General features: G+C 41.9%; 1 protein-coding gene across 1 annotated transcript; it reads left to right on the forward strand.

Annotated features, from left to right (window-relative positions):
- Positions 1-39,324: 39,324 nt before the first annotated feature.
- Positions 39,325-51,015, forward strand: LOC145414651 (roundabout homolog 1-like). Its single transcript, XM_080284173.1, has 5 exons — positions 39,325-39,376; positions 42,635-43,213; positions 46,994-48,210; positions 48,696-49,005; positions 50,003-51,015. The coding sequence occupies exons 1-5, from the start codon at positions 39,325-39,327 to the stop codon at positions 51,013-51,015; spliced, it is 3,171 nt and encodes a 1,056-aa protein (XP_080140299.1).
- Positions 51,016-72,089: the final 21,074 nt, after the last annotated feature.

Here is a 72,089-nt window from a genome sequence, read left to right on the forward strand (position 1 = left end):
TATCCATCCTCACTTTTTTCTTTTCCCCTTTTCTTTCCTTTTTATTATTGTTATTATTATTATTATTATTATTATTATTATTATTAATTTTTATTATTATTTTTATTATTATTATTATTATTATTTTATTATTATTTTTTTTTTTGTTGCTTAGGGGCTTTCTGTTCAATGACGGGCGGAATAATATTTGAGCTTCAACTCAGTGACTTGAATTTGTCTCAAATCATACTTCTCCGGATTAAAATCACATATCATCATCATCATCATCATCATCATAATCGTCAACATCATCATCACCTTCATTATTATTATTATTATTATTATTATTATTATTATTATTATTACTTAACTAATTAGTTAATTAATCTCTATCGATTTACATACCTATTGCACTCCGTCAAGTTCTTTACATCGGGCACATTACAAACTAACACCTAATGACTGCAATCCGACACCCAGCTTATGTTCAAACGATACATATTTTCACTCTACGAGTTTTTGATCCTCTCTTCTTTCTTCCACTTCATTTTCATCATCTTCATTACCACCACCATCATCATCGTCATCATCTTCATCATCATCATCATCATCATCATCGTCATCTTGGTCATCAATATGCTATGGTCCCTGGCTCATCTGAAGCGTTGGCTAGGTGGCTGATTTCCGTTCCGTGTTCCATTTTTGCAATTTTTCTCACCCAGGAAAGTCTACGTTAGGTTAGCTTTGTTTTCTTAGTATCAGGTTGGATTAGCCTGTTAGTTACCTTAATTTGTTAGGTTAGGACAGGTTAAGGTAGGTCATCGAAGGAAAATTAAACTAGGCGCGTAGTGGAATAATGGTATACAGAACTGAAATCTGTGACCCTCTGGAAGGCAGGCTTAAGTTGCCCTTCAGCAGTTCATCCTATTTTCTGAGGATAGGGATATATAACCAGGCAGTTGAGGCGCTCTGTTATGTCGGTCAAATCAGACGTCCCTGTCCAGCACACGTTATAAGGGAGTGGAGGAGCGATGAAAACGATACCAAAATTCACGTCATCAAACAGTTCTTTGCAACACCTGGGATCGAACCCACGACCACTCAGACCCCAGCCCAACGCTCTACCTACTTCATCACCACCTCCCACAGAAGGTTACTTAGACCCTTCAATCCAATTACTTTTTTTTTTTTTTCTTGGAATCACCAGATGATTTTATTCAGCTTAGGGCGGGCCTCTCCCAGTGAAGGAGCTGCTGAAAACCATGTCTGCCTCCTTGAGTTTTAGAAATCTCTCGTATCCTTGATAAAAAAATTCTGGAGATGGCAGGAAAAGTATTACAAGGAAAATACCAGTGGATTCAAGGGGTTAATTTGCGTGCACATCGTCTGGTCTTCAAGCCTGTTGGTGTAAAGGCAAGAACATGCCAGTCAGAGTGAAGGCCGTACGTGTGTGTAATGCCCATGAGGTGATGCAGGTTATTCAGTCAGGTAACGTCATCAAGGGAAACACATTGGTCATCTAACTTCAAACGTATTACACTTTGATAGCCTAGCCTTGCCACCCAACGCCTCGAAAGAGAGTAAATGGATTGGCCTTTTTTTTTTTTTTTATAACTGTTCAGTGTAATTCAAACCCCTCACTCTCTCAAAAAAAGCTTCTCTTCCCGTATTCTAAGTTGCGAGGCTCCATAGCACCTCTTAGCGACTTATATTGCTTAATACGCCATAACATTCCCTTACTAAATGGTTTTAAATACCGAGATAAATTTGCATTCAAAACATATTAGGTGATACTGATGTCTGATATGCAGAATAAATCGCTAAGGAAGTGGTGCCACGAAGTGTCCTATGCTACCTAGAATACTGGCCTCTTCATCACCACTCAACCGTCCCCATCCCCTCATTCTCCTCCGTCTACACATTTCCTCCGTCTACACATTTCCTTTCGTCCTTGGCTTCCTCTCCTCATTTTGTTATCATCATTATTTACCAGGGAATCTATTAGTCTTACCCCCGCTCTCTCTCTCTCTCTCTCTCTCTCTCTCTCTCTCTCCACACGACGGACGGGCAGTGTCAGGGTGGGAGTAATGAGGTGCAGGGTAACAGGGTGTGTCGTCTTATTCCACCACCTTATATTTATAAGAACATGCAATATATCTCATGGCTAGAGAGGTTTAGAGTTTACCCTGAAACACACACACACACACACACACACACACACACACACACACACACACACACACACACACGTACTTCTCTGTCTCCGTCTGTCTGTGGCTGAGTGGACGACAAAAGCGCCTATGCTGGTGGTAATGAGGTGCATGGGTGGAGAGGTTGGCTATCGCTGCCCAAACTTAACTGGATTTACGATGTTGACTCAGGACACATTAAAGACAATTTATCTGGAAAACCCTAAGAGCCCCATCTGCCCTCTTCCTCCCTCCCGTGCTTCGTTCGTACCTCCTCTAGTCTCCTTATCGTTTCTAGATCCCTTTAGTTGCATTTTCATCTCCATGTTTTTCTTTCTTGCTTATTTCTCCATTTCTCTCTTTCTTTCTTGTTATTTTTCCTTTTCTCCTTTTTTCCCCCTCCTTTACCCCTTTCCTCTTCATCTCCATTCCTCATTTCTACACTCATTTTTCAGTTTTATTCCCCTTTCACATCCTCCTCCTTTCCCCTTTCCTCTCTTCTTCATACGTCCTTCACTCTGTCATCTTTTATCTGGACTACTGTTGCATCTCTGTCTGTCTGTCTGTCTGTCTGTCTCTCTCTCTCTCTCTCTCTCTCTCTCTCTCTCTCTCTCTCTCTCTCTCAAACACACACACATACACACACAAACTCTTGTAGCACATCCCTGTCTTTATTTACCTACACTACACTACATGGATCGTATTCTAACAGGCTTTGTAAATTTCGTGACACATTTTCCATTTTGATTCATTAGATACAATAAACCTCAGTACCCTTTATGTGTCTAATGCAATATGTGTAGTTTAAACAATAAAAATAACATAGCAGAGAATGTTAAGGTGCAATAAGCAAAATAAGTGGCTTAGGAAGAAGTGTCACAAAGAGTTCCATGTCACCAATAGTAGAGTTGGTTCCGTTAGGGACGATCCACAGGCGATCTTCTCACCTACCCTTCAGACTCCTGGTCATCCTCCCTTCGGGACTTTGGCGAAAACTTTGCCATCGCACTTGACATCTCAAAGGCTTTCGATCGAGTCTGACATAAATCTTTAGTTTCCAAACATCCCCTCTTACGATTTCTATCCTTCTATCTGTACTTTCATCTATAGCTTCCTTTCTGGTCGTTCAACAGCCGCAGTCGTAGTCGGTCATTGTTCTTCTCCTAGATCTATCAACAGTGGTGTTCCTCAGGGCTCTGTCTTATCACCAACTCTCTTCCTTTTATTCATCAATGACCTTCTAAGCTGTACATCTAACACTATCCACTCGTACGCTGATGACTCCACCCTTCACCTTTCCATTCGGTTCCCGCAACGTCCATCTCAGCAGTTACTTCAACAAACAAGGGATGAGGCTATGGCAAACCTAATGTTTGACTTGGCTCGTATCTCTGACTGGGGTAAAAATAATCTTGTTTTTAATGCATCAAAAACTCAGTTTTTACACCTATCAACCCGACAGTCTTCCACAGAAGTACTGATGTTTAATAATATCCACCTCAATCCTGTATCATCCTTGAACATGCTTGGAGTTTCATTCACTCGGGACTTATCTTGGAAAGATTATATTGAATCTCTTGTAAAATCTACTTCCAAGAGATTAGGTGTGCTAAGCCGACTCCGTTCCTTCTTTACCCCTGCATAGTTGTTGACTTTATACACGGGATTTATTCGCCCATGTGTAGAGTACAACTCTCATGTGTGGGGAGGTTCCCCTTATACAGCTCTTCTCAATAGGGTGGAGTCAAAGGCTTTTCGCCTCATCAACTCTCCTTCTCTTACTGGCTCCCTTCAACCTCTGTCTCTTCGCCGCACTGTTGCATCTTTATCTCTTTTCTATCACTACTTCAATGTTCACTGCTTCTCTAAACTGTCTGCTTGCATCCCTCCACCACTACGACAGGCGCGCAGCACCCGTCTAGTAACAAACTCTCATCCCTTTTCTGTCCAACTCTCTGATGCAAGAGTTAACTCTTACTCCCAGTCCTTCATTTATGCAACAGGTCATCTCTGGAACTGACTCCCTCTGTTTGTATTTCCTACTTCCTATAATCTCCAGTCTTTCAAACACAGTGTGTCCAGGCATCTCAAAATGAACGGACCTTGAATTTGGCTGTCTTTTGTATTGTTTTTTTTTTTTTTCTTGGAAGGAGCGGTTTGCGGGCCCCTGGCCTTTGGTTCCTTTTTCTTGCATAAAAATGAAGAATACCGTCCTTTACGTCTCCAAGACTTCTGTCTCTCACCTTCCTTCCCTCTCATTTTCATCACTCTCACTTTCCCCAATCCTTTTCATTAGTTCTCTTCCATGCCCCATTATCTTTTTCCATCCCAGTCTCACCTTCTCTCCTCTTCTCTTCATTTTCCTCTCTCTTTTTTTCCTCCTGGTTCCTCATCCATTCTCTCTACCCCACTCCACTATCTGTTTATCATTTCTTCGTCTCTCTACCCCGTCCATTCTTTTCTATCCTACTTTCACATTCATTTCTCTGTTTCTGTATCCCATCACCTTCCCCCTCCTTTTCTCTCATCTTACATTTATAGTTTTATTAGTTTCCATTTTCACTCTCCTTCTCCTTTCTCTTCCCAGTCTCATTCAGTCCTTCTCTCCCGTCTTCCATCCCAGACCCTCTTTATTCTCCTTCTTTCCTTTTCCCTCATTTGCTTTCCACCCACTCTCCCCTCTCTTGTTCCCTATCTTCGCTCACTTCTTCTATCATTCTCTTGAATCTCTTCTCCAATTTCTCATCTTACACATCTTTTTCTACCCTCCCATGATCTCTCCTTCTCTCTCATCTTCCTCTCCTTCCCTCAACCACCCCTCCACTCGACCCCACTGGCCACCTCTGCACCTTCCCTCCCTACCCAGTGTTTACCTTGCTATCACCTCACCTTCTCCCATTACACCCATCCTTCCTTTGACTCTCACTCCCTCTGTCTGTCTGTCTCTGTCTCTGTCTCTGTCTGTCTGTCCGTCTGTCTTTCTCTCTCTCTCTCTCTCTCTCTCTCTCTCTCTCTCTGTTTCTCTCTCTCTCTCGTTCCGTTTCCCACTCCATTAAGGCGTTTCCGTTGATTAAAAAATACATATTGGTTACAATGGTACCTGCTTTATGACATCAATGCCACATATACAAAAACATTGAAGGAAAGACTGGCTTGGACCGTCTTTGACCCTAATTGTCGTTGGCAAAAGGGATTTGGAAGCCTCTCTATCTAAGCGATATATTCAGTATTTTCCAGCTTAATAATGATGTTGAGTGCATCAGTGATATCAGTCAGTCTGTCTGTCCACTTATCTATCTGTCTATCGACATCTCTCTATCTATTTATCTGACTATTTATCAGTCTGTTTGTCTATCTGTCCGTCTGTCTTTCTGCCTTTCTTTCTTCCTGTCAGTCTGCAGCCAGGACGCCATAATCTCAGAAAGGGTGGCCACAAAACATCGCCTCTATGTCAGCCTTTCCTCTTAAATAAAGCTACCCTACCCCCAACTCACACACCCTGCTATCATCATTATATCTCTACACCATCCCTGTATCTCATCCTGGGTAATATACACGTGGATATTAAAATGATATAAACAAAAAAATCACTTGGGAAGGTGTGCTTCGAAATCTCTCAACTGAACCAAGTCTCAGAGCTGGAAACACCGTAAGTTCAATAATATGTGGTTATAATTTGTACAGTTTGAACAACTCACGGTGCAGTAAAATACAGATATATGCCACACGCGTTTCTCAGTCTCATATCTACTACACATGTTATATCTCATAGTAAGTGTATTAAGATTTCGTAACACATATCTCCTCCTTAACAATTACTACTCATATCACACGTTAACGATCTCATACATGCCGTTTATGCAGCATTATAATCAATATGGTTTACATTAGTATCATACAAGAGGATACTGTTCAGAACTGGGCTCTGTGTCCTTCAGTTTTTCCTTGAAAGATTGCCTGTTTAGGAAGCCACCATTTTTTTTTCTTTCTTTTTTCTTTTCTACTTTTTTTTTTTGAATGAGGGATAAGTTGCAAAGCAGGAGGTGCTACAAAATCTCCAAAACTGTTTAGAACACGACTCACAGATGTACATCTCGCGCGTTTCTCAAGCTTCTATCTAGGCTAAACAAGGTAAAGGTCATAACTGCTAGCCGCACCCTTTCCAGAAGTATTCTAAAGAAGCATGAATTTTAATTTTATTAGTTAAGCAATTCAATGACATCCATTTGGCTCACATGTCATCCAAGTACAGCTAACGTCCAAGTGCTCCGCCGCCGGTCCTCTGTCATATTTATGGGTATTATGACACGGCACAGTGACGTGGTTGACTAGATGCACAAACCATCAAACCATGTAAATCAGACATCAGCCCAGATACTATCCAGGTACATACTAGACCATCAGTACCCCCCACCGCACCATATCTTCCATAAAGCCTAGACCCTCTGCTTCAAAAGAGTGCGAGTGAGTGAGAGAAACAGTTAGGGACACCCACTGCATATGGTTGCTCCTATATATGTGGCAGAAAATAAACGTTCTCAAGGCATAACTTCACTCCAAATTCCTTAGGTATTTCGCTGATCATACGCGTATAGGAAGCGCATGGTTCAGAAGGAAATAGCTCATGATGGGTTGAGTGGAGTGGCAGGGAGGGAGTGGCGATGCAGCTGAGGCCAGATACACAGGGACGTATTGTACTCTTACTCATTCTTGTCAGCTTTGCAGGCTTTATCCCACCTCATACTTAATCACTTATTTTGCATACTTCAGCTTATTACTTTATTGTATGCTATTTATGTGTTTGTAATGTCAAAGCAGAATGCAAAAATAATATAAAAGACAATATCAGCATGTCATATTAGTAAAATGGTAAGTAAGAGATGCTAGAGAGCGTCCTTAGCTCCGAGAATACAGGCACAGGTGCACGCATACCAGGCTTTGATACACCACTTCTTTAGCGATTTATTATGACTATTACACCTTAAAATCTCTTGTATGCTATTTACATTGCTTTACTATCGACACAGTTTGCGTCAGTACCGTACAGCAGGATTCCAAACTGCAAAGTGCAGAATTTATTTCCCTCCTCTTCCTTTCGTTCTCTCCTTCTCTCCCATGGCGTACCTTTCTCCCCTTCCCGTTTTCTCACTCCAGCTGCTATCCCTTTTACCATAATCTCCTTCCCTCCCTTTCTCTCCTGTCCTCACTCCCTACCCCTCTCCCTCTCCTCGAACTTACTTTCTGTCCAACTCATTCCCTCATACATCCTTTCTCTCATCCTGTCTCTACCTGCCTGCACATCCTCTCTGTTTAGAATCAGGTCTTACTTCTCCGTTCACTTTAACCTCCTTGTCCTCTTCCCGTCACTTGATATATTTTCTCTTTAATAAGTTCTTCTTCAATTTCTCTAGTTTCTCCACCCGCTTTTACTCTGTTTTCTTTCTTTCTTTCTTTTTTTTTTTTTTTACATATTCCTGACACCTTACAACAATGGGTTCTTGCTTATTTTGTCATTGTTATCGCCGGGCAATTTTGTTCTTCATAGAAGAAATTTCGTCTCTCTCTCTCTCTCTCTCTCTCTCTCTCTCTCTCTCTCTGTCTTGTACAATTAGAGACAAATAGAGGGAGGCCGCCCTTTCATGCCGGATCACCTAAGGGCCGTACTATAAAAAGTAAACGCCAGCACTGCCTAACGTGAGCGTCTGACGTTCCTGTTTTTCGTACCATAAATACATTTGCAGCTCCTGCCAGCCGTTCATCACCTGGGCACGGCGTAAAATCGTACAGTACTAGAATGTGACACGAAGATAAACGCCATCAGAGACCACTCTTTCGTGTAACAAACTTAAATATTAATAAAGATGTTAGCTATATTTTCCATTTATTAACACTGGATAGTTTAGGAAAAAAAATTCCTTGACAGGATAAAATATATGAGAAATACAGGGCAGTTCAGAAAATTTTACAAGACTAAACGTTTCTGTAACGAATATGAGTAAACAAAACCTCCGTGGTGGTTTGGTGGCAAAGTGGCGCAAAATAATTGGAGTTATGATAATAAATTGTGCTCCAGAGTTAATTTCAGACTACCTGTGCAGTTTCTCAGCAATGTTTGAAACGGAAACAATGTGAAAATTTCTTTCCACTTGGTGACTTTATACTCTATCTCTTCTGTCTTTCTTTCATTCTTTCCTCTTCCTTTTGCCTAAGGGTGACTACACTGAGTAACAAGCCAAATGGTTTCCTGTACACCAGGAAACCATTTAGTACTCTAGGTGGTAACCATATAACCAAATTATATCCACGTAACTCCACATGCTCCTCTCAGAAAACTCATTTCCACTGCTCTCACTCTTGACTTGTGTCCTTCCAACAAGGTCCAAGCTTCACTTCCATACGTTTGGGTGGGTATTACAATACTGTCATTCATCGACTTTTTTTTACTTCCATGCTCGCTTCCCTGTTCCTTATCACTGCTTTCAAAGAACCAGCAACTTGTCTTCCCTGTTGTACCGTTTCAAGCACATCACCCTATAAACTTCCATCCTTACTCATCACGTTACCTAAATACTTAAAAGCATTCACATTTTCCATTTCCTTCTCATCCAGCCTCACTGTACATTCAGTGGATTAATTTCTCTCAAAGACCACCCATATCATTCACCCACTTAGTGTAGCGGTACTCTATTTTAGAGTAGCTCTATACTGAGTGGCAAGCCAAATGATTTCCTGTAAACCAAGAAATCATCTTCAACACTGGGTGGTAACCTTATAACCAACCAACACGTGTTCCCTACGTGACAACAAGTGGGCTGGAGGAGGGTTAGTGCCCCTTCCTAGTATATATATATATATACAGTATATATATATATATATATATATATATATATATATATATATATATATATATATATATATACAGTATATATATATATATACCTGTATATCCATCATCATCAGGATTTCCTTTCCCACCCTAGGGCAGGGTGAGGAGTAGCAATGTCCAGACAGCCCAAATTTGCCCAGTCCAATGGGCCACACTTCCATTCACTCATCATTCAAGCCCCCGGAATCCTGGCTCTATCGGGTGCGGCAAAAACATTCACCATGTTCTGTAGCTTCACATAAACGTATCCGATAGAGTCAATCCGGTCTCTGCCACGTTAAAAAGGGGTGCCAAATCCCTGATCATGCACTTCTCACAACATTCATCCAACCAGCCCGATCTTTTGTCAGTTCCCTACCCTCACCGACTTCCAAACCTCTCTTCCCACACACTTATCCACCACATCTCTCCACCTTCTCTTTGGCCTACCTCGCTTCCTCCCTCCTTCAGATTCGCTCAGATATACCTTTTTCACCATTCTATTGTTATCCACTCTCTCCACATGACCATACCATCTCAGTACACTCTCTTCGATTCTGGTGTCCACCGACTTTCTCACTCCACATCTTTCACGAATCACATTATTTCGTATCCTATCCACCCTCTGTACTCCTCATACATTCCTCAGCAGTCCCATCTTCACCGCTCTTTCTCTTGACTTTTCAGTTTCATGCCACACCATAGTCTCACACCCATATGTTAAAGTTGGCACTAACACACCATGTAAGCCTCATGCAGCAGCATCACTCAAACCTTTGTTTCTTATCAAGGCCTTCATGGCACCAGCTACTTTTCTTCCTTATGTCACTCTACTTTCCACTTCTTTTGCACGTTTTCCTCTTTTGTATCACTGTACCCAGGTATTTGAACTCTCCCACCAGTTCCAGTCTCTCTCCATTCACTTTAACATCGCACAGGGAGTCATCTTCCCTCTCTGTAACGATCGTTTTACTCTTTTCTACATTTACTCTCAAGACACGACGCTCACAGACATCAGCAAAACTCTGCACTAGCCTACAAAGTTCTTGCCCGGTATTTGCAAGTAGTTCCGTATCATCAGCATACAATAAATTTGAGATATTCATTCCATCACCATTCATTACCAATGCCATCCCTGTCTCTGATTTATATATATATATATGTATATTGTATAAATATTATTTCATATTCATATACTGAATATGCTGAGAAGGTGAAAAGTATGCATGAAATTTTCTTACCTATTTCGTGAATTCATATAGGAGATGTGAAGAAATTGAAGTGCTTCGGAATCTCGTGTTCATATACACAGTTGTATGAATTTATACTTCTGTACATGGATAGGGCCAGAAAAAAGTTGTTTCCTACAGCTTATTTACTCCTGAGAAAACCAAGCAGGAAGCTGAGCAATTTACTTTCCGATTTACGAACGGTAAAATAACAATAAGTACACGAAAAGTGCAAATATATTTATCTTGTTCAGAATTTGCACGCTACAAGCAGAGATGGAGAGAGTGTCAATAGTGAAACCTTTAGATATTACATATCAATTACCGGTAACTTAGTTTAGGAGGCCAGTCTGGATTCTGGATGAAATTACCCTCCAGTGTGGCCTTCATTAACCTACATCGATCCAGACGTGACTATTAACTTCAGATTACCCGGCTGTGTTACTCGTGGGTGTAGGACAACATGGGGGAATAATGGAGACATGATTGAGGTGATGCTGAGAGAAGGGAGTAAAGAAAGGAGAGGAGAGGGGGTGAAGGTGAGTGCAATGGAGGGTGTGAGAGTGTGGTGTGAGGGAGATGAGCAAAGGGAGGAATTTGAGGAGGTGGATGTGAGGGAGGAAGGTGAGGAGGTAGGTGTGAGGAAGCTCGAAAGGTCATTATGAATGTGAATAAAATGATCTAGAGGTAGAGAGAATAATGTGAGAACAGGAAGAATATCATGGAAGTGAATGGATGCACAGCGATATACATGTCTATGTTTATGGTGAGATGTTGGCTTTAGCATGCATTAAGGTTGGTAAATACAGTGTTCATATATATACTATGCTAATGGGACTTAATGCAGATGCCGACCACGGGTGAGCCAGCGTGTTGGCATATATTATACCCAGATTATTTAGCATTTTGATACTATCTCTCATACCACCAAAGTTTTGCATGTTAACCAGGTGGACATAATCCCTTCCTAATCCCTCCTTCAGACTTGCAACAAACCTATGGGTCAATGACCAGAACTGAAGACATGGTCAGCTTGCAGACAAGGCCACATTTTCTAAAATGGTAGCAATACATAGCTAGGTGTGCTGTGACCAAATAGAAAATAACCTTGCATAAACGATGGTAAGATGTGTAAAACTTTACCGCTCTCAAAAGGGAGTTGTGAACAATATGACGTAGTACTTTGATAGTATATTAATGATAATAATAATAATAATAATAGTGATGGTGATGATGATGATGATGATGATGATGAAGGCATGTTAGAATACAGCAGTGGTCCTACTCGTTAAAGAGAGAATAGGTCTCAGTACCACGTTCAGATTAACTAAGGATTTCCTCGGATCTAATGAAGATATCACGTAACGAAGAAAAAATTCTGCACGGTAAGCCATACGATGTGGATATATATATATATATATATATATACATATACATATATTTATATATGTATATATAGATAGATAGATAGATAGATAGATAGATAGATAGACATAGATACATGTATGCATATACATAGATAGACAGACAGACAGATAGATAGCTAGACTTACATTAAGTCTTATATATCGATACAAGCCCAGGAGAGATTAATGACTCTAGCAGAGTTCTTGAAAATATTTTAACTGACGATCTACATAACAGTATTTGTTCTAACCTGAGTCATAACCGCTTTTCAGCGCAGTTGATGTCCATGTGTAGTCAGAGTGTGTGGTTCATTTAATTAGTAACCAGAGAGATACATAGCCTCATAACCAAAGCTGACCTAATTTCATTCAGCTTCAACTTAATATTTAAGTTATGGGAGTGGTCCAGTTCCAGTAGATAAAACAGGCTGACTATAGTTATCAAGCATTGTATACTTCTGTAGCTCAAAGGGTTTGTAGTTTCCATTTGTTTTAATTGCCTAAAGCGTATTTGTAGACTCTTAATACCTAAATGACTTGCACATACAACGCACCAGGAAATATTTACCAACACAAGGCTCGTTTTCTAGTCTGTTCAGGAGGCTTCTTAGCACCTCTTCCTTAGTAGTTGGTTTTCTCTCTGGAATGTTAATGTTATCTTACATTTATGCAGTCTGTATGATATAAAAAGAAAACTAACGTGCAAGAAAATAATAAGGCGTAACTACAAAACATATGTCTCAGGAAAAGGTGCTAGAAAGGTTCCTAAGCTGACGAGAATACGGTGCAAGACGCATCAGGTTCCCTCCCTGAGTGCCTATACCAGCAAGAGTGGCTCACCAGGCGACACCGACACCGTGCCGGGGAGGGCCTGGGCAGAGAGGCATGAGGCTTATGACTGAATGATACTGAGAAAACAATGACGGTAAGTAGGGAAGATTTCGTGACAATGCTGCGCTCGTAACTAATATTTCCTGCTCATCCTCTGCCTCTTCTCATGGGTGTAGGGTAGTTATAACTTGAATTTCACAACGCATGAAGATCTGTTGTCCAGCATTAAGATGATAGCTCGAAGCTTCGCTGTACTACTTAAGGATGAGTTAGTGATGAAACTGTTACTTGTGCAGTCTAGAAAAAACTTTGAATACCAACCAAGAACATCTTGTTTGGTGAGTAAACCTTTTTCACCGTATCTCTCCCTCATGGCATCATTCCCTCCTTCAAATTATCCCTCCCTCCCTCACAGCATCCTTTCTTCCCTCATAGCATCCCTCCTTGACAGCATCCCTTCCTTCCTCACAGCATCCCTTCCTCCCTCACAACACTCCTCTCACACAGCATCCCTCTCACACAGCATCCCCCTCACACAGCATTCCCCCCCTCACAGCATCCCCTCCTCTCTCACAGCATCTATCCCTCACAGCCTCCACCCCTCACAGCGTCCATCCTTTACAGCATCCCTTCCTCACACCATCCCTCCCCCACAGCATCCCTTCCACCCCTTACACCATCCCTCCCGCACATCATTCCTCTCTCACAGCATCCCTTCCTTCCACACAATATCCGTCCTTCACAGCATCCCTCTTTCACTGCATTCCTTCCTCACAGCATCTCTCATTCTTACCATGCCTGCCTTATATCAGTCTTCCTTCTAGTACTTAGTTATCCCCAGCATAAGCACTAATATTATTAAAAACGATGTAACAGGTTTCTCTTTGTCCCTGTTGGCTTAACGTGTAGATATCTCTCATTTGGATCACCTGGGTGTGATTAGATTGCATGAACTTTATTAAAACCGTCTCATACTTACGGACCAGAAGTTGTGAGATGCCGTTTGGGACTCTGTACATTTGCTCGCCATAGGTTCTGTTTGCCCTCTTCTCCTACACTCAGTTGTACTGAAGTAGTAGCCACGGTTTAACACCCAACAAAGGTCTGTTATTAAGTGTTGAGGGGGTAGTGTGAAGCTCTGGTAGAGTGCAGGGGAAATGGTTTGCGAGAATACTTTCAGTAATTCTGTGTAACACAGCTTCCAACTACCAACAACAAGTCTTCGTTCGCAGTCAGACCTGGCTACACTTCTCTCCAGCCAGGCATAGGGGTAGCGGGTGAGCAGAAACGATGGGTTATATACGTGCCTTCATAAGTTACCAGTTAGCCATGATTTATGGGCAATAGTCCAGGCTGTGGCGGGACAAATGAGGCATAAAATTTTTAAGTAAATCGACTGCAAATTTATCAAGAAGTTTAAGGAGAATTTCAACTAATATTTGGAACCTGATATAAACTATGCTTGCATACAAATAAAATTCCAAGCTAACGTGACTGATCTCGACCAATTATAATGTGTTCTATAAAGGTACCCAGAGGCAAACATCTTCTACATTCAGGTACGAAATCAATACCGAAAGAAAGACAATAAATATTTGCAGTAAAGGCCAGTCTAAGCAGAGGATGCTGATGATAAAACCCTATTATAATGCGTTCCAGTAAAACCACCAACAGGCAAAAACTTACAACATCCAGGTACTACATTCACACCACAAGAAAAACAGCAAAAAAGAAAAAAATGGCAGGAAACCTCTGCAATAAAGGTCATAATCTAAGTAAGGGACAACAGTTTTTCATTCCTTACGCATCGCTGGGGGTTACTTCTCTCAGACACTCGTTGTCCCTCCTTTTCGCCGCCACTCCACCAGGGAAGTAACTGTAGAAAAACACAAATAAGATGATAATGATGCCCCGACAATGGCCACCGAATAGGGCCTTTTCAGTGAGACAAGGGAGGAGGAGGAAGGAGTCTACTGAGTGTTTGTAGCTTTTTTCCAGTGTGTCTTTCACTCTCTTGACACCTTTATTGTTGTGTGTATTCATGATCATATCTCTTCTGCACAAGGAGGACATTCTTTTTCTATTATTACCGCTGTCAGACGATTATACTTACTTCAGGACGTTCTAAAGATTTAATCAGATATTTAATTTTCTTACCCACTCACTTCGCAAAATCTGTCCTAAGCTGAGAAAAATCGTCTGGCAGCAGCAAGGATGAACTACAACAAAAGTCCTTCAAGTGTAGAAATAAAAACTAGTTCATATCGTCATTTACTCCGGGATACAGTGCTGGAGAGGAACGTCTTCATGCCCTAGCACCGATATCACTGGCCGGTCCGCTGCCCTGCTATGTAAAATGTCCCTATGCTCCTTCCCTTCCCCAGAAAGGAGATTGATGGACTGCAAAAAAACGACATATTTGGATTACAGTTCATGATATTTACGTTCAGTTGAGTTTCGGGCCGCAACAACAATGAGATAAGAACCCCTATACCACAAGTAATTAATACAGACCTTTTTATAGTAATTAAGATTCAAGATTGTATCTTTTCATTTCCGTACAAATAACCTATCATTTTTAGCACAGAGAAGAGAGACAAAGGTGAATTATAGACCCAGCCAATATTATATACCTCATAAAAGTGCAGACACAAATGCGTGGAAAATACAACAGGCATAATGCCTCCGTTAAAGCATCATGCAAAACTACTCTCTCTCTCTCTCTCTCACGTTCATGTTGCTGGTGGTGAAAATACAATTGCCAGAAATTTCGGTGCCTAGATCCAGGGTCGTATTCTTTTGGCGTTGCAGGATGTGTAGTATATATATATATTTTTTCTTAACGTGTTAATATGTGTAATGCAACTTGATATTTTCGTTTGTTTATATTTTCTTAGTATCGACATCGTTGGTGCTGGAAGGGACTGTCTTCGCGCAGTGTTAATGATATACCCAGGCTCTTCCGCTGACACATTATGCAAACGATCCTTATGTCATTCCTTGTTCTCTGAGAGGGGGAGGATGAACTGTAGGAAGCGGGCTTCGTCAGTTTGTAGTCCAAGGGTTCACGTTCATATGAATCTGGGACAACAACAATAACTCCTACTACAACAACTACTACTACTACTATCGATTCTGCTTGTTTCAGTAAAGTAGGCCTGTTAGATGACAGACGCATAAACACAAAAGCTATAGTCGATGAGGTGCTACGGAGTCCCATATACAGTACAACTTAGAATCCTGCCCCTAATGCCACAGACGCAAAACAATGTCTTAGACCCTGGTTGCAAGGTAAAGTACTAGTAACTTCACGCCGCGATGAAGGCAGCGCCAGACCGGCAGGAACGTGGGGACGGGGTCACATCACGGCCTCCAGGTCATTTATGTACCCACCTCGCCTGCTGCCTTACACGCCCTATTTGACCTTTGACCTGGGAGAGTCAACGGGTAGTGGTGAGTGGGGCTGGGGAAGCGAAAAACAGAAGCACAGAGAAGTGACACAGAGCCACAGAGACGGATCGACACAGAAAGTCAAAGAAAGAGAGACAGAAAAACACAAAGAAGGATAGACAGAGAGATGCACAGATAATAAAAGTCATAAAGACACACAGAAGGGTAGGCGCAGAAACAGAAGAGGAGGTAGAAAAGCTCCAATGAGTACAGACATGGAGGACAAAGAAAAGACTCGACCCAAGCAAAGTGTAGAAGTTACATGATCTCTTCAGGCCTTTCATTTAAAAAAAAAAAAAAAAAAAAAAAAAAAAAAAAAGGTCTGACAAGGAACAGACTTCTTCAGTATCACTTTTCATCTGGTTATGCGACCTTTATAAACAATGTGTTCAGGCAGATAAAATAAAACTGCCCCTCCGCCTGACTCTTATGTACCTAGGCCCTTTCTCACTGACGGGCTTTTTTGTCTGCCGCTGTCCACTCTTTCGCTGAAAGGTGGACGAGTCTATACTAACCAACCAACCTGACTCTTATGTTTGATATTCTTTGCAAGGAAAACTTTTGTGGATGTTTAGCATATATTGTCAATTTCAGTTTGGAAAAATATATATATACTGTATATATATATATATATATATATATATATATATATATATATATATATATATATATATACCGAGACGACTTAACAACTTTGCTGTAGGATTCACAAGTGAAATATGTCGATTCAGTTATTGCAAGACACTACACCCTGTGAGAGATGGGCCTGCCAAAAGAATCTCCTGTGACTGCATTCCCTACGAGAGAGAGAGAGAGAGAGAGAGAGAGCCTAGCTGCCTCAGTGACAAGTAATAACTCATTTTCAAGCGATATCAGCGAGATGCCATTAATTTACATATTGAACCGGTTTAAATCTGGATAGGAACTAATTAGTCTGATGTCTTAAATTCCATTTCTCCCTCGCCTCTCGCTTGGCCCCATAAACTTGAATTTGTCTACTGATTACATCCAGATTTTTCCCGCCTTATGTGCATACTGTTTTTCTCTCGTCTGCTGTGTTTACTGGTCCTTCTGTCTACCATGTTTGTTTGCTTTTTGTTCTGTCTCATGGTATTCATTTTGTCCTCAGTGCCTGTTGACTTTTTTTCACCCTGCCCAGGATCCACAGTCATTAATATGCAGTGTGTCCAGGCACCTACAATTATATGGGTCTTGATTTTGGTTCTCTTTTGTTAAATTTTCTTAGGAGAGGATAACTTTTTGCAGACCCTCATAATTTTTTTTTTTTTTTTTTTTTTTTTAATACCAATCTTATGTTTTACTTTTTCAATGCGTTACTCTGTCCATGGCTGCTTATATCTTGTACATTTGGGGACTGTGTTGGAGAGGGACTAATTCTCGCCGTGGCACCGATATAACGGAACTGATGCACTGCCCAGATTTTCAAACGTACTTCAACCTTCTACCCGTCCCTTAGAATGAAGATGGTGCACTGCAGGAGGGGGACAACCAAGACCTGCAGTCCACTGGGTTCACATTCAGATGATTCAGTGGTACTACTACTACTACTGTTACTACTACTATTACTACTACTGCTACTATTACTGCTGCTGCTGCTACTATATTCGGAGACAAATGTTCATTAAATATTCTATGTCTTCTACCTCTCACTTTCCTCTGCTCATAAAAATTTGTAAGGTGACAGGGACTGTATATTCCTCTACCCATATATTATTCTATTATTATGATGGTCTAGGGAGGAGAATGACTGACATGCCTATGGGATGAAGTGGGTGTTGTGGAACTGCAGGCCAACTTTTTTCCTCGACTGTACCTTTTCTACTAATTGTTCTTGATTGTACCATAATTGTTACTGAAAATCCTGACGACAATGACTTACTTTGTATCCCCTCAGTCGTGTTTACTGCGGAATCTCATTTTGTGATGTTTATTCTTTTTTCAATATTTGGATAATTTCTCGTCCTTACTTCAATTTTTTATTAGGCTATTATTGGTGTCATCCCACTTAGACGATTCCCATCTGAACGATCGTGTTTTTCGGTGTTTTTGCCATCCCATTAAGGTGATTCGCAGACAGAAGATTGTAGTTAATAATTATATCAACGGATTACATACCATTCTTTGATGAAATGATGTCAGTATTTTTCTTTATGTACCTAAATAAAATATATGTGTATCTATCTGCCCATCTGTCTAATTATCAGTCACTCTATTTGGACTCATATATATATATATATATATATATATATATATATATATATATATATATATATATATATATATATATATATATATATAGTATATGTAAGTGTGTGTAATTTGGCTAATGCTGCGCGCCATTTCGACAACATGGCGTTTCGTCACCAGTACATTTCGTTAAAAGACAGTTCAGTTCAAAGTGTTACATCCTCAATTACAGGTATATCATAATCTTTGTGACTAACTCTTCGCTTTTTCATGCATATCCTTAACAAGCAAGGTTAGTGTCATGGCCTTGAGCAACAGTTTCTGCACCTGGTCTGGCGACTGTGTGTGTCTAGCTTTGGGGAGAGTGAAGGTAACTAACACGTCATTTCAGTCACCAAACAAAGTTACTTGCCTACTTTGTTTACACTATGATGACCAAACATCGAACTGCCTAGTTTATTGAGACTTCCAGTTTACATGGCAGAGACAGATCACTAATAAACTCATGGTTTTGCCACTAAAACAGTATGCAATGTTCATTCTTTGCTAGGAGGACATTCATCGGTTAAATTTCATGCATAAGAAAAACACTAGTAATTGCTAATGAAATATATTTTACTATTAATATCAGATAATGTTTATGAGATGGCAATAACGTTACAGCATGGAGACAAAGAATTTTCCAACTGGGAATCGTCTTTGTGGGATGCAATCGTTTATCTGGAAACCGTCTTGGTGGGACTAAACCATCTTATTTAAGCTGTTTGTTATTCTCTCTCTCCCTCTCTCTCTCTCTTTCTCTCTCTCTCTCTCTCTCTCTCTCCTAACATTCCTCAATCTCAAACAGTGACTCCTAATCCTAAATCTTTCGAACACGCCTCGGTCTCCTTCCTTAACCTCTTTCTCGCTCACCACACGTCATACTGTCTCTCGCCGTCGCACTCTCCCTCACATTCTTTCCCATTGAACAAATGTCATAGTAGCCTCAATTTTTACACATTTTAAAACACTTTGGGTATGTGAGTGCTTTATCATTAAACATTTCTAACGCCATAAAATTACATGCAGCTTAGCATGAACTTTTTCAAGCTGCTGAAGGTAAATATAGCCTTAATTCCCATGCTTTAATTAAATAAAATCAGTGAATAAAGTCGTCTGCCGGTGGCGTCATTAGTAAAGGGAGTTTATGAAGGTCATATTGAAGTTTCCAGTTAGAAACGTCTCTCCTAACCTCAATAAAATCGTCTCATGATAGCAAGAATACACAAAAATATGTCGCTGGTTTCAAAACGTTAAGAATACGGCATTTTTCTCACACACATCACACCTTCCACAGCCAGGATTAAAAGTTGGCCTATTATTTCACTGCATCTGCTTCACAATAATGTCATGTCCATCACTTTCTTCCCTGGCCTATCATATCAGAGAATCATCTGTGAGTAGAGAATCATAACAAGACTCATCCTTCCCGGGCTCACCACAACTCACATTATCCATCACACTCTCACACTATCCTTTACCCTAATCAAAGCTCACATATGCTTCACACTGTTTTTATACTTAGGACAATTTCTCTCTCTCTCTCTCTCTCTCTCTCTCTCTCTCTCTCTCTCTCTCTCTCTCTCACACACACACACACACACACACACACACACACACACACACACACACACACACACACACACACACACACACACACACACACACACACTCCCCCGTTCCCAGCCGTCGCCTAGTGTCCAGCGAGCATAAAACCAAGAAGATGGTGTTGAGACAGGGAGACAAGGGGGCGCAGGAGGGATGAGGTGAGTCATTGTGAGCGTCTTGCCGTGTTATGTGGCACAGGTGAAAATAGTACGAGGGGTGGGAGGGGGAGCTGGGAAAGAGGGTGAGGGAGGGTGTTGGAAGGAGAGGGGTTGAAATAGGAAGGCGAAGTTGGAGGGAAAGGAGAGGAGGAGGCGAGAACCTTCAGTAGAGAAGGTATGACACTCCTATTTCGCATTTTGCTTGTCTACGTCATCCGTAAGTGGTACAAGGCCTGTTTTTAACACACTAAAGAAGTACGGCTTCACTTGAGGTAAAGTGTATTTCTGCATTTTGACATAAAATAATTATAAATCTGAACAAAGATAATACGTATCTATCTATCTATCCATCTATCTATCTTTATATATATATATATATATATATATATATATATATATATATATATATATATATATATATATATATATATATATATATGGATACACACACATACGGAAACTAAGAGTAACCTTAACAGCGAATGATAGTGAGTATATGTATTCGTTAAGTGATCTCCGCAGGTAAAAATAAGTAATGTTTTCCCTCTTCACTACAACTGCCCTCTCCTCCCAGTAAATGTGTCGTTAAGGCGGTCTTCCCACCACCACTCATCCAGGTGGGATGTTGAGTGTATCCCTCACCCGCTTCCCTCCCCCCCAACCATACACACACACACATATGACGACAGAGATGAATAAATGCATCATTCCGTGTTGCAATCTGGTATGACAAGCACACACGAGCAATACCTTTACCAGTCGTACCTCATCTCGTAAACTCATATATTCTTCAGGGAAATCTCCTGTATCGCTTAGTTACTGATACTGATCAAAGGTCTTAGCGTAGAAACTATAAGAGGACTGCATGGAGGAAGGTTGGTGACCATATAAACGTACTCTGATATGAATGCAAGATTGGCGTTGCATGAGTGACAGCTACGGAACAGAATATTTGAGGAATGTGTGTGGTGTGCAGAGACTGGATGAGACAATAAATTATGTGAATCGCTAAGGCCCCAGTCACACTGCAGGTACGACTTATCGCAAACCACCTGCGACCTGCAAGTCGTGGGTGGTTTTGGTGAGGTTTACGACCGGGTCCTCATATGTCTCAGTCTAGCCGCAGGCCATCATGGCGACCAAAAAATCGTCGCGAGGTTTTACATCCTGCACGAAAAACCTCCCCACGACCACCGATGTCGTGGCGAGGTTTTACGTGCTGCACGAAAAATCTCCCCACGACCGCCGATGTCGTGGCACGGAAGCCGCCCAGTGGGCGACTGGACTGCGTCCGGCCGGCTTACGGACTGCAACTGGTTGGTGACACCTGATTTTTAAGCAGTGTTGCCATGCAGACGGAGGCAGGTCGTTGCCCACTCTGCGGTGGTTGTCCGCACTCTGTCAAGGCGACGACTGGACTGCAGTGGCCGCCGTCCACAAGCCTTCTTTCCAGGGTGGTGGTTGAAGTCCGGCCGCTGTCCAGCCGGCGATTGGTCGAGCGACAGGTGGTGGGCTGGGCCGAGGCCAGCCGCCGGCCAATCCGCAACTGGTGTCAGTCTAGTGGTCGCGGTCTAAACTGCAACAGGACATGGACCGACCGCCGTTTGTTAGCGGCCTGCCGACGACTGGCCGGCCACCCGTCGGTGTCTTGACTTGTGTGTACCTGGCCATGGTTGCCGTTCGGCCGCCCACTGGACGGACGCTGGATGGACACTGGATGACCATCGGTAGCCAATCGGTGGCACAACTGCTCGGAGACCTTCGTGGTCGGGGACTGGTTTCACGATTTTCAGGTTTGCAACAAGTCGTACCTGCAGCGTGACTGGGACTTAAGAGTGTAACACGGAGTGCGTTTAGATGGCACGGTCATATCAACAAACTGGATATACTGTAGATAAGGTGATGAAATGCATATACAGGTATGAGTAAAAACACTGGAGGAGGCACAGTAGCCTATAACAAACATGGACGGATAAAGTAAATGAGTGTGAAAAAATAGGTTTGGACATTGATTAGCCCATTTGCGCTCAGGGTTCCTGTATGAGGGATTTTGCTGGAAGGGTACAATGCATACCACCCTCCGCCTATCGGTTCATAGTCGCGAAACTCATTGGTCCGTACCCCAGGGTTCTCTTCTTTATTCAGTTTAGGAAATGCCTAATTCTGACCTCAATTTAGGATGCTAGGTGCAAATCGGTTAGGTTACAGAACTGAAAGGGGATCGAGTCGTTTGAATTAATTGTATGAATAGATGCCTCTAGGTATAGCTCCCTCCCCTCCGTGCTTATCTTAGCGTATATGTGACAAAGTCGTAGTCCTAGAGTTAGGATATGAACGAATATACACCTCCTCTGCATGGTTCACACAGTGGATCAGAGATTCAAAGCCCAGTGTGTGAACCGTATGCTAGAAATGTCAACACCAAATTACATGCACATTACACACTCCACGTCCTATTAAAAATTTGACAAAAATGGAATCCCATCACCAAATCTCGGATTCCCTGGGGGGGGGGGGCAACAAAGCCTCCACCATCTGACCCTCTCCCATTGAAGAATTAAGCGAGAAGCCTGGAGCCACTGTCTGACTCTACTTCATCATTTCTGCAACATTTGGGGCTTTTCCTCTAACTTTCTCTCTGTTGAACACCACCTCTCCTCCTCTAAACCTCAACTTCTCTTCCTTATTGACATTCAGTTGTCTGAAGTGACAGATAGCAAACCCTTCTTGGTATCCTCCTACTTTCTCGACACTCACTTCAAAGCCAAAGGTGGCTGTTGTGTATATGAATGAAACAACATATCTTGCTCTCATGTTCCTGATCTTGAACCTTCTGAATTCTCTACTTTCTGGTTTCGGCTATCTTGTCATTCTCTGACTAAATATATCTGTGTTTTTTACTTATCCCAAATTCTACTGACTATGAAAAATTCTTCGATTATCTTACTGCTAAGATGGAACACATCCTTTCAATTTCTCCTTTCTGTGAAATCCCTATTTAAAGTGATTTCAGTGTTCAGCACCATCTTTGGCTCTCCTCGCATTTCGCTGATCCACCTGGTGAACAAGCCTACATCTTTCTATCCTCAATGATCTGGAGCAGCTTGTACAGCACCCTAATCGTATCTCTGACCGCCTTGGAGAGAGTTTCCAACATGCTTGATCTCTTCCTTACAACTAATCCTTATTCTTTTGCTGTTAATCTTTTCTCTTTATTGGGCTCCTCTGATCACAACTTTATCACTATAACCTGTCCTATTGCTTCTGTAGGGCTTGTGGACCCTCCTAAGAAGTGGCAGCTGTGGCACTTTGAAGTTGGTGATTGGGAGGCTTTCAGGCAGTACTTCTTTGATTTTCCATGGAATACTTATTGCTTCCATGATCGAAAGCCATCTGAAGGTGCCTTGTGCATTTTGGAGGTTATTCTCTCGGGCATGGAAGCATACCTTACTATCTCATATCCTGTGACTAATGAAAAAAAAAAAAAAACTTGGTTTAATTACGCATGCTCTAATGCTATCCACAACAAGGAGAAGGTCTACAAAAGGTACCAGAGCCAACCGAAACCTGAATCTTACATCTTTTATAGTTCTGCTTGGAATCGTGCTAGGTCTGTTCGTCGTTCTGCTAAAAATAATTTCATTCATACTAAATCCTCTGAGCTCTCCAACTTAAAATTCTTCCTGCTCCTTGTAGCACATTACTCAAAACCTTTCTTGTAACTTTACCTCATTCTTCCCTCCTCTTTTCCACTCTGATGGCTCTGTTGCTATTTCTTCACCTGATAAAGCAGAACTCTTCGCTCAGACTTCCTCCGCCAATTCCACCTTAGACGATTCCAGAGCATTTCCTTCATCACTTCCCCCCTCTGACTTCCTCATGGTTGACATTAAAATTTTTTCAATTAATGTATTTTCTGCCATCATTGACCTCAGTAATAACAAGGCATATGAGCCTGTTAGGGTTGCTCCTGTTGTCCTCAGTAATTGTGCTTCTATGTTTACACCTTGCCTAGGTAAACTCGTTTGCCTTTGTCCCTCAACATGTACCTTTCATTTTTGCTGGAAGTTTGCTTTCACTCAGCCTGACCCAAAAATGGGTAACCATTCCTAGGTGTCTAATATTGCCCAATTGCTTAAAACAGCCTGTTTCTCAAAAAATTTTGAGTTTAATCTTAACAACAAAAAATAAAAACACCTTTCATTTCACAACTTTCTTTCCGATAGTCAGTATGGGTTCTGCTAGGGACGCTCCACTGACGATCTTCTCACATACCTTTCAGACTCCTGGTCATCATCCTTTCAGGACTTTGGCGAAAGCTTTGCCACTGCATCTGACATCTCAAAGGTTTTCAATCGAGTCTGGCATAAATATTTAATTTCCAAACTGCCCTTTTATGGCTTCTATTTTCTATCTGTGCCTTCATCTCTAGCTTCCTTTCTGGTCGTTCTGTAGTTGCTGTTGCAGACGGCCACCTTTTTTCTCCTAGAGCTATCAATAGTGGTATTCTTCAGGGCTCTGTCCTATCACCAATTCTTTTCCCGCTATTCACCAGTGACCTTCTGAGTTGTGCATCTGACCCTGTCAACTCATACGCTGATGACTTCACACTTCACCTTTCCATTCGCTTCCCGCAACATCCATCTCAGCAGTTACTTCAACAAACAAGGGATGAGGCTACGGCACACCTAATATTTGACTTGGCTCATATCTCTTATTGGGGTAAAAGTAATCTTGTTGTTTTTAGTGCATCAAAAACTCAGTTCTTCTATCTATCTATCTATTGCCAGACGCCTCAATCCCGTTTGGGGTGGCCACAAACAAATCACCTCCAAGTCGCCCTGTTCCCCGCCATTTCACTGCCCTGCTCCCAACTCACACACCCCTCTCTCATATACCTCTCCACCCCATCCCTCCATCTCATCCTCGGCCTCCCCCTCCCTCTTCTCCCCTCCACCTCACTCACTTACACTCTCTTCGTCAGTCTTTCACCCTCCATCCTCTCCACATGGCCAAACCACCTTAGTGTGTTCCTCATAACGCTTCCTATCACATCCACATCCACACCACAACGCTCCTTTATATCCTCATTCGTCAGCCTGTCTCTCCACGTGACTCCACAGGCTCCTCTCAAATAACTCATTTCCACTGCTCTCACTCTTGACTTGTGTCCTTCCAACAATGTCCAAGCTTCACTTCCGTACGTTAGAGTTGGTATCACAATACTGTCATGTAGTAACTTTTTCACTTCCATGCTCACTTCCCTGTTTCTTATCACTGCTTTCAAAGAACCAGCAACCTTTCTTCCCTGCTGTACCCTTTCAAGCACTTCACCCTCCAAACCTCCATCCTTACTCATCACACTACCCAAATACTTAAACGTACTCACATTTTCCAATTCCTCACCATCCAACCTCGCTGTACATTCACTAACTTCACCTCTCTCAAAGACAATCACTTTACTCTTCCCTACATTCACCTTTAGGTTCCGTTTCTTACACACTCTCTCAAACTCATCCACCAAGCCTTGCAGCTCCCCTTCGTCTTCACTCAACAACACAGTATCATCTGCAAACAACAGTACAGGGAGTTTCCAAACACTATCCTCTCTCACCAGGGCCACTCCAACATCCACTACCCTACCTTGTACCTCTTTTATTACCCCATCCATGTACAGATTGAACAACCATGGAGACATGACACATCCCTGTTTCAAACCAACTTTCAAAGAGAAAAATTCACTTAGTTTACCATCCACACGCACTGCAGCCTTCGCACCATCGTACATACTCTTCACAGCATTCAACAACTTCCCATCTACTCCATATATTCTTAACACTTTCCACAATCCTTGTCTATCCACCCTGTCATATGCTTTCTTCAAATCCATGAAAGCCGCATACAACTTCTTTCCCTTCTCTAGAAACTTTTCCACTAAAGATCTAAGAATGAATATCTGATCTACACAACCTCTTCCCTTAATAAAGCCTCCCTGTTCTTCTCCAACTAATTTCTCTGTTCTTTCTCTAACTCTGTCTATAAGTATCCTACCATACACTTTTCCTATTATACTAAGAAGACAAATGCCCCTATGATTACTACACACTTCTTTTTCCCCTTTTCCTTTGTACAGGGTAATAATTATACCTGACTTCCAATCCTCCGGGACTCTACCTTCCTCCCAGGCCAATCTGCACGTCTTCCACATCCATTCTACTACTATCTCTCCCCCATGCTTCAGCATTTCACCACACACTCCATCAATTCCTGGGGCTTTCCCCGATTTAACTTTCTTCATTGCTTCCACAACTTCTATCCTACTGATTTCTTCCTGTCTTCTCACCTCCCTCCTTCTCCCAACCATTCCCCAGCCACTTATACTCGCACTACTTCCATCCTCGACGTTCAACAATTCCTTAAAGTGTTCTCTCCATCTGCTCACTTTTTCTCCCTTCTCCACTAGTAATCTACCATTTTTATCTTTCACTCCCCTGCTAACTTCACTTCCACCCTGTCTAACTCTTTTCACCTCTTTCCAGAACATTTTCTTACAGTCCCTCCACTTTACACTCAAATTCCTTCCAAATTCCTCATCCACTCTCTTCTTACTCTTACTAATCTTTTCACCTCTCTCTTTCTTTCCACATATAACTCTCTCTTCCGCCTCTCAACTTCTTCCACGCCCCTATTTCTCATCCATTCATTGTATGCTTTCTTCTTTTGTGCTACAACCTGTTTCACCTCTTCAGTCCACCACGCTGTTCCTTGCACCCCCCTCCGTCTTCTCTTCCTTCCACACACCACATCACATGCTGCACATATTTCTTATGTAAATATCTTACACACACCTTCCACGTCTCCCATCTGTTCCAATTCATATTTGCCCAATCGTTCCTCCACTTCTCTCTTATACTCAGTTCTTACATCTATAAATCCGACAAAATCTTCCACATGAGTATCCTCTAATTTTTAGCAACATCCAGCTCAGTCTTGCATTATCTTTAAACGTACTTGGGGTTTCATTCTGTCGGGATTAATTTTGGAAAAATCACAGCATTTCTCTTGTAAAATTTGCTTTAAAGAGATTAGTTGCATTAAACCGACCCCATGCCTTCTCTAGCCCTGCACAGTTGCTGACTTTATACATGTATTTTATTCGCCCTTCTTTAGAGTACAACTCTTATGTGTGGGGAGGCTTCCCACATACAGCTCTTCTCAACAAGGTGGATTCAAAGGCTTTTCGTCTCATTAACTCTCCTCCTCCTACTGACTCCCCTCAACCTCTGTTTATTTGCCACACTGTTGCATCGTTATCTCTTTTCTATCGCTACTTCAGTGGTCACTGCTCCTCTGAACTGTCTGCTTGCATCCTTTCACCACTCTGGCGGGAACGTAGCACTCTTCTAGCTACAAGCTCTCATCCTTTTTCTGTCCAGCTCCCTAATGCAAGAGTTAACCCTTACTCCGAGTCTTTCATGTACGTAACAGGTCATCTCTGGAATTGTCTCACTCTGTGTGTATTTCATACTGCCTATAATCTCCATGCTTAAGATACACCCGTCTTTAATGTGCCATTTTGTGTCTACTTTTACCTTGTTACGTTGGAGCTGGAGAGGGTTGCTTTTACATGGTGCCGTCAATACAACCGAACGGCCACTCTGCCAAGTTAATGCAAACGTCCCTCAGATCCCTCCCTATCACCCGAAAGGAGGATGGGGGAATGCTGGATAAAGACAACTAAAGTCTGCGTTCCGTCGGGTTCAAATGCAAGAGAACCTGACGCAACAATAGCAACAACAGTAGTACGTCAAGTTTGTTAATGGCGCTGATATATTACTGTGTTAAAGTCTCTGAAATCCTTACGTCGTTATAATACATTTTCTCATCAACAAGACCAATCATTATATCGTATTTGGCAGCCAAGTAAGTATGTAAAACTTGCGTGGTGGCTTAGAGTTGTGTGATTAATTGTGCCAGCCCGTGAGCAAAAAGAGAGAGAGAGAGAGAGAGAGAGAGAGTTTAGAAAATGCTGGTGAATAATACAGGAGACTGAACAGAGGTGAGGTGAGGAAAAGGCTGGTGAATGATGAAGAACAGTGAAGAGAAACGAACGGATATGAGTTGCTGGACCACGACGATATGCTACCGAGAAAGGAGGTGGTAGGGCGACCTGATGCAGTTCATTGGGTGAAAAAATAAATAAATAAATAAATAAGAGGCGAATGTTTTCACGGCGAAAGGAGGTAGTATGGTGAATGATCAAGGTAATGAGTAGCGATGAAGCTGAAAGGTTTGAGTACAAGAGAATAAGGAGAGTGAAGATAACGTGGAAGATAGAACGCGAGGGGAAAAAAAGACAGAGGAAGACAGAAAAATACAGAAATAAGAGAAAGACAGAAAATTACAGAGAATAAAAGAAGATAAAACAGAATCAGAAGTAAGACTAACAGACGACAGAGCAGAGGAAACAAGGAAGAATGACAATCGAAGGCGAGATAAAGACATAATTAAGAATGAAAGCAACGATAAGACGGATGAAAGACCCAAGGCGGAAAAGGAAGAAAACTAACATAAAAGGTAAAAAAGTAAAAGAAATATAAGGTATGGGACAGGAGAAATGAGAGAGACTTCACACAAAAAAACAAAAGACAGAAGAAAGAAAAGATAGCAGACACAAGAAAGAAGAAAGACAGGTGAAGACAGCAAGTAAATAGAGCTCGTTGTGTGTGTTATTGATGAGCCTTCGCCAAGACTACATGTCATAGAGTGTCTGTCAGTGTGCATTTTTGCCAGCTAATTTATATACCTCATGCTGACATATTTATTCTCTCTCTCTCTCTCTCTCTCTCTCTCTCTCGTATCATAGAATTCGGGGACGATGTTTATAAACTTTCTTAAGCTTAAATTTGCATAGGATTGTTTATATATTCGTTTCTTTTCAATAAAACATCTACCAAAAAATTCACAAGCAAATTTCAGATGAATATTAAAGTGACAAATGAAACAAAATAAAAACTGATGTGTGATAATAGTTAACTGTTGACGACACATGTTTTGTAAATTGGTTAGGATTCTTTATAAACACGATCCCACACTGACTTAACACAGTAGTCTATAATCAGGGTAAATCAGCTGGTCCAATCCCAGAGTCGACCATTAGATTCCATTATTCTCGTATACTGTGAGACAAGCACCCTTACCCAACATCTACCAACACAAACTTCCATTCAAACCACCTGCCCCCCACAACTACCACCACTATCATAATCACCACCACTACCACCACATTGCTACCACAACTACTACACTATTCAATCACCAACACAATCACCACAATTACTTCCATACCTACCACCACTGCCATACTCACCACATTGCTACCACAATTGCCACTACATCTACCACCACAATTGCCACCACCACTACCATCACAACTACTACCACAGTTTTCACCACCACTACCGCCACAATTACCACAGCCACCGTCACAATTGTTCCCACAGCTACCACCACTATGACAATCAGCACCACTTCCACAACAATTACCACCACATCTACCACCATATGACAAGCACCACCACTACCATCACAATTGCCACCACAACTACCACCACTATCACAATCACCACCACTATCACCACAGTTGCCACCACAAATACTACCATTATCACAATCACCTCCACCTTCACCGCAATTGCCACCACAAATACTACCAATATCACAATCACCACCACTACCGCCATAATTGCCACCACAACTACCACGACTATCATCATCACCGCTACTACCACCACAATCGCCACCACAAATACCAATACTGATAACACCACAACAATAATAACACGCATTATTTAGTCATCAGATATATCTTAAATTTTATTCGTGCAATCCCCACACAAAAATTTTCACCAGAAGACATAAGGTACGAAATAGAGGGGTTGGACAGAGCCTTCATTAATCCGTCACTGCTACAGGTATCTCTCCAAAGCTAAATAAAATCGTCCAGCAACAACAAAAAGAAGATACAAAATTCGTCTTTGTATTGGTGAGGTTGACTCCCATAGCCGCGTGTTCTGGAGCAGTATCAATTTCAACTAATGACAGACAATTTAATAAGCTGAGCCCCTACTGAATCAGCTAATCATAGGAGCCTGAATCAGCTAATGACAGACAATTTAATAAGCTGAGTGAATCATAGGAGCCTGAATCAGCTAATGACAGACAATATAGATAAGTTGAGTGAATCATAGGAGCCTGAAAGTTAACTCCTTCAGCTCGTGGACACCAGCTTGTAATGTGCTTCTATCAGACGGCTATATTCATCTTAGGCAGGTCCTCTCGTAGTGTAGGAGTATATAAAACCTGTACCTACCACCCCAAATTAGAAAAGCCATCCCATCCTTGAATAAAATCATCATGAGGTAGTAAAAATGAAATAAAAAACTCATCATAGTGAAGTGGTTATGACTTGATGCTGTTGTAGTTGTGGCCCGAGGCTCATCTGAACGTGAACCAGTGGACTGCAGACTGACGCTTCTCTTTCCCTGCAGTCCATCCTCCTCCTCCACCCAAATTCCTCATCCACTCTCTTCTTACTCTCTCTTATTTATCATTTCACCTCTCTCTTTCTCTCTGCATATTACTCTCCTCCGTCTCTCAACTTCCTCCATACCTCTGCTTCCCATCCACTCACTATATCCATTCTTCTTTTCCGCCACAGCTTGCCTCACCTCTTCATTCCACCATGCTGTTCCTTGCACCACCTTTTGTCCTCTCTTCACCCCACACACTAATTCACATGCTGCACTGATTTCTTCTGTGAATATCTTGCACACACCTTCCACCTCCCCCATCTGCTTCAATTCATATTTACCCAGTCACTCCTCCACTACTCTCTTATGTTCTGCCTTTTTTCCATCCTCTTGCAACCTCTCACCTCTCCTTGTATGGACTGCTTTCTCCTCTCCTTCTCTCCTATTCATCCATTACATTTGTACATTGACTTCCACCACCACCAAGTGGTGGTCCGAAAGTCCACTCCCCCAACCTCTGTATGCATTTGTATCCATTACATACCTCCTCATTCTTTTATCTACACAAACACACACGCAATCATTGCCTTCCATTCATTCAGTTCACAACCCACCCTTCTCAGCACTCGCCACGAATACCTGTGGATCATTTTGTGCCTAAAGAAGGGATTGACTATCATCAAAAATTTTGTGTCTAAAGAAGGTATTAGATATCACCAACCCCCTCCGTGCACAAACGTCCACCAGAGCACTGCCATTCTCATCCACTTCTGCAGGCACACCCCACACACCAGCTACTCCATCCACCCTCACATTCCCCACTTTTCCATTCATATCTCCAATCAAAAACCCATTCTCATTCATCTCAAACTTTTCCATGCATGCTTCGACATTTGCCCAGAACTCTTCGTTCACTCTGCTCGCACTGTCTTCCGTTGGCGCATATGCACACACGATCGCCCACATTTGTAACCCTACTCTCAGTCTTATACACAATCCTTGATTCAACTGATCCATGCTCTCAGCAGTATATACACCCTTTTCTTGACCTCTCATTCATACCTACTCCCGTACATATACCCTACCCATACTCTCACTCTCTCACACTGTCACCCCTCCATTACCATATTAGCCGTGAATCATTAAATTGCATCATGAATGTATATGAATTTCTTTAACCCTCTGTATACAGTAATAGGTAATACCGACGCTATATTTATGTATTCTTCATATTATATACTTACATCAAAACCTTCCCTATCACATGTGACTGTGTGTGTGTGTGTGTGTGTGTGTGTGTGTGTGTGTGCGATTCCCACTGTCACCATCATACATGTGAAATAGCGATGATGAAGTAATTGTTACCTACAGATTAGCATAAAACATTACCATTATTTCCATACTCTAAAATATATTTGCCCACAACCTTCTCGATCATATCTGACTCTCCCTCATTGTCTGTGCAACCCTCACTGTCGCTGTCAAAGGCGCGATTTAGCGAGGACCAACGTGACATTACTTTCATGTTGGCAAACAAAGGAAGTACCCGATTCTTGTTTATGGCTATATGTTTCCTCCAAAAACTTCTATTTAACATGTAACCTATAATTTCCCTTTTGTTAAACCACCTTGTCAGCATCAAAGGCGTGATTAAGCAGGGACGAATGTACTATATTTTCAGATTTCTGTAAATGTTTGGCCGAAGTACTGGCTACAGAAGCAGCGAGAATGAAAGTAAAGAGGGATGTTACTCACTGTGAGGTCGGAATAATGGATTTAAAAGCACCTTTGAAGGTTACATGACTTTTGGCGAACAAAAGGTGTAGAGATGTTGACAGTTCCATTACAGAAAAATTACTGCAAGATATTCAAGAAGGCGCATGAGACATGTCGTTCTCTTTGCTGTGTGACACGATGATAATCATTATCAGCAGAGAATCTTGTCTGCACGTACAATTCATCCACTTTAACTTGGCGCAGACTTTCGTCCTGTGACAGCCTACTTCATGCAGCTCAGTGGCAGAACGGAACAATGTTAAAACGGCTCTACATCTTTTCCTTAATAAGTGTTCGTGACTAGGGCCATACTGTAATGTTTATCTCTTGTTACAGCTCGACATTCGAAATAGTGACACGGCCGTTTTACGCCTAATTAAAACAAACAGGCTATAGACTAACACAAGTGTACCAATAAAAGACACATTGCATGACTGTACTCGAAATCAAGCTTCCATATTATGTTCCAAGTGGCATAGGAGGCTTCATACCATATCGAACTTGGATTAATTTAAATATTACACCCTAACTTTCTCTAATGCCATTTATGTCATTTTACTTTCGGCATACTTTACATCAATAACATGCAAGAGGACATGCAGATATAAAGTGCAACATAAATCACCGATGGAGGTTTACGAAATCTCCAAATGCACTTAGAATGCCTTTCGTTATCTCTTGTTACAGGCAAGAGGTTCCTTCATTAATTTCACTTTAGGTCTTTTGTTGCAGTCGGTGTCTCTTTTATCATCTTCTGGCGGTAGTGAAATATGACACCTGAAGTAGCTGGTGATACTGTTGTTGTTATTGTTGTGACCCCAGGCTTCTCTGAAACACGAATCCGATTGCCTTCAGGCACAATTTGGCCTGTTTCTTCATAACACCATCCTCTTATGTGGGGGATAGGGATGTTGTTGAAGGATGTTTTTATACCCATGCATTTGAGCTGCTCGATTATATCAATGTCATCACATAAGGGCATCCCTCTCCAGCACCTCCACAGGTACTTGGTTTTGTTGAGTATCCCTGGTCTGTGTGGCCGAGTAGATCCTCAACTGCAAGCACACAACTGCCTCTTCAAGACCGTCTCGTGCAATGAACCGATGTTCCATTATGGTAGACAGCCGATCCTGGACAGTCCCTCGCCTTAGCGAAGTGCTTGGAGGAGTATGGAAGTTTGGTTCCCGGATGGACGACGCATTTGCGTCTCTCCACCCAGATAATAGAGACATCATGATATACTTAACATCATTCCATTATTTGGCTATATGATTACCACCCAGCTTTGTAGATGGATTCCTGAGCTACAGAAAACCAAAGGTTCATTAGAGATCCTATACCATAGCATATGTTACTCTGGCATTTATTCATAGGTATTAGGTAAACTAAGCGTAACGTATACGTTACTGAATGTGATGCCAAAGTGACTGAATGTGATTACATGTTTTCGTTTAGAGACGTCTTGCTGTGTCGGCATTTCTGCAGCTGGGAATGGGAAAGAGAAATAGGTAGCATAGCTACTTGAGAGGGCAAAGGCTTGCAGCTAGGAGTGGGAACGAGAAATAGGTAGCATAGCTATTTGAGAAGGAAAAGGCTTACAGCTGGGAGTGCGAAAGAGAAATAGGTTTCCTAGCTAGTTGAGGGGGGCGAAGGCTTGCAGCTGGGAGAGGAGGCGTGAAGTAGGCTGCATAGCTATTATAGTTGAGAGGGCGACGGCTCGGAGGTACCACGTATCATTTCGCTGTCTGAATTTCTCCCTAATAAACTTAAGTTAGTACAACGAAGTTTGTCTTCATCTTCAAGACTACCTAGATCAGGGGTCCCCACAAAGGTCAGTATCTACTCATATGGGTCGATGGGACTATCCAAGGGGTCAGTAATTGGCTGGGGGTCATTAGGGGGTCAGTGAATGATGGAAGGTCAAGTGGGGCTCAGTCAGTCTACTGGGGTCGAAAGCTGAAATGCGGGAAAGAAATTTGAATTAAGTTGCCACATGCAGTATCATGCAATAAATTACTAATTATTGCTACATAATTTTTGTATAATTATTTTTTGTCAGACATATTAGATTAGTTTTACTGAAACAAAATATCTTAAGTTATCTGTTATGCAGAACCACATGCCATGACCAACCCATTATAATGTCTCTTTTACATCGATGAATTACTTTGATTTTCTTTGGGTGTGTGCACTATTTTAATAATACCAGATAACCATATTGTGTCTTAACGCATGAGATCTTCATAACTCTTGTCCCGTACACTTCCTATATATCCGTACCCGCCCCCCGTACCTCCCACCCTCTCCCTTGTCTCTCTTATCTCCCCCGGCCCAGGAAGGATAAAGGAAGGATATGCACACGTTTAGTATTGCTGTTTACCTCGCTTACTGAGCGTACTTCCCCCACCACATGCAAACTCGAACTCCGTACCCTGGAGAGCCAGTACATTTTCAACACCCTTAGCAATAGGAGTGGTATCAGTGAAGTGAGTGCTGTACATCTACTGACGAACATAATGGCAACTGCTGATACCAAGAGGAAATGCCTACAATATTCATAAGAATGTTTGAAATTTGGATTCACCACTTCGTTTACCAACTAAACAACGCACATATACCTATTATGTGAAAAGACTTTCAGTAATGATGCCATGAAACCTTCTAAGATGAAAGATGAAAGATCCCCTTGAAAGAGTTCCCTCTGACAAGGAAAACAAAGATTTTCATTATTTTAAGGCACTGAAAAAGAACCATTTATAAAGACATTTTTTCTTGACAACACCTGCCAGTGTTGATAATGAAGGACTGAAGGCATCATACAGTATTTTCCTCACCATAGCAAAGAAAAGGAAAGTCGCAAGCAGTTGGTGAGATCATAATTCAAGCAATTAAAAAGGTGACTGAAATTGTTACGAAGAAAGAAGCTCAGTCTGTCTTAAAATGGCTGCTATTATGTGCCAGTGCAGTGCACCGACGAATTTAATGAAATGGCCAATGATATGGAAAAACTTTGACATCTGAGCTTCAACACTCCAAGTTTTCTCTCCACCTCGGTGAGTCAACTTTCAGCAGTTCAAAAATTCTTATGGCCTATGTGAGGCATTACAGTCCAACTCAATAGTGCAGTGTTTGACGAATTTTTGTTTGCCAAGAATCTTAAACCTGATGCAAAATTTGGGACAATGTTTCGGTGTTTGGAGGAACATTTGGAGAAGCACAGTATACCCATCAGCAATATTACTGCAGTGGTTACTAACGGTGCACCAGGAATGGTCGGCCGCTACAGATGATTTGCCACTTTGTTCAAGAAAAAGGTATCTGATGTACGTACTGTTCAATGTGTTTTACACAGACACTATCTTGTAGCCAAGAAACTCAGTGGTCTGCATGATGCCTTGAAAGTGCGTATAAGAACAGTTAATAAAATCAAAGCACATCTATTCAACTCGCGCTTGTTTACAGTGCTGTGTGAAAAGAATGATGAAACTCTGAACCGATTACTTTTGCACACTGAAGTAAAGTGGCTGTCTGGGTGTGATAGCTTGCAACGACTTGTAGACTTATATGCTCAACTGTGCAGTTTCTAACATGTAAACCCATCGCTATATGAAGAGATAAAAAAGTGTAGGTATTAACTGTTTTATTTGGCAAATCTATATTCAAAATTAAAGATGTCCAGAAGCGTCTGCAGGGTAAATGTGTTACAATTATTAAGGCCAGGACAGTTCTATTTGGTTTCCAAGCAAAAATTGGCCTAATCAAAGCTTCAGTGGCACCTAGAAATTTTCAGCATTTTTTGGAACTTACGGCAATTGGAAGAAAATGAAAACATTTCAGATGGTGACCTGGAGACATACACAATGCACCTTGAAAAATTAAGACAAGACATTAAAGTAATCTTTGAGGACCTAGAGAAAATGCACGTGCCTGACTGGATTCTTACACTTTTTGATTTGAAAATAGAAAATGCAGACACTGACTCTCATTTACAGAAAGAACTTACAGAAATTACCATGGACCTCGAAGCAAAATGGTTGCTTAGCTGTAAAAGCCTATGTGACTATTGCTTCATGGAGCAATGTAAATACTTTAGTTAAATACCCCTAGGTTTGTGGCTGAAGCTGGTTTTAGCCATGCAAATGAGCTTCTAACAAAGCAGAGGAGCAGGCTGCACCTGGAGGAGCATGGTGACTTATGACGAAAACTCACCAATCTTCAGCCAAATATCAGTGCCCTTGTTAACATTCACCAGACGCAGCCTTCCCATTGATATCAAGTATTTCAGTAAAAAAGGGTATGTAAAATCTTTTATTTATTATATTTTAAATATCACCTAATTTTATGAAGTCACATTATTATTGTTATTATTATTATTATTATTATTATTATTATTATTATTATTATAATTATTATTATTATTATTATTATTGTTGTTATTATTATTATTATTATTATTATTATTATTATTGTTGTTGTTGTTGTTGTTGTTGTTATCATTATTCGTAATACGATTAGGTAATTAAAGCAGAATTTATTACACTACTTTCATATAATAAATGCTTCGACGTTGATGAACAATCTTGAAACTGGAGGAGCAGATAGATGAGCTGAAGAGTTTGGGAACGCGTGGGCGAGAGTGAGGGGAAAGATGAGGATTTTCTTTCCCTTTTTTTTTCGAGAGCGACTTAACCGTTTATGCGGCACCGTCTTGTATTTGTCCTGGTTGTTGTTGTCAAGCAATTATATTCATAGTTTTCGTATTAGAGAGCTTAATGAAAATGGAGCATGTGTGGGTGTTCTTGCTTGTGGGATGAATCCGACAATGCCAATGATTTAACTAATGTGCGAATGGATGTAAGACCCATTTCTGCACAGGGCATTTAGTTGATAATGATAACATTTCTTACTGTTTAATTTTCCCCCTAAATCTGGCATATTTCCACCGCGTTTCAAATTTGTGAAGGTGACGATTTCAAAGTTTCATTGCATTGTTGTCCATGCTTAGCTTTGCCACACCTAGAGGGCGACAAGATTCAGTGCGAGTCCCTAACTGTGTCACTCACCGGATCGCTATACCTTTTATGAAGGGTGAAATGTGGCAAATTGCAACCGTAGATATTTTGGCTTCACCTTTTCACTCTCAGCTATTTTTGTGGCACCCACTGGGAAGTGCCTGGGATGTGCCTGAGGTGAGTGTGGTATGCATCTGGGGTGTGTCTGAGGTATGTTTGATGTGTGCCTAGTGATTGTGTCCAAAGACAAGGGACAGCTCTTGGAATGTGCTGGTGTGGTGGATGCGACTGGGGTGGGTGCGCCAAGAAGAGTGTCCCTTGTTTTGTTGAGAGAGAGAGAGAGAGAGAGAGAGAGAGAGAGAGAGAGTATGAATATAGTAACACAGTATGCCCACAGCAGCGAAAAAGTTTGCTGAAAATTGTTAGTTTATATCCTTTTAATTGAATACAAATCATGTGGCATTAGTGTGAATACAGCCCCTACGTACAGTGCAAATACAGCAGCGAAAAGGCTAAGGCAGGAATACATTACATAATCGTATACCACAGCCAAAGTGACTAAGACGTCCTAAAACACACACACACACACACACACACATCTGCTTCTTCACTCTGTCCACACGAGTCACGACTGTCACCCGCCTGCCACTCTGCCAGTCATCACAAGCCCCGCCTTGTGGAGTCCCCGCCCACCTCTTCCTCCCTCACTGTACCCCTTCCCTTTCTCCTCCTCCTTCCTTCCACTTCCTTTGTCCCCCTCCCTCCCAACCAGTCTTCTCTGTTTCTTTACCTCTCCTGATTCCATTCCCCTCTCCTCCTTCTTTTTCTGGCATGCCTACTTTGACTCTTTTATTTCCCTTCTACAATCCCCACTCACCTCCCCCTCTCACCTTCTGCCAATTCGTCGTATTTCCATCCCACTTCCCTTTCCCCCCCTCCCAGCGTCCCCCCTCCATTCTCGTCCTCCTTTACCTCTCTTCCATCACCGATTCTTTTATTCATTTGCACCACTATACTTTCCTGTCTCTCCTCGCTGCTGACACTCCCCATTCTCTAGTTCTCCTCTGTTCCCTCTCTCCATGTCCCTGCTTAGTACCTCCACTTCCCTAACCCCGTCCCCCTTGTTCCTTTCTCGTTCTCCTTACCTCTCCCCTATTCCCATTTACCCATCCTTCTATTAATTCATCCTCATTCCTAAGTCTCGTCTTATAATTCCTCAAATCTCCAGTTTTATACTGACTCTCTCCCTATTCCTTTCATCCTGATCATTTTTTTCCCCTCGAAAGTCATTCCGATTCCACTTTCTCCCTTTCTTGCTACTTCCCCCTTCTCGACCTCCCACTCTTCTCATCTCCCATTCCTATTCTCTCCCTCCTTCCCTTCTATCTCATTTTTTATCCCTCCTCTTCTCTCCTATTTTTTTTACCCCTCCTCCCCTTCTCCCCTCTCCATTTTTTTACCCACCCTCCCTTCTCCTTTTTACTCCTCCTCCCTACTTCTCTTTTTCCCCTCCTCCCTGTTTTGTCCCTCACTGCCCCTTACCTCCTCCCCTTCGTCTTGTTTATCTCTTCCCCCCCCCCTTCCCCTACCTCTGTTCCCCTCTCGGCCACCCTGTCTGCCTGTGTGGGTCTCACCGTTCAGTCGCTCATAGCAAGGGATCAGTGTGAGAGCAGACCCAGCAGAGGCAGGGTGCCGGATCTTTACGCTCTAGACCACAGCCGAAGACGTTCACTGAGACTCGTTGTTGCGCTAGAACGTAATCATGCTGCCAGTCGTTATGATTAGTGTTATGGGCATTCCTAATGATGTGTTCTGCAGTGACCTGTGTTGTAAAAAATTCCAGTTTTATATGATAAATTGAAAAGGAAAATAGCTACATTACCCTCCTCACTTTGATACACTGCAACTGTAGAGGCTGTGAAAATAGGTCCCCTGTGAGCTGTGTGTCACGATGCGAGAAGATGAGAGCTGCCAATATTACTGTGATTCCGGCGGCAGTGACAGCGTGAGTGAGAGTGCGTGGAGGAGTTGGTCGAGGAACCATGGATGTATTTGTTTTGTTTATGTGCCTCAGCCTCGTCGCTGCTCAGCCAGGTTGGTGTTACCTAAATACAAATTTATTTGTTAAATCCGCCGTACGTCAGATGATATTTCTGAGTGCAGTCCTTTCACTCTGATGGCGCATGTAACTTTTGCATCGTAATAACAAATGTTTTGGTCTTCAAATGTTATTACTTTTTTTTTTTTTTTCAGTGCGGATGACAAATAAATTTATTGAAATGTGCCTTCGCCAATTTCATTAAAAAATTCAACTCGCCATAGGTAAAGGTGAGACAATGGTCCGGTAAATAACTGTTGTTGTTGTTGTTGTGTCCCCAGGCACATCTGAATGTGTACCCAGTGGGTTGCAGACTGACCTTATCTCATCTTACAGTTCACCATCTTCCTACTGAAGGGACAGAGAGTGAGTTGAGGGACATTTATATAATCCCGGCTGGGGCAGGGAACAGTTTCAGGATTTGAATTTCTGAAAAAGCAGACTTTTCTGATCTATCAGATGACCCGCCGACATGTCATAAAAGTACCCCCGCTAATACCAGTACACCAGTCCTGTATGAGACAGTCCTAGCATGTATTCAATGTGGATGGTGGGTGTTAGCGACGAAATGGTGACATGTGGAGGTGTAGGAGGACTACTGGGTCCCAAGAAGGACTACTGGGACTTGGGAATAGGCCCTGAAACCTTTGCCCAGAGTCGGACACGTTAAAAAAAAAAAAAAAAATAAAAAAAAAAAAACTTTTTCCGATAAAGCGGTTTATGTAGTGTTAATTACATGTTAACAACCCTAACTCCCACCAAAAATCTAGGGTGAGGTGGGATCCAGAGACAAAGTAAGACAAGCATAAAAAAAGAATAATTAATGAAAGGTACACACAAGTCATTAACACATCATTCACACTTTAGGAATCATTGCTCATCTCACAAAGCAACTACCATCACATGTTTTATTGTATTTTTTAATGGATGCATTGTACAGTACATACGAACTGACCTCGTGATTATAGTTAAGTGTGGAGAGAAAGGAGGAAAAAAAAGTTGCTTAGGGTTAATACCTATCGACTGAACAAAGGTCATTTCGGCAGGTAAGAAATTTTTATTGAGCTGTAGTCTTCACCTAGAATACGATGCATAACACTAAACTTTATAACCAGGTCCCCAGCTGTGGGCTACCTCATGACGAACGTTGATAAAGAGGAAATAAACTTTGACCAAAGATCTTACCGATTCGAGAAAGAGCAGAGAGAAAAGGGGAAAGACGAGACTGAGGTGAGGGTAGGGTGGAGGACCACAGGTGAGAGAAGGAAAGGGGGGAGAGGTAAATTGGTGTGTGTGTGTGTGTGTGTGTGTGTGTGTGTGTGTGTGTGTGTGTGTGTGTGTGTGTGTGTGTGTGTGTGCGTGTGGAGGTGCAGGGGGATGGGGTTATATGAAATGGGTGAAGAGTATCATAGGAGAGTGTTGTGAGGTGACTGGACAAAATGGAGTAGGTGGGCAACGGGTAATAGTAACTTCCTTTGGTGAGACAGAACAGAATGAGTGAGGGATAAGGCGAGAGACTTTGGGGTGAAGGAGGGTTATGTAAGGGATTTTAGGGATGTGGCTGAGCTAAGTAAAGGGGACTGTGCCAGATTTTAGGTTGAAAGAAGATTTTTAGAATGAGGATGTTTATGCCTGTAGGGTTGGAGTTAGGATTCCAGGGGCTTCAGTGATGAGTGAATGAAAGCACGAACCATTGAAATGGGCAGATTTCTGTTGGTTTTCCTTCCACTAGATATTTTTTGGTTCTATGGACCTTATCCCATCCTTAGGTGGGAAAAGATGTATGGATGATGATGATGATGATGATGATGATACTAGGAATATGGATGAAATGAGTGAAGGGTAATATGTGAGATTTTGGAGTAAAAGAAGGTTAATATAAAGAACTTTAGAAATGTAAATGGAGTGAATGAGATGCAACGGAAGAGATTATAAAGAGAAAAGTGTCTGCCATATAAGACTATATGGGTTACAAGAGACGATAAATAAAGGAAGACTGGCTTAAGAGATTTCATGGATGGTTAAATAGAAATCAGAGAAGGAGAGCTGACATGAGGGATTTTAGAGATAATGTGAGAGGACGGAGTGAAAGAAGCTTGACATGACGGATTTTAGGGATGATGGGAAAGGATTAAATATGACAAGCTTGACAGAATGAATAATATGGATGATGGAGGAAGACGGAATGAAAGAAGCGTGACAAAAAGGACTTTAGGGATTGTGAGGGAAGCTGGAGTGAGGCAGGGATAACTTGAGAAACTTCCCTATGAGAAGTTTTCACAACCATAGTAGAGTACATGTTTAAATGAAGAAAATAACACTAAACTGAATGACTCATGAAAGTAATTAGTTGTAATCAACACTATGATAACCTTTCATATGTGCAGTAACCTCTTTAATATGATGATATAATATTTTGTTTCATTTTACCTGTTTTTGACCATTATAATCCTCTGTGAAGAGATTTTTCGAACTGCTGAGGTTAGAAAGTCTTCATTTACGTGTTTAAAATGAGTGTTGAGTAAAATTCTGATACGGTAGTTGAAAGAATAAATCATAAAAATACGTCCTCGAACTGAAGGATTTAACAACACACTGACTGGAAGCATCTCAACGAAGGTATATTCAGGACTAGGGGTTTGTTTTCACCTGACGGAACTGGATTACCCACTGAAATTTGATGAACGTTGATACAAGATAGGAATGAGTGTCTTTGGGTGCTAGTCACACTTACCATTCAGTCTGACTGGCTGGCACAGTCTTCACCTTTTGATAAAATGAAAGGGGTTAGGGGTTTTCATCATAAAATAAACGTATTATAAGTATGCTTTCTCTATTTTTACATTTTGGAGAATGGAGAGAGCCTTCTTCAATGCTATACTTGTCATATTCTCAGCGTCTATTCACTCGTACGAAGTGTAAAGCGTGGGTTCAGAATATGGTTGTTATTTTCTCTTTCGTTCCTACATTCTGAGTATTGAGAGGAAACTTTTTTTTTTTATTACCATATCAAAACTAGAATGGACACTCCCAGTTCCTTTACAAAAGCTCATGGACGATTACTGCAGACCTCAAGTGGTCAGTGAACGTTGTGTTTGATATTATATAGGACTTATACTAATGGTCTCATGGTAATAAATAGTCTTCCTTAACGATACGTGCTTCCATTTTTCCTTACTTGGTAGGCCATACCTTATCCCATCCTTAGGTAGAAAGAGAGAATTATGATGACAAAGATGACGCCTCCCATACAGGTGCACCTCCAGTGATCAAGGAACACCCAAGCAACGTGGTGGCGCGGCGCAATGACCCCGCCACTCTGAACTGCGCCGCCTCAGGCAGTTCCAGAATTCGATGGTTCCGGGACGGGGAGGAAGTGGTCACGTCATCACAGGATCAGCGTTCACATCGGGTGCTTCTGCCCTCAGGGTCACTGTTCTTCCTGCGGGTCACAGCCACCAGGAGGGACAGTGATGCGGGAACATATTGGTGTGTGGCTTCAAACAGCTATGGCGCCACACGTTCAAAAAATGCCACACTCATTGTGGCCACACTGGCCCATGACTTCCAGCAGCAGGCTGACTCCTCTATAAAAGTGCTGGTAGGGGAATCCGTCACCTTGCCCTGCCGGCCTCCCAAGGGCACTCCACCACCCGAGGTGACCTGGCTCAGGGACGGACACCAGGTCACCAACTCCAGCCGCATCAGTGTCAGCCAGGATGGTGACCTGATAATCACCAGGGCCGTCCAGCAGGACTCTGCCCAATACATATGTCGTGCCCGCAACGCTGCTGGCGCCCGTCAGGCACCGCCATCTCACCTCACCGTCATGAGTAAGTAATTTACAGTATGTGTTGATGATTACGGTACTCTTCCACCATAATTAAAAGGTAATATGTGCTACAGTAGATGAAAAATAGGTACGTAATATTTCAAAATCCCTAATATGTGTCTTCCCCGCAACATTGCAGGCCATCGTGAGGAAACCCCATCTCATCTCACGGTCGTTAATAAGTTAACTCCTTCAGTACGAAAACATTTTATTTGTTAAGTTCTTGTTGTGTCCGTGCTGTTTTACTCAGCACTGGGAAGGCTTTTTGAACCAGTGGGATTAGGTATAGCCTTCATTAACCCCTTCGATACAAGATGTCTTAAGTTGCATACACTCGTCTTGTGGTTATAAGAACAAAATGTAGAATTCATCAAGGGTTTCACTGAGTTGATGGTTGAGTACGTGTATGTTTATCCCTGGATCATATTACCGTGGGTATTAGGCTCCCTAACATTTTTCTTAACTAATAGGTTTGGAATTACTATGCCAAAATATTTTATGGCATATAGCTATGGCATTATTATTATTATTATTATTATTACTAGTAGTAGTAGTAGTAGTAGTAGTATCCATTTGTTGTAGGTGGGGGGGGGCTCACCATCCACTCACTCGATGTAGTGCTGCTCTCGGGTGTCTGTCCATCTCTCTTCTCCCTCCTTTCCTTTCTTCCTCCTCAGTCTTTCTTTACTTCATTCTTTCCACGTCCTTCTGCCTACGGGTGACTTTACACTCCCTCTTTTGTTTTTCTATTCTTCATTCTTTCCTCTTCCTTCTGCCTGTGGGTGACTCTACACTGAGCGACAAGCCGAATGGTTTCCTGGTGTACAGGAAACCATTTGGCTTGTCACTCAGTGTAGAGTCACCCACAGGCAGAATGAAGAGGAAAAAATGAAGGAGAGAGTGACAGAAGGAGTGTAAAGTCACCCACAGGCAGAAGGAGGAGGAAAGAATAAAGGAAAGAACGAAAGAAGAGGATGGAAGGAAAGAAGAGTGGAGGAGAAGAAACGGCAGACACCTGAGAACAGTAGGCTACTACATCAAGTGAGTAGATGGTGAGCTATTATGATGATGATGATGATGATGATGATGATGATTATGATTATTATTATTACTTATGATATTTCAAAGGGTATTTGGCCTAGAGCCTTCAAACTTGGTCAACTTAGTCTGACACTGTTTGCCTCTTTTAACCAGATATGGTGACAATGAGTCAACCAGATCTTTGGATATTATCCGGAACAGAGAAAAGTGAGTCAGCCTCGCTGTCTCAAGAACCGCCTAAGTTAGGAAGCTAAAAATTGTACTATAAAATAGCCTTAAGATGGACACATGCCGGAGGAGAGTATGGTTCCAATCGGTTGATTATTCTCCGATATCGCCTGGGGGAGAAAATTGGGACTTTCCCAGATATTCGGGATATCACCTAATTTCCCCTTAAGGATTAAAGCTAAAGCCACCAAACTTAGTGGACTTATAGGCTCTGATGACCTAAGGTGATGTACACAAGATCTGTGACCTTGACCTCGCCTGGGGTAAAATAATTGGATCGTTTCCAGTATTCCAAATGTCACCTAATTTTCCATGAAGGATCGAAGCTAGAGCTACCAAACTTGGTGGGCTTATAAACTGTGATGACCTAAGCTGGCATGCACCTTCACCTCACGGCCCTTTTATAGCTCGGTTTCAAGTAGGCAATGGCTGATACAAGGTTTTCTTTATGAATATTGTCCTTGAAGAAATTTGTCGTGTTTTTGTAAGTATTATTAGTCATTATTATTATTATTATTATTATTATTATTTCTCATAATAATAATAATAATTCTATCTATCTATCTATTGCCAGACGCCTCAATCCCGTTTGGGGTGGCCACAAACAAATCGCCTCCAAGTCGCCCTGTCCCCCGCCATTTCACTGCCCTGCTCCCAACTCACACACCCCTCTCTCATATACCTCTTCACCCCATCCCTCCATCTCATCCTCGGCCTCCCCCTCCCTCTTCCCCCCTCCACCTCACTCACATACACTCTCTTCGTCAGTCTTTCACCCTCCATTCTCTCCACATGGCCAAACCACCTCAGTGTGTTCCTCATAACGTTTCCTATCACATCCACATCCACACCACAACGCTCCTTTATATCCTCATTCGTCAGCCTGTCTCTCCAGGTGACTCCACAGGCTCCTCTTAAATAACTCATTTCCACTGCTCTCACTCTTGACTTGTGCCCTTCCAACAACGTCCAAGCTTCACTTCCATACGTTAGAGTTGGTATCACAATACTGTCATGTAGTAACTTTTTCACTTCCATGCTCACTTCCCTGTTTCTTATCACTGCTTTCAAAGAACCAGCAACCTTTACCCTTTCAAGCACTTCACCCTCCAAACCTCCATCCTTACTCATAACACTACCCAAGTACTTAAACGTACTCACATTTTCCAATTCCTCACCATCCAACCTCGCTGTACATTCACTGACTTCTCCCCTCTAAAAGACCATCACTTTACTCTTCCCTACATTCACCTTTAGATTCCGTTTCTTACATACTCTCCCAAACTCATCCACCAAGCCTTGCAGCTCCCCTTCGTCTTCACTCAACAACACAGTATCATCTGCAAACAGCAGTACAGGGAGTTTCCAAACACTATCTTCTCTCACCAGGGCCACTCCAACATCCACTACCCTACCTTGTAACTCTTTTATTTCCCCATCCACGTACAGATTGAACAACCATGGAGACATGACACATCCCTGTTTCAACCCAACTTTCAAAGAGAAAAATTCACTTAGTTCACCATCCACACGCACTGCAGCCTTCGCACCATCGTACATACGCTTCACAGCATTCAACAACTTCCCATCTACTCCATATATTCTTAACACTTTCCACAATCCTTGTCTATCCACCCTGTCGTATGCTTTCTCCAAATCCATGAAAGCCGCATACAACTTCTTTCCCTTCTCTAGAAACTTTTCCACTAAAGATCTAAGAATGAATATCTGATCTACACAACCTCTTCCCTTCCTAAAGCCTCCCTGTTCTTCTCCAACTAATTTCTCTGTTCTTTGTCTAACTCTGTCAATAAGTATCCTACCATACACTTTTCCTATTATGCTAAGAATAATAATTATTATTATTATTATTATTATTATTATTATCGCTATTATTATTATTATTATTATGATTATTATTATTATTATTACTGGTAGTAGTAGTAGTTATAGCAGCAGTAGTAGTAGTAGGAGTAGTAGCACTGTAGAAGCAGTAGTTGCAGCAGTGGCAGTAACCCCAGGCTCATCAGAATGTGAACCCAGTGGCAGTGGACTGCAGTTTCATTCCCCTTCTCTTGCAGTCCACCATCTTCCTTTTAGTTTTAGGGGAGGGCGAGGGACGTGGGGAACGTTTGTATAACCTGACAACAGAGCTGCTCAGTCATATCAATGCTACCACATGAAAGCATCTCTCTCCAGCACCAAGATATTATTATGTTTAATAGCAGCGCAGAGCATCAGTGTGTTAAATGCATAAATGGATTGTTAGGCCATTGTTGTTGGCATCCCAGGCTCATCTGTACGTGAACCCAGTGAACTGCATGCTGAAGCTGTCCCTCTGTAGGCCAAATGACATTAGCACATATTATTAAGAAACTAATTCATAAGAAGAGAGCTGCTTGTCTGCATGGTTACTGAATTACCAAATAGTTCATGCTGCATTATTATTAAGAGGATATGAAAGTATAATAAATGACACAAATGACCTGTCAATAAATAATCATTCTCCCAGCACCACCGTGGTTTGAGGAGCAGCCAACCAACACGTCAGTGGCGTCGGGTGCTGGTGTGGAGTTGGGTTGCCGGGCGAGGGGCTTTCCCACCCCGACAGTCACTTGGAGGCAGGTGGATGGAGGGATGTCACTAGGAGGAGCCACTATTGAGGACCAGCGATTGGTTCTGCAGAAAGTGACGGTGGCGGACTCGGGTGTGTATGAGTGTGAGGCGAAGAGTGAGGCAGGTGTGGCCACTGCCAGGGCTACACTCATTGTTCTGGATGCTCCAGTGCTGACCCAGCGGCCTCAGCACCTGCAGGTGATCCAAGGCAATGAGGCACAACTGCGGTGCCTTGTGGAAGGCGAGCCTGAACCCCTCGTGCTCTGGCGCCTCCCTTCTGCGGACAGGACAGCTGTTCTGCCCCCTGGTCACAGCAGCAGCCACGCCTCAGTGTCAGATGATGGCAGTACTCTCCTGTTGCACCAGCCATCCACACAGGACACCGGTGTTTACTACTGTTGGGGCATTAACAGTGGTGGAGGGGTGAGTGGGAGAGCAGAAGTGGTGGTGGTAACAGCACTGCCTCCACCAGTAGTGGGTGTGGGACCTAAGGACCTGACAGTGGCCCCTGGAGGAGTGGCGAGGTTCTCTTGTGAGGTGGTGAGTGAAGCAGCTCCAGCGAGTGTCACCTGGTGGTACCAGCCCTCCGCACACCTGCCGTCCCGTCAGCTGAGCCAGCACCCTCACCAGCCACGGTTCTCTCTGCCAGAGAATGGTGCCCTCATCATCAAAGACGTGTGGCCTGACGACGCTGGCATATACAGCTGTCACGTAACTGCAACAACAGGCAGTATACAGCAGGAGGCAGTTCTTAATGTGGTGGAGGACACAGAGCCAAAGGAGTCGCCACTACTGCCACCACCACCCACCAAGCCCAGTATACTCGGCTGGAACCAAACTTCAGTACATCTAAGCTGGTTGCCCAACTCCCAGGGCAGCAAGGCTGGCCTCCATTGGTATGCTGTGGAGTACTGGCGCCAGGGATGGTCTGAATGGCGGGTGGCTGATGCTGTCATCACGCAAGAATCATGTGTTGTCAGTCGTCTGTCACTAGGCCACACCTACACTTTCCTGGTGCGTGCCGTCAACAGTCAAGGAGCATCGTTTCCTAGTCCTTGGTCTGATCCTGTCTCTACCAGAGCCAACCCACACCCCACCCTCACTGCAGAACAGGTATGGTATGTATAAATTCTCCTAAGTAATGTTGTGAAAAAGATTCTTTGTATAAGGAAATGTCTTCTCTCCTACAAATACTGAGCACGTCCTTGTAAGCGATTATTAGTGACGAAAATGCTAAAAAAAAAAAAAAGTTGTAATAATACATAACTTAGGGGGACTTGTTTTTAGGAAAAGAACAGTTAGAACCCTTTATGCATACAGGTTGGTCGGTAAATTGCCATCTCCAGATGTATGTGTTGCTGGGGACGGCCCAGTCGGTTTTTGTTAGATGTGAAGATATTTTGGCTGCTTCATCACGTTACTGATGAATCTTCCTATCAATGGACATAAAAAAAATTATAGTATAAAGCTTGAAAAGGATTATGGAAAGTAGAAAATGATGCATGGTATAGACTGGTAATACTGACTTAGGCGTAGCCTACCTGAAACACATAAGAACTGGCCAGCGTAATATATGAACCACACTGTGCCTTTCTCAGGTGCGACAGGTCCAGCGTCGCCTGGCGCGTCCGCTGGTAACACTGACCAAGGCCATGGCCACAGCAGCAGGCAGTGTTATACTGAACTGGAGCTTCCTGGAGCCAGTGGAGGACTGGGTTGATGGGGTGTTGGTGTATTGGATGGCAGAGGGAGGCAGGGTGGAGGTGGCTACCGTCCTGGGCACCTCGTCCACCTATCACCTCCACAACTTGCACCCCAACACGCCCTACACCTTCTTCATCGTACCCTTCTTGCACAGCGTTGAGGGCACGCCATCCAACTCATACCACTTCACCACGCCCGAGGACGGTAAGTTTTAGGTCCCATTAGCATAGGAGGTTTCGTAGCACCTCTTCCTAAGAATTTGTTTGGGATATTACACATTTTTATCCTCTTTTACGTTTTCTAAGATATACTGTACAGTATCGATACTAACATTTATGTAAATTATATGATGGAGACTATCAGGGTGTAATATGCACGTTAAATTACTAAGAAAAAGGTGCTAACAGTTATGAAGCTTCCAGTGTCAGTTGTAACCTAGTATGACCTTAGGTTTCTTCCAGCTTCGGGATTACAGGAAAATAATCAATACGGTTATTTTTTTTTTTGGTTTGCTACCAGTTTTATACTTCCTGTCTTCCTCCTTCTGGATCTTGCTTTACTCTGTCATTATCATTGAATAAAAAACCACGATGCTAGTGATGGCAGCGTTTTGACGACTGAGTTCGGTTTGGGAGAGACATAGGTTTGGTGGGGGATAGTTGTAACCCTCACTGACCCTTTCCATTAGAAGGATGCTTCGTAGGTTGAATAAAATATTCTGGAGGCAGTAGGAAAAAAACAAATAATACATCCCTGGCAGTAATTGGTATGTCAAAGACATGTGGGCTGTGTTAGGTATTGTATGATAACATTAACTACCGTGCAGTACTAATGCTGTTTGAGGCAAATTATAGAAGAAACAGTGATGTAGTTACAGTGATAGGTATTCAGAGTACTAGATTATAATTTGCAGCTTACGCCAAGCATTACAAAGTCTGTGTTTGTGCTATATGCCAGTGGTCTTAGAGTAAACCATGTGTCCCTGGCTCTATCAGTATCATATGTAGAGAAGAAGTTAATCGGATAGTAAAACAGATCGGTACAAGTAAGAACTCAGATACATAGATTGATAAACATGCAGACAGATATAAAAACAAACTGAAACAGATAGATAAACTGATAGACTGAAAATTTGAGAGTACTGAGAGTATTGTCATTACAACCTAACCTTAATTTTAAGTGTTCATTCCTGTCTTTCCAGTGCCACTGACTGCGCCAGGTAACGTGCGAGTAACGAGGCAAAAGGAGGGTTCAATGCTGATCGAGTGGTCTGGTGTTAGTACCGAGGAGGCGCAGGGGGAGGTGACAGGGTACAAGGTTACACTCAGCCACAACGGTAGTCAGGTTACCGAGACAGTTGGTACACCCTACCTGGAAACTCGTGATTTACTGCCTGGACACATATATACCGTGCGTGTGGCGGCGCTGACAAGTGCTGGAACAGGACCTTTCAGTGCCCCTGTAGTGGTGGAGGGGCAGGGGTTGCGCAGGACGGTGGCGGCAGGGGAGGTGTTGCATGCTCCACCACAGGCAGTATGGTTGGCGTACTTGCTGATTCTGCTGGTGCTGTTACTGGTGCTTGGTACAGTGTGGTACTTGTTGAGGGTACGGCACAAGGCACCACCAGCCAGCCCTCCTCATGCACCCCCATTGTACCAGGACCCTTCCATCAATATGTACAGTGACCATAAGGTATGGCGGCCGTCTGACAGTGATAAGGATTCCAGCTTATCCTCCTCGCGACTCCTCAAGCCGGATCAGCTGGTTAGTGAGTACGCAGAGCCGAGGTTGCTGCTGCCCAACCACACTGCTGAACCGTACGCCACCACGGCCCTGCTGGCACCATCACCACCATACACGTCCTGCTGCCATCCAAATGATCAGTCTGTTAAGATGCAGGTCAACTGGGCTGCCATCCTGCCACCTCCACCAGACTCTCCACCTCCAGATCTTGACCTGGGGGAGCCACGGCAGCAAGGAGCAGAGCCAGGGATGTGCTCCAGGGCCTCCCAGTATGATAATGTTGGCAAGGTAGACCCCTACAGGAGGCCTTGTGATGCCGACTCTGAGCACACGTACGAGCCTTATGCACAGGTCATCCCTTCTGACAGATTCCACAACTTCAGTAGCCTCCAGCGATGTGGAGACAATAAACTGCGTGTTGACTGCCACCTCGCTCACCCTGGCCAGCCACCACGCGGCAGTACACACTAGCAGTTGTACCAGTGATAAAACGATAATGTATTTACTGTGACGGAAGAAATATACGCACATACTGAAATTGGCGTGAGTATACAAATTTTGGCTAAACGTGGACTTTCATAACAGTAACAAGAGTGCAATGTATTTACAGGAAAATTTTACCCCTATTCTAAAACCGATGTGCATTTACAACAGTTTCAGCTCGGCATAGATATATAAATCCTCCTCTAGAGGAGGATTTTGTATCTTCATACACACACACACACACACACACACACACACACACACACACACACCGCTGGTGCAGTGGTAACGCTCTCGCTTGCCATCTGGTAGACGGGAGTTCGCGCCTCGCTCAGGTTGCGAAAAGTTTCACTGACGAAGTGGGTGGTTACTGTCCCCCTTGAGCAAGGGGACGGGTGTGTGCGTGTGTGAAGGTCACAGCCTTGCCCTTAGATCGGACTATATGAGCTCTCAGCTCCCTTCCGGGAGGGTAAAAGCTGACGATCACGACCATCAAGTGATCCTGACCGACCCGGTGAATTACACACACACCGCGTAATTCTTACATTTGAATAATGGTATTGCCAGTTAAACACCTATCCTCTGTACTTCGCGATCATCGAAAGTTATAATAATTTTGATACTGGTTGTAACAGTTATATATATATATATATATATATATATATATATATATATATATATATATATATATATATATATATATATATTAGAGTGAACTGTGTAATATACAGTGTGATGTGTATCGTGAACATTCGAATATGTATTTTATATAGACATATAAACATATATATCTATATGTATCTATTTATCTACAGTATATATATATATATATATATATATATATATATATATATATATATATATATATATATATATATATATTAGAGTGAACTGTGTAATATACAGTGTGATGTGTATCGTGAACATTCGAATATGTATTTTATATAGACATATAAACATATATATCTATATGTATCTATTTATCTACAGTATATACTGTATATATATATATATATATATATATATATATATATATATATATATATATATATATATATATATATATATATATATTGCCAGACGCCCTAATCCCCTAAGTGGTGGTCACAAACAAATCACCTCCATGTCGCTCTGTCCCCCTCCATATATATATATATATATATATATATATATATATATATATATATATATGGAGAGACTTCACCGTGAAGATATGTATGCAAAATGCAAACTAACCACAGGAGAAATGAAAGGAGCGACAGTGAGTACTTTCGTATATTACATCTTCTGTCTGAAGATGTAATATACGAAAGTGGGCTACTCACTGTCTCTCCTTTCATTTCTCCTGTAGTTAGTTTATATATATATATATATATATATATATATATATATATATATATATATATATATATATATATATATATATATATATATATATATATATATATATATATATATATATATATATACATATATATATATATATATATATATATGTATATATATATATATATATATATATATATATATATATATATATATATATATATATATATATATATATATATATATATATATATATATATATATATATATATATATGCACCAAGTTGCCTAGCCCCTGGCTCTTGCTCTCCTCATGGGGCAACGTAGGTACGATGTTGAATATATATATATATATATATATATATATATATATATATATATATATATATATATATATATATATATATATAATAACGTGATGTGTATCTTGAACATTCGAATATGCAGTGCTGTGTTAACTGAAAGGACGAGTTCATTGTGCATATCATTCAAAAAGGGAACTCTGCATTTCTTACTATTTGTTTGTAAATAGTAAGGTAATATGTACACCAAACGTGTGTTTGTGTCTGCCAGGTGCTGAACAAGGACAGTTTAATAAGTGAACGAAGGATGTTTGTTACTGTTCTTGTTATATTCTATCATAAGACTTAGTGAGAGAGATTTTAACTAGGTAATTTATCCCCTCAACCGTACGCTAGTGATATTCTCAACCTCAGCCTATAGTAATTTTCCCAGCCGTCCTTAGTAATGCCCAACTACATTCTATCGTAAAGTTTAAGTTACAGTCTTGTGATATTCTCCCTCATACCCATGTGAATTCTCTGATACACCCTTTAGTAGTACTCCTATACACCTAAGTAATTCCCAGACACACTAGGATTGTTCCCAGTCACTCGCTAATAATATCCCACCTTCACCTTTTAGTAAAACTCCCATCCAAGCCCTACAGTATTATCCCCAGCCACCCTAGCAATATTTTCAAATTAATAGTTCAACCACACCAATGTAATAGTGTTCTCAGCCACATCCTTGTGATATTCTGCTTCGTCCTACTGAAAACATCCCATCCACACCCTAGTGATAGTGCAGTTACTCAGGATAGGACTGACAGCCATATTCTCTTGGGCGTAGTAAACTTAGTAACATCCCTTTTTCAGTGTTTTATTTAGCACTTTTCACGTTAATAATTGGTTGCATGTTAGTTCTTTTTAACATCGAGTTGGTATTTGTAATAAACTGAGAGGTGGGGTGTAATGTGAATAATAATTGGTTGTGGAAGAGTTGTTACAAAATCTCCACAGCCACTCAGAATACGAGACTCACACAGCCTCTTTCACACTGTTTTATCACTTATCCTTCTGCCAACATTACTCCCTACCCTTTCTCATCCCCTGCTTTGCCCACTAATCTCCCCTCCTTCACATCCACTACCCTTTTTCCCTTCCTTCACCCAACATTCCCCCTTCCCTTTCTCCTCCCTTCCCATGTCTTTCGATCTTCTCACCTTCACCATACCCTCCTCCTTCCCCTTTTTTCCCCCTTTAATTGCACGTTATTCACTCTCATCCAATAATACTCCCTTTGTCGTTCAGTATCCCCCACCCTCCCAGCTTTCCTTGCACTGACCCAGTACTTCCTCCCTCCTCCTCCTTCCTTCCCTCACCCAACCTTACCTTCTCACTCTAATTACGCTTTCTCCAATACTGCCTCCCTCCCACCTGCAGATTCTCCCTCATTCTGTACTATTCTACTTTCTTCCCTCGCCCCTTCTTCCCATCTCATCCACCCTCCACTCCTCTCTCCCTTCATCCTCCCCTCCCTCACTCTCAATCCCCTCTCTTCCTCACCCCCCTCTCCCCTCCCTTTTTCACATTCCTTTTCCCCCTTCTTAGTCCTTCATCCTCGTCACCCTCATTTCATATCCATGCTGTCCTCTCCCTCTTTCGTCGTATATCCTCCGTTCACTCACTTTCTGTCCCTCGTATCCCTTCCGGGGGAGAGGGGTATATGGTGCCATATACCCCTCTCCCCCGTTGCTATATGTGTTACTAGTCATTTCTGCGTATTTTATATACGACTTTATTTTTGCAGTAAAACATGAAGAATCTGGATGTTGTTTTGGTCTATATCCTATTGTTATTATTATTAATTTTTGGATTGTCTGAATGTGTTTCTTTGGACCCAGTCGTGGATTCTGGAATATATTACGTAGTATCTAATTATTTTCATAACAAGGAAAAGGTTTGCTGAAACAGTTCTAGCCTTGTGACTTCTAAAATTCCGTCTCTTTGGTAAAATTTCCCTCCTTCTCCTGATTGTGCTGCGCAATAACGTAATCAAGCTGTTTATCAAATTCAGATAAGACACAGTATCAAATGGAGTACCTCAAGTCAGCGCCATCTTCGCCACCTGTCACAGTACGGCCGTCCTGCATCTGAAAGTCAACATGTGGTGTGCGATGATATTCAAACCTTTTTTTTTTTTTTTTTTTTTTTTCCTCAAATGATTTCATACAGTTTAGAAAGAGATCCGTATAACTGAATTCATGTGGTAAGTGTCATTGTCTCACTTGGATTTCGTAGAGTATTATCTATAACGATAATGTCATTCTCGTTGCATTTCATGTTCATCCTTGAGACTGCAATTTGCCCCAGTGCCACAAAAGTTTGTGTTTAAATAAGTAATTTATTTTAGTCAAAATGACAAAAACAACCCTTAGATGCTATAGCATTATTCGGAAATTCATATGAGAAATGAAATATTTTGCCCTTAACTGGGAATGTGTGCAGAGCTGAAATGAAGGGGTGTCATAAACCGGGAGGCTGAAGGATGGAGTGTTAAAAAAGAGCACGAAAATGTGGATAAGTCCTATTTTGGGGCGATAATTTGTATACCATGTGGTGATTATAGAACATATCCGACTCTGCTCTATCGTTGCTGGCTACATTCTGTTATGTAGGAGCTCATCACATCAAACAATTACAGGTGTCCCATGAATGGCCTTCAGATATTATGGCCTAGCATGCTCTCAGTTAACAGATCATCAGAAACTAGACCTACATCATCTCACTCAATTTTATTGATACAGCCGTGAATATAACATAGACGTCATGAAGAGGGATGCATTTGCCAGAGATGAAGAAATGTGCTTAACAAACCCAGAGATTACCAGAGTGTTGACCGACAAAAATAGTCAATACAGCTCCCCAGTATCACATAGTCAGCCAAATTATCACAGTGATTATGTTGTTGCGCAGTTAGTGTTCAGAAACGATGGCGTGTGATGTTAGTGTTGGATACATAGGCATACAGTAGTTACAGTCAGATGGACGCCTGGTGGGCTTGTAGGTTAAGTGATCAGACTGTATGTGTCTCATAAGGCTTTACAACCAAAGAATAATTAAAGCTTAATGGTCACTTAATACCCTCCAAGGAAGAGCGATTGGTCACTCACCAAATATGTCAGGATGAAGTAGAGTAGTCCCGGGTCCCCACGTTTCCGATGGGCCAGTAAAGGAATGGACGATATTTTTATGATGGATTCAGCTTTGTAACACAGATATCTGTGGGGGGGGGGGTAAGGGGTGAAAAATTAGAATCTTTTTGAATTATTTTTTCTTTATGCAAAAGTACATGTTAGTCACAAAAGGGGAATTATTATGAATTACAATTTGCCTTTATTGGAAGAAAGAAAAGAGAGTGTTGAAAATTTCCCGTGTCTCCAGTTCATCCTGTAAAGCAAAATCTGAGTAATAGGAGGGAATGGTTCATAAACCTTTTAGTGACTGTGTCCGCTGTTCCTCGTTCATAAACGCCACCACACAGCCATACTGATAACGGCAAGGTTGACGTGACGCTGCACAGTAACGTTACTCTGTTGCCAGTGACGTTCTGTATAATTTATCATGATACCAACAGACCAAGTTACACAGGACCGAATGCACATACAAACTTATGATCATCTCATTGTGGTAATCATGACTTGTTACTGCAGGAAGAACTGGCGCACTGGAGAGTCTTCCAATGCCTCTTGTTATTTCTGCAGAACAAAATACGTCTTACGAGAGGGATTTGGTCATAAGTCTGTGAATCTGAATCAACTTACGGGAGATCTTTGGTGAGGAGGTCCAGCCAGCAACTGGAATAAGCCGAGTTCGATTTGGGGGCCGGTCAGACTCTTAGGTAAAGTCTCTTCTTTGCATCCTGTTCGCCCCACGGTATAGCTGGGGATCTGCATGTAAATTCAGTTTTTGTGTATCTTACGCAAGGGGAAGATTGTGACATAGGAAAGATATATGGTCCGTCTTACTGACCTTGGTGTAGTTGATAGGCGTTAATCTTAATCCCTCCTTCGTCTTTGTATGTTTGCTGCTTGTGTGATTCATTTGCAGGTGGTGTGAGGGGGGGATGTTTGTACAGGAACTATAATAGGCGTCAAATGGATGCTCAGGCCTGTGTACAGCCGTGAGAAAAAGTTCGTCGACTTGCACCTGCCAACACTGTGTCCAGCATTTCATATTTATCATTCCTCCCCAAACAACAGAGCGTTATCATTCTGTTTGATAATCTTTTGTCTCTTCGCACTGATATCACACAAAGGATAGTTCACGCAACACCTACCGTTGCCTCAGATAGTAGAGGTGTCAAAAACTTTTTCCATGGCTGTATGTTGTGCATGAGGTGCAGGTTTAGTTGTTCTGTGCTATTAGTGTGCACTGTCGTGGTTAATAATGTCGTTCCACTTTTTTATCGAGAACCTATGGAATTATTACATATTCCGGCTAGTATATTTGGCTCCGAAGATGGCATCACTGGGTTTCGAAGCCATCACTTAATTTCACGTTGTTTATCGTTGTGAGGTCTATCTATCTATCTATCTATTGCCAGACGCCACATTCCCGTAAGGGGTGGCCGTTTGACTTTGAGTTACTTGTTTTACGGAGAGGGGCACTAACCCTCCACCAACCCACTTGTTGACACGTAGGAAGCACGTATGGTTTGGTTATATGGTTACCACCCGGCGTTGTAAATGGTTTCTTGGCTTACAGGAAACCATTTGGCTTGTCACTCAATGTAAAGCCACCTGTAAAGGAAAGAAAAGCAGTAAGAAGTGACAGGAAAGATGGGAGAAATAAGAAGAGAGAAGGACAGGCACAGAAAAAGAATGATAAAGACTAAGGAAGAAGTAGGCAGCACTACATCAAGTGAGTGGATGATATACGAACATATTATACACGAATCACATGCGTCTAATACACAAAATCAGATGCACTTTTGAATGGTAGGTTGCCAGGGCACGACAACAACAACCTCAGAGTCACACACCACGACTATAGTAACACAACATCCGGCACGACACCAAACGCTGAGCCGATGGAGGGGTACTGTGCAATATTTGACGCATCACTACATTCAGCTTATGGTCTGCCTGAATAAAAACGCATAACTGAGATTTTACTGTAACTGAAATGAACTTAGAATATGACTAAAACAGATATGCATTACAGTACTAGAGACAAGAATACAAAATAATACAGAAAATAGCTTCAGTTCAAAATAAACGCTTACATGACTAACAGTGGATTTGACTGGATATAAACTTACAAGAGATACAAAGCTTATCTTTATCATCATCATTATCATCAACAGCATTCACTATCATCACTTCTTCATTCATCATCATCATCACAGTTTCATTCATCATTATCATTATCATCAACAGCATTCATTATCATCATCACTGCTTCATTCATCATCATCACTGTTTCATTCATCATTATCATTATCATCATCACTTCTTCATTTATTCATCATCATCATGGCTTCATTCACCATCCATATCATCATCACTTCTTCATTCATCATTATCATCATCATTCATTCATCATCATGATTCGGTATTTTATGTCCACAACTGTACAGTGTGTGAAAACGGACATACAGGAAACATTTTGTGTTCAAAGACTTTGGATCGTTCTGGGTAAGAAGAAAAATTATCCAGAACTTCTATTCAGTCAAGTCTGTGTAGCAGCACAGTATTTTAATATTTCAACAATCACTTTACTGTGGTTGTGAAGCGTTTGGTAGCAGTACATACAGACGAAGAAGTAATCATGAACAAACTATTATATGCAGCTTAAACTTAACGCCTTGAATCCGGTGACGTATTTTATTGGCTGGTTTTTGCTGCTTCTTGACCATTACAATCAACTTTAAAAAATCTCTCCAACTTAACTGTTTAATATAAAACTGTCTAAATCATTCATTTCGAAAAAGTCACGCCAATACTGATCGAAGTCGCCCGAAAGTAGAAAGAATTAAATGAAAAATGTCACTGAAGAAGTAGTTAAATAGGTGTATGACCTAGATCGTAGATCATTGGTTTCTTTGCTTCCTTTACGGGTGTGTCTTATGACTCCCGGTTATGTCATTACTAACTGATAAGTTTATAGTGTTAAATCATCATTCGGTCGTCAATAAGCGTGACATAAGAACTTGGCACAAACCGTGTCCTGGTCAAAGTTTCTGTTGTGATTTGATCCTAGACAATATTTATTGTTACATAATGTGGAACTGTGGGACTCTGGATGAAGTCATGCATCCTGTTGACCAAGCTATGAGGCGTCCCTGACCGAAGCCGTGAATCACTTTGTCTGCCAGCTCCGTCATGAAACAGAGAGAAGTAAGCCTGGGAAACAGGATTACAGAGTTCGCCAATAACAACTATAATTTAGCTAGAAGACACTGGGATAAAATACATTCCGTTATCTCTTTTCTGCCTAACTCTTTGTTCCAAATGTTCTTCTGTACTCCCAGTCTTTTATGGACACAGCTCATCAGCTCATGGAATGTTTTCCTCTGACATTTATCGCACTGCTTACGACCTCCTGTCTTTCAAATGCAATGTGTCCAGGCATCTCCAAAGAAATGGCATTTATTACTCGTCCCCGCCCCGGAAGGGCTTGGGGACGGGTATTGTTTTCACTCGGCTTGTCTGTTTGTTTGTTTGTCTGTCTGTCTCCCTATATGCTAACAACTTTACGCGAAAAATACCAGTGCGATTTTGACTAATATTACTGGAATGACAGACTTTGACCTTCTGATCACTTGATTAAGTTTTTAAATATGAATTTGCAAATTTACTCTGTGGATCATGCGAATTAACTGAAAAGAGAAGCTCTGCCATCCCGTTACTCTCGCAGACAAATGTACTTAAAGTTTCTGAGAATATCCTTTGTATGCTCCCCTCCGTACGCCGAGCTGAGCCCCGTCTCTCTCTCTCTCTCTCTCTCTCTCTCTCTCTCTCTCTCTCTCTCTCTCTCTCTCATTCAAACACACACACACACACACACACACACACACACACACACACACACACTTCCCATTTCAACTCGTTTACTTACTATATAAAATATTCAGAGGAACAGATTGCTCTGTGGATCATGCGAATTAACTGAGAAGAGAAGCTCTGCCATCTATTCGTTACTCGCCCAGACAAATGTAATTAAAAGTTTTTGTGAACATCCTTTGTCTGCTACCCTCCGTATGCCGATCGGAGCCCCGCATCTCTCTCTCTCTCTCTCTCTCTCTCTCTCTCTCTCTCTCTCTCTCTCTCTCTCTCTCTCTCTCTCTCTCTCTCTGTCGTACACACACACACACACACACACACACACACCCTACCTCTTTCATACGTACACCTTACCAGCCTTACCCTCATACCTAACATCCCTTCTTCAACACTCACACTCACCCTCCCCACTTGAGAACTAACCTGGCACACACTCACACATATTTCACATTAATCTCTGGCACCCTCCCTCACCTTTCACCCTCACACATCTCGTACACATTCTTTTACCTCTCCCAGGTACACCTCTCTCCCTTCCCCCACTCTCTCCCACCATCACCTCCAACACCCACTCTTATTCGTCTCCCTCCCTCCTTCCCTCCGGTCACACACCCATCTTCACTTCTATTCCTGTTAACATCCCTCACCCTCACTCATTACTTCCTCAGGACGAAACTTGAGGTGCTGTTGCTCATAAATACATGCAAATTTGCATTGCAATATATTTTTCGTTAATCCTTTTAGCAGTTAATGCACACTTAGAGACTATCTTCTGATCAGAGGTAATTGCTTTACCCTCATACCTTAAGAGGTTTATTTGCGGCGAAAAAATCCAGTTCAGTTTAATCAGCTGAGGCAATATGTTCCTGTTATAGGGCTAAAAGCTAAATTACATGACCTGAATGACATTCCTAACTGGAAACTTACCAACGGTTTTATATATATATATATATATATATATATATAACCCCCACAGCCCTGTTGACGTCTTGTCTAATTAAATTATCAAGGCGTCACCCAAGCTCTGTTTATTTTAGGGCTGCGAATCTGATGCCGCATATATAGAGCAGGTAACATAAACATGGTGACGGACGGGTGAAGGGAGGGGGTATGATGAGGGGACGGAGGGTGGAACGAGAGGGGAGAAAAGAATTTGGATAAAAAGGAAAAAAGAAAGATACGTGAGAGGAGGAGAAAGGGAAAGGAGGTAGGAGGGAACAGCGAAGCGAAATATACGGAAGAAAGAGAAGGGAGATTGAAGAGTGGTGCAACAAAGAGGGAAAAGAAGGAAAGGAGAGGCGGAGAAGAGGAAAGAAGAATGGAGGATCCGTAAGGAGGACGGTAGGCGGTGGGGAGAGAAGAGGAAACAGAAAAATAAATGAGGGCCATGAAGCAGAGAAAAAGAGGGAAAACAGGAAGAGGGGAAAAATAGAAAGAAGAAACATGAGAGAAAAAGGAGAAAAAGAAAGAAGGGAGGAAGGAAAGAGAGAAGGAGGAATAAAAGAAAAGCAAGGAAAGAGGAATGACAGAAAAAATAAATAAGTGAGGGGATGAAAGGCCGGAGCGAAGACGATGGAGAAAAACAGTGAATCGGGGAAAGGAAAAGGATATTAAATGGAATGGTGGAAAGAATTAATGAAACTGTGTAAGAAGGCCATAAGAAGGGAGTGTAAAGAGAGGGAACATGGTGAAAAGAGGCTAAGATAGACACTATGGAAGAAGGATCAAGAAAAGAACAGAGAGAAAATGACATTGAAGGTAGGGAGAAAAAAAAATAACGAAGAAAATATGAAATTAAAACAGAAACGATAGAGAGAGAGAGAGAAAGAGAGAGAGAGAGGGAAGGGGATGTGGAGAGGGGAGAAGTTGGTTAGTAATGCGGCAAGTGTACAAAAAAAAATAAAAAAATGAAGGATGGAAGAAAGAAAAGATAGTTGGAAGAACGAAGAAAATCTGAAAAAGGGCCAAGCAAAGTAGACGCAAAGGACAGAAAGATGGAATGAGAAAGGACTGAAAACAGAAAAAAAAAAAAAAAAAAAAAAAAAAAAGGAAATCCAGAGGAAAGGGAAAAATAACATTAGCGAGAGGAGCGTGTAAATAAAGGGCATGAAGAAAAAGGAAGAAAAGAGTAAGAGAAAATGAGTGATGAACGTAGAAGGGAGAGAAAGCGGGAGAAAAGGAAGTCAAAGGGAACCCAGATCAAAGAAGAGTGAGGAGTCCATTAGTGAACAGACAGTAAACGACAGCCATATGAACACATGACGCCCTGCTCACTACAAACCTAAACAAACAACAAGACAGCAATGAGCCTAGGAAGGGATGAAGGAAGATATAAGGGAAGGGGGTAGACGACAAGAGGAGGAAGAAGAGGGGAAAGAGAGAAGAGGAAAGCGAATGGAGAACATTTTTAGCGTAACGAGCACGGAGCCATGTTTTTTTTTTTTTTTTTATGCTAGGAAGAAGGAACCAAAGGCCACGAGCCCGCAATAACTGTTCCTTCCAAGAGAAAAACAAAATAAAAGAGAGAGACAAATTCAAGATCCGATTATTTCGAGATGCCTGGACACACTGCGTTTGAAAGACTGGAAAAATAGCTAGCAGGAAATACAGACAGAGGGAGGCAGTTCCAGAGTTGACCTGGTGGATAAATGAAGGACTGGGAGTAACGGTTAACTCTTGCATTACGGAGTTGGACAGAAAAGGGATGAAAGTTTGCTGCTAGACGGGTGCTACGCTCCCGTCGAAGAGGTGGAGGAATGCAAGCAGACAGTTCAGAGAAGCAGTGACCATTGAAGCAGCGATAGAAAAGTAATAAAGATGCAACAGTGTGGGGATGAGACAGAGGTTGAAGAGAGCCAGTAAGAGAAGGAGAGTTACTGAGACGAAAAGCCATTGACTCCACCCTTATCAGAAGAGCTGTGTGTGGGGAACCTCCCCACACATGAGAGTTGCACTCTGCGCAGGGGAGAATATAACCGGCGTATAGAGTCAACAATTGTGCAGGGGTAAAGTAGGAACGGAGTCAGTTTAGCACACCTAACCTCTTGGAAGCAGATTTTACAAGACGTTGTCACGAATCAAATTCGCGACATTTTCCTTTTGTGAGAAACCACGAACTTTAGTGGAAAACTCACTGTGTATCGTTCGGTTAACCGTTTCTCTCCCCATTTCGATGGTATACTTTTTTCAAAACATTCGTCACTGTTTCAAAAGTGACCGATCTAATGCACGTCATTAAGTGCTCTACTGAGCGATATTATTGTTTCTATATTGTTCGCCCCTGCTTGCCTCAACCGTTGGCCACGCCCTTCTTCCAGCTGGCCTGGGCATCCTACCCCACACATCGAATTTGGATCAGTCTTTTATATGTCGCGACGGAGTGTGGTTCTGTGTTCCAGTAGTGAGAGTGAGAGAGGTCTTCTAGCACCCAGACTCCACTAGATCTACAGTTCTCCAGGCTCCCACCCTTCCTTGGTGATACGCTACATTGACCAGTATTTCTTTAGTTTTTTCTTAGTTTTAAAATAATTATTTTAGCTAGCTTTGTAAAAGAGTGAGTGAGTGCATTCCGTTCAATATTTGAATTCATTTTGCTCTATGTAACGTAAATTTATTTATTGTAATCAATAAATTTACAGTTCTTTCCTTTGAGCTTAATTGTTATTCGTGTTTTATTTCACCACGAGCTTCTTTAGTCTGCATATCTTAGCTAGCACAACTTACTTATTTTTCATAACTGTACTTAAAGCAGTTCTTTCATATTAATTCTGAAATTCGTTGTGCTAGCTAGGGGTTAAGCTTCAGCAAGAACCTGTCTGTTATTAATATTAAATATTGATTGTCAGGGGGTAAAGACTCTCAGGGGCCTGCAGTACCGACTGTACAGCATTTGTGAGTAATTAATCTCCGCTGTGTACTGTAGAGAGAGACAGCGTTAATTCTCATCTTTTGAGAATCGGCAGTCAGCCGGAATAAAATGGCGATCTATTTGCCATAAATTTATTAATCATTAAACTTCCATTAAATTTTGGATTACACACATTCATAAAGTACAAAACCCCGTTGACAGATGTAATATGATCTTTCCAAGATAAATCCCGAGTGAATGAAACCCAAGCATGTTCAAGGATGATGCAGGATTAAGCTGAATATTATTAAACATTAGTGGGTAAACCTGTGGAAGATTTTGTCGGGTTGATAGGTGTAAGAACTGAGTCTTTGATGCATGAAAAACAAGATTATTTTTACCCAAATCAGAGATACGAGCCAAGTCAGACATTAGGTGTGCCATAGCTCTCATCCCTTGTTTGTTGAAGTAACTGCTGAGATGGAAGTTGTGGGAACCGAATGGAAAGGTGAAGGAATTGGAATCATTAGAGTACGAGTGGATAGGGTTAGATGCTATGAGATGGTAAAAGTTCGACTCAGTATCCGGATACGAAGTTTTTGTCCTGGCTACAGTGTCTACATACAAGCTTTTGGGGTGTCAGGAAATTGATAGATAGATAGGCAGTCAGATAGATAGATGGACAGATACGTTGATTGATTGATAGACAATAGGCTGACTGAAGGAAGATATTTCTTCGGCATAATACTACAGTAGTCTAGGCGAATATGTTTGTGCTAGATACTTCAAAGTCCTTCGGCAGTGTCTGACGTAAGTATTACATTTTCAAAGTGTCCTGTTATGGTTTCCATCCATCTTTCTGCACCTTCATCTCAAGCACTATACAGGGGCCTCAGTCCCTTGTATCCGGGTGTCGTCCTTTTTAATTTACAGCAGCTTCCACCGGACGATTTTGTTCAACCTGCAAAGAGTCTCTCGTATCAAATAGATTTCTCAAGGTTATATCTAACCATTCTAGTTCAAGAAGTCTATTTTAAGCTAAATAAATTCTCCAGGAGATGGCTAGAAGAAAATGGGAAAGATATTCCAGAGGTCTTTTGCTTTGGCCGTGTGTAGAGTTCAGTTCTCATGTGCAGGTGAAGTCACTACATACAGCAATTCTAAACAGGATGGAGTCAAAGACCAATCGTCTCTTCAAATGTTCTCCTCATACTGACTCGCTTCAGCCTCTTCTCTTTGATATAATATTACATGTCTCTAATACATCCCTATTCCAAAGGTCACTGCTATCCTGCATGTGTGGTTGCATCCAGTGTTCAATACGCTGGGTACGCAGCTCTCGCGTAACCATGATCTCTCATCTCATTAGCTCCATGTATTAAATGACCAGTCCTTCATTTACACAGTAGGTCATCCCTGCAGCGGTGCTCTTTATTCTGACTTTCTCACCTCCAATCAATTTAAGTCTTTTAACAGCAATGTATCCAGGCATCTAGAGATCAAAGGTTCTTGAGTTCGGCATGTTTTAATTAGACTTTCATTGGAAAGGACAACTGCAAGCTCCCACCTTTGGCTCTTTCTTTTCTGCAAACATGAAGTCAAGTGCATCCATAAGATGAAGAATCAATAAAACTATGACATCTGCTAGAAGACCGAGCAAAATGTTACTATAAAAAATTCACAAATTATTTATGACCCTAGTAATAACAGCTTTCTCTGTTCAGACACTTGCATTTATTTTATTCTTAACTCAGCAGTACTAAGAGTTGAAAACAGTCTCAGTCTCATTTCTGTACAGCAACAGGGAGCATGAGTTAATATTAAAACTATTATGATGTAGAATTTTAGGATACCACCACCATCATCATCATCTCTATTACCTACCCCCAGATAGGGTGGAGTACTATACCGAAAGTTAGAAGAGGAAAAGAATCGGTAATGGGAGAACTAATGAACCGTATGTGCAATGAACCGGGCCACACACCAAAATTCAAGGCCCCCAAACCCTGGCTCCACCTGATAGGTACACCTGCCCACATATGACCTCATGATTACATATTAAATTCGACTAACTGCTAAGTAATAAAGAAAAAAATATTAATATTAACAGCAATACAAGAACAAGATCGTGAATAACAACAACAATAACAACAACAGCCGTAATAATGATGATAATAACAACAACAATAATAATAATAATAATAATAATAATGGAAGAGTAACAACAATATTACTTTATAATGCTTGTCAAATACTGTACACACAGGGTGAGAAAGATGGCATAGCCAGGGTCAGACATCGAGACATTAATCATTGCAGACAGTACTAAAAGCCATCTCCCGATGGGATCTCACTACCCGTGTAGCAGGAAAGTTTTTCCTCGGCACATAATTTTGCACACCTCCATTTCTGATTTGACGCAAATTCAAGATATAAAACACACAAAAACAAAGCCAGCCAACCAGCCTCGCAACTGAAAACATTACCACTGCGCTCGCTTCGCGACGCGGGTGGTAAGCGAGCGGAGTGGTAATGTTTTCAGTTGTGAGATTGGCTGGCTGGCTTTGTTTGTGTGTGGGTAAACAAAATATCTCATGAAAGGTTTGAACTATCAACATGAAACTTTCAGGGTATCGAGATATGGCCTTAATCTTGGATGATTTCGAAAATGGGCGCTCGGGGTTAAGGTCAAGGTCACCAAAAGTCATTTGGTTGACCTTTGGCAGCCATTTTGGTGAAGGAGTGAGTAAGAGGATGGAACAGAGAAAGTCAAGTGGGAAGTAGGAGGCATTGGAGGTTTAGAAAGTGGGTACGAGAGAGATGGGTGAGGGATAAGAAGTGAAATAAAAAACGCCTGAGAGTGTGGAGAAGAGAGTATAAATTAAAAATCAGGAGGAGAAATGAAGGTATGGGAGGTAAGAAGGGGATGGGAAGGGCCGCGAGTCAGAAAGAAGACAGGAAGAGCTGAAAACCTGATGAGAGGGGAAGAGACAGGAGTGAGAGACAGGAGGAACAGATGGGGAGATAAAGTGAAGAAATGGGAGCTGGAGGAGTAAGAATCCAGGAGTGAAGGAGTGAGTGGAGGAGTTATGAGGTTTGTGTTGGGGTCAGTGATAAGCTGAACTACAGGGAACTGAAGAATACTGGGATGCTGAACGACTCAGCCACTTCCGATATGCTAATAAAAATAATCAGAAACGATTATTGAACTCACTCAGTAATGTTATTCAGCGTCACACCGGAAGATAAAAGAACCCATAAAGCAACAGGGTTAATAAAAAATATGTTTCAGCAAATAATTTTAATCCCTTCGATATGATGACACATTTCTTTATACTCTTATTTTGTGAGACCATTTTATTCAACTCTCGGGAGACCAAAACCTTGTCTGTTCTAGAGAACATGGAACAAAAGGGAGCCAGAATCAATATCTGCTCATCTCTTGACGCACTGACACATTGCATTTAAAAGACTGGAGGTCATAGCCAGAAAGAATGACAGATTTTGGAAAATATAAAATCTTGATTTCGTTTTTTTTTTTTTTCCCCCTCTGGAATGGGCAACGTTTTGCATGCTTTCATCCTGAGGGTCTGTCTTTTCTTAAAACAAAAGTCATAAAAAGATCATCATACTTAAATTGTTTATTTTATAATAATGGGTATCCTGCTTAAACCAAGCTTAAATACGTTAACAGTTCTTATTTATGAGTGAAGCCTGTATTTGTTTATGAGCAGAGAAGGTAGAAAGTCGACTCACTCCACGATCAGATCTTTCATTGCATGGTAGGGAAGTGGACGAGAGGCAAGGCCATGAGGAGGGTTTGGAGGGGGTAGAAATTAATACAAGGAGCAGGATAGAGTCATGTCAGACCCATCAAGCCTCTCTTTCTATAGCTGATGATCCTTTTTTTTTTTTTTTTTCATACAGTTGAAATTAGTTGGAGAAGAACAGGGAGGCTTTAGGAAGGGAAGAGGTTGTGTAGATCAGATATTCATTCTTAGATCTTTAGTGGAAAAGTTTCTAGAGAAGGGAAAGAAGTTGTATGCGGCTTTCATGGATTTGGAGAAAGCATATGACAGGGTGGATAGACAAGGATTGTGGAAAGTGTTAAGAATATATGGAGTACATGGGAAGTTGTTGAATGCTGTGAAGAGTATGTACGATGGTGCAAAGGCTGCAGTGCGTGTGGATGGTGAACTAAGTGAATTTTTCTCTTTGAAGGTTGGGTTGAAACAGGGATGTGTCATGTCTCCATGGTTGTTCAATCTGTACATGGATGTGGTAATAAAAGAGGTACAAGGTAGGGTAGTGGATGTTGGAGTGGCCCTGGTGAGAGAGGATAGTGTTTGGAAACTCCCTGTACTGTTGTTTGCAGATGATACTGTGTTGTTGAGTGAAGATGAAGGGGAGCTGCAAGGATTGGTGGATGAGTTTGGGAGAGTGTGTAAGAAACGGAATCTAAAGGTGAATGTAGGGAAGAGTAAAGTGATGATCTTTGAGAGAGGTGAAGTCAGTGAATGGACAGCGAGGTTGGATGGTGAGAAATTGGAAAATGTGAGTACGTTTAAGTACTTGGGTAGCGTGATGAGTAAGGATGGAGGTTTGGAGGGTGAAGTGCTTGAAAGGGTACAGCAGGGAAGAAAGGTTGCTGGTTCTTTGAAAGCAGTGATAAGAAATAGGGAAGTGAGCATGGAAGTGAAAAAGTTACTACATGACAGTATTGTGATACCAGCTCTAACTTATGGAAGTGAAGCTTGGACGTTGTTGGAAGGACACAAGTCAAGAGTGAGCGCAGTGGAAATGAGTTATTTAAGAGGAGCCTGTGGAGTCACATGGAGAGACAGGCTGACGAATGAGGATATAAAGTAGCGTTGTGGTGTGGATGTGGATGTGATAGGAAGCGTTATGAGGAACACACTGAGGTGGTTTGGCCATGTGGAGAGGATGGAGGGTGAAAGACTGACGAAGAGAGTGTATGTGAGTGAGGTGGGGGGGGGAAGAGGGAGGGGGAGGCCGAGGATGAGATGGAGGGATGGGATGGAGAGGTATATGAGAGAGGGGGGTGTGAGTTGGGAGCAGGGCAGTGAAATGGCGGGGGACAGGGCGACTTGGAGGCGATTTGTTTGTGGCCACCCCAAACGGGATTGAGGCGTCTGGCAATAGATAGACAGATAGACAGTTGTTCAATTTTCGCAAAATATTCTAGTAACTGTTGAGCTCTGAAAGTCGCATCACCGGGTTTTGAAATCAATAATCCCTGTCTCCTTGTTCGTCGTCATGAAGTGACCGATATTTATGCCCACATGTGATTATGAGAGATGAGAATGAAAAATGGTAAAGTCATAATGATATTAGAAGAGTAGAGGGAGGAACCCCCCCCCTCCCTAACATGAGCAACTCTCCCTACATCTGACCTACTCAGACTTGATCCCCTGATACCGCCAGGGTAAAGGGTCACGCTGGAGTGAACAGAAGCCTTATAGAGAGATTCTGTTGACTCACCTGTATATAAGAGAGAGAGAGAGAGAGAGAGAGAGAGAGAGAGAGAGATTCATATTTACGCAATATACTATATCTATCTATCTATCTATCTATCTATATATATATATATATATATATATATATATATATATATATATATATATATATATTTATATATATATTTATATATCACAAGTAAAGTGCTATAGTTGAAACATCGTTCGGGCTAAGGTTGTATAAAATTAAGAGGAGAAAATACACAGCAAGACTGACAGGACTAAGGAAAGAAGGAACGCAAACATGAAACAGACAGAAGAAAGAAGACAAGGAGAAACTAGGGAGAGAAATATAAGGCACATCAAGTAGAGGAGAAAGTGGGCGATGAGACAGAGAAGCACAGGGACAGGAGAGAGTGAAGTCGGGGGGAAAGATAAGACGGAGAAAAAAGGAAAAGGGGAGAGCTATCTGGCCTCACACACGCAACTCCTAATTTTGGCGCTTGACCAATAATAGCTTTGTTTCTTACTAAGCCTTTCAGTCCTTTGACTTATGTTTTAGTTTTTCCTTCTTTCTCCAGGCTGTTGTATTTCTTGTAGGAGAGCATATTCGAATTGGAGGGGTTATATTAACCTCTCGCAAACGCCTTCACTACTAGCGCACTCTTTCAAGGTTAATAAAATAGTCTAGTATCAGCATGAACAAAACAAAGTTACCTGATTGAAGACGCTTATGTTTCCTACTCTGGCATAGATTTTGATAATCCATTCCCTGAGGCCCAACATTCCCACATGCCACACACTACTTTCATTTGTCACCGCTTCTGTTGCAACACCCACCGTCCACACTGAAAACACAACAGGGTTGTCTCATTCAGCACTTAGAGTAATGTGATGGTACCAGCTGCGATGTTTCTGTGATATATCATTGAGACTTATGGTAGAACGCTGGTCTGTTTTAACGAAATTATATCACTTAAATGTTCCTTGCCCTATGAGTCACTTTTAGGATGAATATTTCAGGATTACCTCAGCATTTTTAGTCTGCTATGGACACCCTTGAAATTCCGAACCAGAACCCAGGGGATTCATGAGGGCTAGTATGAGAACCACTGCGCTGGAGAGAGAGAGAGAGAGAGAGAGAGAGAGAAACTAGTGAGGTTCGAGAAGAGAGAAAGAGGTGTTTATAATTAAAATATATATGCATATATTTATGCATTTGCATAAATATATGCATATATGTATATGCATGAATATATGTTGGTATGTATATATGTAGAAGCGCAGTTCTGCAATAAACATTACATACATCCTTGGAGAACGTGGATGCAATAGAAATATTGGGTCGTAATTCGCACCAGAGGGGAAAAATAATGAGGAAGGAGAGAAGGCCACGGAGGAGAGCCCTGCCTGGGGGATCATCACAGGCGACCTCTTTTACTGTATGGGTAACATTTTGACTTTATATATTCACAGAAGAATTCGAGTTGGAGTGTTCAGAGCATTTAGTACGAATGAAGTTATTCTTGGCAGGGCGAAGAACAGAGCACGATTCCGGGCAGAAACATAAAAGAGAAGAGATTAAGGGGTGGGTTGGCTCAGTTACCTTTGGTAAGCCTTCTCCTTGTTGTGGACAGCCTCAGAACAAACGCGATTAAATCTTTTTTTTTTTTTTTTTTGCATTAGTCAAAGGATAGGAGAAAGGAATGTATGCTTCCATGCCCGAGAGAATAACCTCTGTAATGCTCAAGCCAGATTCAGATGACTTTCGGCAATGGAAGCAATAATCATTTCAGGGAAAATCAAAGAAGTACTGACTGAGGGCCTCCCAATCAGCAACTCAAAAGTGCCACAACCGACGCTCCTTCAGAGGGTCCACAGGCCTTACTGGAACGATAGGACAGGTTAAGGTGATAAGGTTGTGATCGGAGGAGCCCAACTGAGAGAAAAGATTAACAGTGTAAGCAGAAGGATTAGTTGTAAGGAAGAGGTCAAGTATGTTGGAGCTCTATCCAAGGCAGTCTGGGATACGGGTAGGGTGCTGGTACAGGCTGCTCTAGGTCATTAAGGATAGAAAAGGCATGTAGGCTTGTTCACCAGGTGGATCAGTGAAAAGGAGAGGAGAGCCAAAGGCGGTGGAGAGAGCATTGAAATCTCCTACAATGGTGATTTCATAGAGAGGAAAAATGGATAGGATATGATCCATCTTAGAATCAAGATAGTCAGAGAGTATTTTTCATAGTCAGTAGAATCAGGGGATAAGTAAACAGCACCAGATTATATTTAGCCAGAGAATGACAGGAAAGCCCGAAGCCAGAGAGTAGAGAATTCAGAAAAGATTCAACTTCAGGAACATGAGAGCAAGATATGTTGAGTACATATACACAACTGCCAACTTTGGCCTTGAAATGAGTATAGGGGAAAGTAGGAGGATACATAGAAGGGTTTGCCATCAGTCACCTGTAGACAGCTGAGTCTCAATTTGGAAGGGGGAAAGGTGGGGTTTAGAGAAGGAGAGGTGGTGCTCAACAGATAGATAGTTAGAGGAAAAGGCCGCGAATGTTGCAGAAATGATGAAGAAGTCAGACAGTGATTCCAGCCTTCTCCCTGGGTCGTCACAAGGAGAGGGAGGAGGATGGTGGGGGGCTTTGTTTGTCTTCCCCCCCCTCCCTCCGGGGAGTCCAAGGCTTGGATAGTATATGCCCCTTTTTTTTTTTTGGGGGGGGTAATATTTTGAATAGGAAGTGAAGTGTGTAATGTGCATATAGTTTGATGTTGATAGTTGAGAGGAACTTGCATTTGAGAGCATGCTGGCTTACTCTTTGTGTTACTCAAAATGCTGAAAAAAGTTCAGCAAAGGGGGATGGTCAGGAGGTAGTCCCGAGAGCTGGTGAAACGAGGAGCTCCAGCTCTCCCCTGTCATCAACTTTCCATCCACCTTGGAAGCACCGCCTTGCTCGACTGGTGCTACAGTCTACTGTTATGATATTCATTTGCAAAGGAGACTTGTTTATCGCAGGAGCTGGTTCAGCTCCTTCACGTATATATGCCCAAGCTGGCTGGT

Source organism: Coenobita brevimanus, chromosome 13 (assembly GCF_032717465.1).
Source record: "Coenobita brevimanus isolate Jiangsu-jjx chromosome 13, ASM3271746v2, whole genome shotgun sequence".
Taxonomy (NCBI): Eukaryota; Metazoa; Arthropoda; class Malacostraca; order Decapoda; family Coenobitidae; genus Coenobita; species Coenobita brevimanus.

Excerpts from the sequence above, each read along its gene's own strand:
- LOC145414651 (XM_080284173.1), top strand. The coding sequence starts at position 39,325 with ATGGATGTATTTGTTTTGTTTATGTGCCTCAGCCTCGTCGCTGCTCAG. Across the intron at positions 39,377-42,634 it reads CCTCGTCGCTGCTCAGCCAG|GTGCACCTCCAGTGATCAAG; the intron begins GTTGGTGTTACC and ends CCTCCCATACAG. Across the intron at positions 43,214-46,993 it reads ATCTCACCTCACCGTCATGA|CACCACCGTGGTTTGAGGAG; the intron begins GTAAGTAATTTA and ends TCATTCTCCCAG.